Below are 72,089 nucleotides of genomic sequence, written 5' to 3'. Positions count from 1 at the left end.
AGAACTGTATATCTGGGGACCTCTCACTTACCAGAATTTTTCAGAAGCTGAAGTTGAAACTCGAAGCTGCTTATCCTTGAAGCCCAGCTGGAAGAAGAAGGTTTGCAGCTGCTTTCCTTCGACCTGATCCAAAAGCTGTTGAGTCTGTCGAGGACTTATCCAAGAGAGGGCCTGGCTAGGACACCTCTCCCTGAGCTACAAGGGAACATTGTGCAGAAAGCTGATCTTCACTGAGTCACCCTGGAAGCCAGTCCCGAAAAAGCCTGTCAATCGGAGACGGGATCCGCAGAGGAATCTTGAAGTGAAGTACCCGGACATCGAGGCCGTCAAAGTCCCTTGCCGTTGACCTGGGTTCAGAGGATTGCGGTAACCACTGGAAGCCAGTCGAGACATGTTGCCCAGAATCAGGGACAGCTTAATGCCAGGCTGCTCGACGATCAGAGCCGCGCCGTTCCACCTTTTGCCTAAGAACATTGAAACAAAGGACTCTCTTGCCATCACTGTTGACCACATTGTCCCGCCAGAGAAAGTCGAGGTCGCCAACAAACCGAGGAGAACCTGCTGGTGGTTTTCCCGCCACCCGAAGTCCACAAAGACACCGACAAGTGAAGATCCAAAGTCCAGTCGTGGTTCAGTCCAGATCGCCAATGCTGACATCTGACGCAGACCCTTGACGCCCCACTGCCGGGCCTACATTCTTCGAGTCTTCTTTGCGGCACCAAACTCTCTTCTTCGAGGACTCTCGACGCCGAGGTGCACATTGCTTCGAGGACTCTCCACACCCTGTGGCTCCTGCTTTAAAGGGAGTCCACCCTTGAGGGATCCGTCGACGAACCGTCAAAGAAACTCTGCTAAACTTCAGGTACATTGGGGTGATAAAACATTTTAGCAGGAAACAAGACTATTTTAAACATATAGGGACTGGGCTTGTTGATATTCTTTTTTACAGGCTGCCTGGGTGGGGGGATCCTCACACAGAACTGTGTCTTGGTAGCTGGACAGAGTATTCTGCCGTTGTTTAACCTAACTTGTCTTCCTTCCTATGTCTGATGTTGTTTCGCATTACTATTTGATTTGTATGCCATTGGAACTGTCAGCAGTTGGTGCATTTTAAAGGAGTCAAGAGTGAACTGTGGTACTACACAGACATTGGGCCTCATTATGACCCAGGCGGTAAGGGGTTAACGGCGCCGTAAAAGGTGTTGCGCCGTTAAACCCTTACCGCCTAATTACGAGGTCCCGTTGCGGGTCCCGACCTTAACGGCTGGTTTTACCAGCCGGTAAGGAAGGAACCCGGAAAGAGACTTACAAGGTAATTTGCGGTACCGTAATTACCGCCTTCCCCATTCCCATTGAGCCCTATGGGGGCAAAAATGGGAATGGGGAAGGGCCAATGGTGAATGGGGAATTACCGCCCCGCCAACCTTGGAATGGGGCGGTAATTCCGCCATTCACCATGGCGGAGTTGGTAAAATATCGGCATCAACCATGGCGCTAATAGCGCCATTGTTAAAGCCAGGGTCGTAATGAGGCCCATTGTACATATTTACCATATCTGATTTGCCAAAGCACAAGTGTGTTATTGATTGTGTATATATATTGAACCTTATTTAAATAAAGAACTGTGTTATCACATAACATAGTGGGCCTCATTACGACCCAGGCGGTAATCGTCCGTCATTACCGCCATGGCATAATGAGCGTTTACGCCGTGGGGCGATGGCGTAAAGAGCGCCACATTACGACCCATCGTGCACGAGCATTACGCCATGGCGGTAATGCAATTAACGCCATGGCGGAAAAGGCCCCTACCGGCATCGTAAAGCGAGCAAGGTGCACTTCCGCCACCGTAAGTAGCGGCCACCGTAAGTAGCGGCCACCGTAAGTAGCGGCCACCGTAATTTGCGGCGGCCGTAAAAAGCAGAACCGGAAATAGCGTCATCGCGCCGAAACGGGAAACAGCTCATCGGCCATCTTTAAAAACACAATCCATTGCCATCCTAGCGAACAACACCAGACCCAACCCTGACACCTGTCCCAACCTATCACCCACCCATCCAAGTACCCGAAAATGCCTAAATCTGTGAAAAAGGCATGTGACCGCCAGCGCCAGGAGAGATTCAGCCGGGAGGAACTCTGCATGCTTGCGGAGACCCTGCAAGACAACGCAGGTGTCGTTTTCTCCCCGGAAATGACCAGGACAGCGATAGGGAAGAAGAAGGCCATCTGGGCCCTGGTGGCTGAGCGCATCAGCGCGGTGGGGACCGTACCCCGCACCCCACAGCAGTGCAGGAAGCGCTGGGATGACCTACGCATACGGGTCAGAGCCGTCATCTCTGCAAACCGCAACCTTGCCCTGGGTACCGGTGGAGGGTCAGAATCCCCCCTAAAACTCCAACCGTGGGAGGAGATCTGTGCAACCACGATTGGCATGGAATCCATTGAAGGCGTCGGAGGGATGGAAAGGGGAGCTCCGACATCAGGCGAAGAAGGTAGGTGCCTCAAACAAGACATGCCATAGTCACTGCAGTCCAATCATGTGTAGCACAAGGTTTCCCTAGAGTGTAAATGCAACACATATCAACACTGCCCATAGCCACATGCAAGCACCACCCTGTATACACTGCTGGCACCCGCATACCTGCATCCACATTCCACACTGAAAGGAGACAACCTGCATGGCACTGCCTGAAATCTGCCTCATCTACTGACCAGAATAATGTCAATCATTGTCATTCCAAAGTCCGCAGACCCATCAATAACGCCCTCCCTCCTTTGCTCCACCACAGGCACAGATTCACACCCAGAGGACCAGGACACCCCTGCGCCGAAGAGAGCCAAGAAGGCCATCAATGACGTCCCTGCACCCTCAACCTCAGCTGCAGTGAGGCAGACCCCACTACAAGCAGGTCCCACTGCAAGCATACCGGACGTCCCACCGGCAAGCACCCCTGTAGGCAGCAGGCCAGCAGCAGCTGCTCCACCTCCACCGACATTGCCTGCCACAGAAGGCACGGGGTCAGCGGCCAGCAGCAACATCGGTGAGACAGCTGCAACAGCTGCATGTTCAGACTCAGACATGGAGCACGAGGTCAGAAGCCCCACTGACCTACTACATTCCCCCTGTTTCTCAGACGCCAACCCCCATGAGGATCACACACAGGGGCACACAGAGGTAGAGGAGTGGCCTTCCATCCCATGCCCTGTCCACACTCCACAGGAGGGGAGCAGCCCCTCCATCACTCCACCAGCACTGGCCATGGGCCATCAGGGCCAGCAGTCCCTCGAGGACATCACAGAACGGCAGCATCAACTGTCCACGATGCTGAATGAGCATGCCGCGGAATGTGTGGGGGCTAGGCCTACCATTGAACAGGCCACGGAGACCCTAAGGGCCGAAGTAGCACAGAGCACTGCCACCCTGAGGGATGCCATGCAGGCCATGTCCAGGGACATCTGTGCTGAACTTGCCGCCTTGCGTCGTGCGCTCACTGAGCACACCCACACCCTACAGGACGTGCATGCACAGGGGCAGCCAGGGACATCCTCCACTGCCAGTTCTGCACAGAGCAGCCCCGTGCGACGTTCCGGACGTAACCTGCGCTCCACAGCCAGGGGTGCCCCGGGGGCCGGGAGAGGGGGCTTGTAACAGCCTGTGGCCACTGTCACAGGCATCTGTTGACACCTAGAGGGGGTGTGTTGGGGTGTGCAGGGGGGAGGTGGGAGGGGGTGTGTTGGGGTGTGCAGGGGGGAGGTGGGAGGGGGTGTGTTGGGGTGTGCAGGGGGGAGGTGGGAAGGGGTGTGTTGGGGTGTGCAGGGGGGAGGTGGGAGGGGGTGTGTTGGGGTGTGCAGGGGGGAGGTGGGAGGGGGTGTGTTGGGGTGTGCAGGGGGGAGGTGGGAGGGGGTGTGACACGACATTTCATAGTTTCAATACACTTTTTTCTTTCAAAAAAAGTAATGTGTGGACATTTTCATTGCGCATGTGTGCTTTATTGGTGTACAGTCCACAGTGTGCATGTCCCAGAGACACACAGTGCCCCAAGTGCAGTCTCCATGTGATAAACACCAGCCGTGTGTGCTAGAAGCAGTGGTCGATGATACTTTGGCGCATTGCACGCCCCTCCTGTGCATCGCCTCCTCCATGGGGTGCCGCCCCATCTGCACCCTCCTCATCCTCATCGTCAGGTGGTTGCAGTTCTGCGTCAGGGGGCAGGGGCACATTCCGTCTGACGCACATATTGTGTAGCATGACACATGCCATGACGATCTTTGCCACCTTCTCATGGCCATACAGGAGTGCCCCACCAGACCTGCTGAGGCTTCGGAACCGTGCCTTCAATAGGCCGAATGTCTGCTCTATGACCACACGAGTACGTGTATGTGCACGGTTGTAGTCCTCCTCGTGCTGGTTCTGCGGGTTCCGGACTGGTGTAAGGAGCCACCTCTTCAGGGGATAGCCTGCATCACCTGTATGTAGGCGAGAATGTATGTGTCAGTCATGTCGTCTGATCAGGAACATGATGTTCCACCATGGCTCGCATCCAACTGTTACTTTGGCTCACTTCTACATGCACTGATTGATTCACACAATGCAACCAGTATATGCTCATGGCTCCCATGGCCTGTTTTGCATGCCATCACCCAATGTATGCAGAGGGGTTGTGTGCATTGTGAGTGCCCATCCTCTGTCTCCGTTCTCTGTGTTACTCACAGCCAGGTGGAGTATGCATCATCCCCCCCCTTTCTGCCAGGTGGAGTATGCATCATCCCCCCCCCCTTTCTGCCAGGTGGAGTATGCATCATCCCCCCCCTTTCTGCCAGGTGGAGTATGCATCGCTACGTCATTCACCTGCCCACTTCCATGACATTGGACTCACCGAGTAGCCAGGATCTTGGCCCTGCATGTCGCTCCATGTAGCGTGGTATTGTGGAGTTCCTGAGGACCATAGAATCATGGGTTGATCCGGGGAATCGGGCACAACAATGTGTGATGATCTTGTTGGAGTCACAGACCATTTGCACGTTGATTGAGTGGAACTGTTTCCGGTTGCGGTACGGTACCTCCATGGCACGTGGAACCACCAATTCCACATGGGTGCAGTCGATGGCACCAATGCAACCGGGTATGCCGGCTAGTGCATGGAAACCCACTTTGGTGTTTGCAATCTCCTGGGCAGTCCGTGGTAATGAGATGTGGTCGTCTGTGTGCTTGAGGAGGGCATCGAGCACTTGGATGAGTGTTCGTGAGAATAATGGTTGTGAAATGCCATGCAGGTGCCCCACTGTGTGCTGGTAGGTGCCTGTGGCCAGGAAGTGGAGTACAGACACTACCTTCAGTAGGGGGGGATGGCGGTTGGACTTTTTATCATGCTGACGATGTCGTTGTGTGTCATGTCTACGATGGCGGTGATGGTGTCCTGGTCCAAACGGTACAGGGTGTGGATCTGCTCAGCAGTGAGGTTGAATGGATTGGCTCTGATGCGTGGGATTGGGGGCTGCCTACGTGGTGGCACTGGCTGTGCTGGTGGGGCTTGCTGGGCCTGCCTTGCCCTCCTTCTCCTCCTGCGTCTCCTCTGTGCTGCCTGTTGTTGTTGTTGCTGTTGTAGCACATGCATTGCTATCAGGTCCTCCAGCCCCAACATTGCTAGTCGTATTGGTATCATTGTGGAGTGTGACTGGGTGTGGGAAGGGGTGGGGTGTGCTCTTTTTGTACTTCCTGAGTCTGTATTGCCTTCACCTGTGCTGTTTCTGTGCACCTCTGGCAGCTGCATTCACTTAACATGGCCCTTTACGGTTGGTTCGCGATGGCGTTATTAGCACCATGGCGGTAAGGTACTTAACGGGCTGGGTGATGGCGTTAGGTGCATGTCCGCTTGGGTCGGCATTTGCGTACCTTTCCGCCATGGCGCTAAGTACGGTGTGGGCGGTCACGTGCGCGCACCCTTAGCGCAGTTAGCGGCAGCGTTAACTACGATGCCGCTAATGGCATCGTAGTTAACGGTCACGGGTCATGATCGGACCTGGCGGAAAACGATGGCGGTAACTATTTACCGCCATCGTTTTTCACTTAGCGCCAGTGTCGTAATGAGGCCCAGTGTGTGGACATTCCTTTGTGAGGGCTTGGGGACTACACTGTAGTTAAGAACCAGCCTGCATCACCTCCTGAGAGATTAGGCCTTGGTTGCTCGTCCATTCTACTATATAGAGAATCTTGGCTGGGGTGCTATGTGCTTCTACTCTGCCATATAGAGGAGTACAGATAACCCCCCTCCAGTTTTTACAACTTTCATTCCGGAGCAGTTTACAGTGATGCGCGCCCTCTCCTGTGCCTGTCTGTGTGTTCCTCCATTGACAGCACAGCTCTGTCTTACTTTGACTCCTTACCCACCCCCTTTCCCTGGTGTACTCTGTTAAAAATAGTCATAGATACACCTACTCTTAAGGTTCCTTAGCCACCCCCTGATCCTCTGAGCATCGGTAAGAGAGAAAGCACTGGTGAAATGTGGAGTTTTCAGACAATATCAGCATGTGGCGATGATAATTTGACAAAGCCTCTTAGGAAACACAATATTTCAACAATTCATACGATACTATGCATAGGTTTATGCTCAACGCAAATAAGATTTTCACTGAAGCAAAGCCAGACCTATTGACTTACCAACACTTTTTAAAGAAAGGTAGTAAACACCCTTCCGATCACTTTTTAGGGACTAGTCCTGAGATAAATACTAGCTTGACAAGCCTGCGCTTTGGTACTTTGGTCACCTTCTCTATGTCCATCTACAGTATCTCATTGTCATTCTTGCTTGTTCTAGTCCTCTCCTCTTTTACCACTCAATACCATTCTCTTTCCTTATTTTAGCATCTTCTTGTTTCAATTTTTTCCCTTTAACTCTCTCTCCCCTACTCCCTTCTCCAGGGCTATAAGTGGGGTAAGAAATCGAGGGGGGACCTCATTTAGGGACGTGGCTTGTGGGATGGCCGTGGCCTAAAAAGTACACAAACTGTAGTAAGGTACGCAAACAAATATATAAATGCATGCAACCATTTATATATCTGTATGCATACCTTACTACGGTTTGTGTAGTATCCAGACAAATTTTATAAACATAGAAATATGTAACATATTTCTATGTTTATAAAAGATGGCTTCGAAAGTACACAAACCATAGTAAGGTGGGCACACAAATACATAACATTTATATATTTGTGTGCATACCTTATGGTGTGTGTACTTTTCAAGCCATCTTTTATAAACCTCAAACTATTTCAAGGAATCGCGAGGTTCACCGAGGGTTAAAGACGCCTCGGCGACCTGGGGAAACAAAGGCAGAATAACTTCCTCGGGTGACCCCTCGCGTGAGGGGTCACCAGATACATTTTCAGTGACTGACAGAAGTGCCAGCCAGTCACAGCGTTGCTGTGGCTGGCTGGCACTTCTGAGAGCTTGCCTGATTTAATGCGGGTGCATCTCCCGTCGCGGCTGTGGTTGCAGTGGGATAATGTGTTCCGCCAATGTTATGGTGGGACCAGGGGCCCTGGAAGGCCGCGGCTCAGCCCCACTTTGTGGAGACTGACAGCGCTCGGCCCCAGGTGGCCCCGGCCCACTTAAAGCACTGCGCTTCTCTCTCTTCAGCTTACTTGCTTGCCCTCACCATTTTCTTCCCCTGCTCATTTCCTATCAACCCTTCACAATCTTCTCCATCTCGCCTTACTTTTCTTTCTTCTCTCTTCAATTCCTATCTCTTCCTCTCTCTATTTGTGTCCTACTTTACTTTTCTCTCTGCCTCTCTCTATTTCTGTGTGGTGGTGGATCTCACTCTTCCCCTTTCTCTCTGCCTCGCTCTCTCCTTTACCCGCTATATTCCCTTCTACCTCTCTCCCCAATTCAATAATAGACGACGTGTGTGTTTAGTGCAAAGTGTATGACTTGGTTTGGAAATGTGTTTGTGAAGGGAAAGTGGGGGATTGGTGGTCTATGTGTATGTCTCTAAATGCATGCAGCCAGTGTTTCATTTGTGAAAGAATAAGTTCCAGGGCAGAAACCATAGCCAGTCGAGTGCTCTGGAGGTTGACAATCTGCTTTTAAGTTTGCTTCGGACTTAATTTGGTAGTCCATACTAACGCCTACTTCTGCACACTGTGTGGAAATCCTTATTATAGAGATGCGGCTACCTGATTGGCTTCTGCCTGTGGGGTATTCTAACCTCTATAATTGGGTCCACTTATTGTACTGGTAGAACTCAGATATGACTAATCATTTGAGGCAACGTTTGGTCACTTATGAAGAAGCCAATGCACTGTCTCTCTATCTCTATTCCGGAGGTGTCAGAATTCTCCTTCATAAACTTGACCCCATAGTGTAGAAGAAGAATCCTTCCCACTAATATATCTCTCTGGATGTATGAATAAACATACAGAGAAATCGATTAATTGAAAGACTGGATTCCCTCAAGACCTCGTGGCTGTAAAGAGAGAGACAATAGATTATTAACCTGAATCAAGACCGTAGTATAAGTGAGCAAGATAAACCATAACACTAACCTGTGAGGCTAGTGACAAAAACCCAGAAAAAGGAATGGGAATCTAGTCAGTATTCTTGAAAACTCCTGTAACATAAATCAAGACAGAAGAATTGAATACGACAATACCATTGGTGATATGAGACAAGAAAAGGCAAAGATTACGACTAAACAAATGATATGATGGAGCAACAATTCACTGGAACATAAGGAATGTAGAGTTAATGGGTTTCTCCAGATGCTCTACCCTAACCAGTGTTACTGTGTAGCAAACCCACCCGAACCCAAACTAAGTAATGAAAACAAAGCACTCAGTTAACGTACCGGAATAGTTCAATGAAACAGCTCCCACGTTGCAGCGGAGGCTGAGTCCGGCTCCTACGTTTCAACGGATGTTGTCCGAATCCCGCGGGGCAGCTGAGGCTGGGGAAAACCACTCCCATGTTGCAGCGGAGACTGAAAAGAATCCCGCGGTGCAGCTGAGGCTGAAAACCACTCCCACGTTGCAGCAGAGGCTGATAGAATCCCACGGGGCAGCAGAGGCTGAAAAAAGGTTTGCGGTACGAAGGTAAGTGAAAAAATAAAATAGAACTAAGCGGAAACTCAAGAAAAAGTCACAGTTTCCGTAAGTGTGCCAAAATACAAAAGGGTCAGGCAAGACCAAGTCAAAAAACAGTCCAAGTCCAAAGAACACAAGCGGGCAGCGTCAAGACCAAGGAGCAGGCAGAAAGACAATCCAGGAACGTGCGCCGTAATCTAAATAACCAGAAGTTCGGGGTACCAAAGCAGACAAGGAATATCCAAAAAGTAGGTCAAAAAACATTAGCCAAAATGTCATGAAGGAACACGAAAAAACCACAATACCAAAAAGCTCAATCAGAAGCACTGAATCCTGGACATGGCGGAGTTAAATAGGGCAGGTCATGTGACTAGCATTTACTTCCTGGACACCAGCTCCCTCCCCTTGACAACGGCTTCCAAAGTTTCCAAGGTAACCTCCAACCCCTACTGCAGGGACCAGGCTGAATACTTTGGTATCTTTTGCCGTACTTCCTTGCTAGATGAGTTTTACCGGGGCATTTGGCAATCCGGGAGTTTCTTTAATACTGTCTCGAGTACCGTGGCATGACAGTACCCTCCCCAAAAGATAGACCCCCTCTCCGAGAAGCCCAGAAATCGGCAACCAAACGAGGGGCATGGACATGACCCACGGGTTCCCAAGTACGGTTCTCCGGACCATATCCTTTCCAATCCACGAAATACCATCTAACACCCTTGGAAACTTTAGTAGAGAGGATCTTGTGAACTTCATATTCCTCCTCACCCTGCACCTGTAGGGGTAGCGGACCGGAAGGAAGACTGGTGTTAGGGTAGAATGGTTTCAGGAGGGAAACATGAAAAACAGGATGTATTCACCATTTTGGTGGAAGACGCAGACGCACCGCCACTGGATTAATTAACGCAGTGATCTCGTAAGGACCCACAAATCGGGGCAAACGTGCCCTTCTACCTGGAAGGTGCAGGTTTTTAGTTGATAACCACACCTTCCCACCCACAGTATAACTCGGGGCCGGAGAACGATGAGCATCAGAAAAACATTTGGTGCGTTCCTGAGCCAACTCTAACTGCTGTTTAACCTGGCTACTGATAGACACCAGTCGTTCCACACAAGAAGCCGCTGCGGGATGATTAGTAGGGCAAGGAGGAGACAAAAGCAATGATCTAGGATGGCGACCATATAAGACAAAAAAAGGTGAGGATTGAGTGAAGGAATACAGAGAATTGTTATACGCGAATTCTGCCATAGTAAGAACCCAGAGCCAAGTGTCCTGATATTGATGGGTCAGACACCTAAGGTATTGTTCCATGGTGGAGTTCAAGCGCTCCGTCTGCCCTTCCATTTGGGGATGATACCAGCTAGAATACATATCATCTATACCAAAAGAAGCAGTCAAAGATTTCCAAAAATGCGAGGTGAACTGCAAACCCCTGCCCGAGACAATAATCGAGGGAAGACCAAAGAAACGGAACACGTTCTTTAGAAATAGATCCGCTAAAACAGGAGCTGTTGGTACACCTTGACAAGGTACAAATAAGGCCAACTTGGTTAAGTAATCAATAATGACTTAAATGGTATCAAAACCAGATACAGAAGGTAGTTCTACTACGAAGTCCATAGATATCATATACCAGGGCTGATCTGGAATGGGCATGGACTGTAGCAAGCCTACTGGGTTCGCATTAGAACTCTTACACTGGGCGCAAACATAACAGCGAGCAATGTATTCAGTAACATCCTTGACCATGGACGACCACCAACATCAACGATGTAATAGGTCTATGATTTTCTTAGTACCAGGATGTGCTGCTACCCTAGAATCATGTCTCCAACTCATAGCTTTCTGGAGACTGACAGCGCCCGGCCACAGATATCATATACCAGGGCTGATCTGGAATGGGCATGGACTGTAGCAATCCTACTGGGTTCGCATTAGAACTCTTACACTGGGCCAAACATAACAGCGAGCAATGTATTCAGTAACATCCTTGACCATGGACGACCACCAACACCAACGATGTAATAGGTCTATGATTTTCTTAGTACCAGGATGTGCTGCCACCCTAGAATCATGACACCAACTCATAGCTTTCTTTCGAGTATCATCATCTGGCAAATATAACAGACCTTTAACATAAGGAAGACCCCGGATGATATCAAGATTCAATTGTTTAACCTCATCTGGATTTCTCCTCACCCAATCCAGCAGTTCTGAACGAAGCGTGGGTTTAAGAGTACAACCACATACCACCTGATGAGGTAGAAGCAAACGACCATCGGTTCGGATCAACGAAGGGACACCATGCATTTGTGACAATGCATCAGCCTTAGTATGTAACGAACCAGGTCTGTATGTGATGGTAAAATTAAACATTGAAAAGAATTCGTGCCACCTGGCATGTCGAGCCGTGGAACACTTTATAGATTGCAAAGCCAGTGGATTCTTGTGATCCGTAAATACCTAAACTGGTACTGTTGTACCCAATAAATGATGTTGCCAAGTCATAAAGGCATCCTTTACTGCCAGCAAATCCTTCTCTGTTATGGTATAGTTACTCTCATAGGATGTCAATTTCCGGGAATGAAAAGCAACCGGGTGTAACCCATGGGTCTCTGGGCATTCCTGGGACAAGATGGCACCCATAGCTATGTCTGACGCATCGACTTCGACCACAAAGGTAAGAGAAGGATTAGGGTGTTGAAGAATAGGAGCGGTTGTGAAAGCCGTTTTGAAATTAACAAAGGCATTAGTACAATCCTCTCCCCATACAAAATACTTTTTACTGCTTGTGAGAGCAGTTAAGGGAGCTGCCACTGTACAGAAATCCTTAATGAATCTCCTATAAAGGTTCGCAAACCCCAAAAAGGACTGGAGAACTTTCAGCGATGTAGATATTGGCCAATCCAAAACCGTTTTGACCTTCGATTGACTCTTTTGGATTCCCTTGCATGTTATGTCATAGCCAAGAAATTCCACTTCAGTGGCATGGCAGATACATTTTTCCAATTTTGCAAACAGATGACTATCTCAAAGTCGTTATAAAACCTGGGTAACGTGTTGTACATGAAGTTCATAAGTAGCTGAATAAACCAAGATATCATCCAAGTAGATGAAAAGAAATTGATCTATCATATCATGAAAGACATCATTTATGAAATATTGAAAAGTAGCAGGAGCATTACAGAGTCCGAATGGCATGACCCTGTATTCAAACATATTTTGTCTTGAATGCAGTTTTCCATTCATCTAGGCTACAAATCCTGACCAAATTTTATGCCACTCAGAGGTCTAACTTGGTAAATATGGCTGAAGAACCAAGCTGATCCAATAAGACAGAAATTAGTGGAATGGGATATTGATTCCTGATAGTTATTAGATTCAAAGCCCTGTAGTCGATACATGGACGAAGATCCCCTTCCTCTTTAGGAACAAAGAATAGAGGGGAAGCTGCGGGAGATCGAGAAGGACAAATAAACCCAGATTTCAGAGCCTGATCAATGTATTCTTTGAGAACCTGGTCTTCTTTATGTGTCAATGAATAAATTCTCCCAGATGGAATCTTGGCCCCAGGAATGAGATCAATGCGACAATCATAGGGCCTATGAGGTGGTAACACCATGGCACCTCCTTCATCAAATATGTCTTGAAATTCAACGTACTCTTTCGGTAATTCCCCCATGATCACAGCTCCAATTGTGGGTGCAACATCCAGCAAAGGACGACATGGATTGTCCCCTGGAGTTTTGACCGCCAACACTGGTTTTCACAGTGTTCTGACAAAAATTCTATAGTATTTTTGAACCAATCAATGGTTGGGTTGTGCACTCTGAGCCAGGGAATCCCAAGGATCAACTTAAACTGTGGAGCCGAAATGAGATCAAACCCAATGGTCTCAGTATGCCCATGAATTGTTTCCATAACAAGGTCAACAGTTTGATGGGTAACAATGCCAGATAACAAAGAAGAACCATCTACTGCATTAACTGCCACGGGTTTGTCTTTCTTAAGGATAGGTAAGGCTAACTCCTTGGCATATTGTGTATCAATATAATTTCCTGTGGCACCCGAATCAAGCACTGCAGTAGCTGGAACTATATTCCCAGGGGGGACAATGAACGTAACTGTCATTGTAAATGGAATTACTAAACTTGAGTCCATTAACAGGGAAGAGCTAGGCAATTGGACTCCTTTTATTGCCGAGCTTTCAAGTTCCCTGTTTCTTCATGGGTTTTTTAGTACACTCTTTCAAGAGATGATGGGAAGCACCGCAATAGAAACACAAATGATTCTTCTTTCTATTATCTCTCTCCTCCTGAGAAAGGGGTCCTTGTGTAGCCGCCCCTATCTGCATGGGCTCTGGTCCTCCTGTAGCCAGAGTAGGGTTAATAGATACTGGAGGAGGCAATCCCCTCTTTTCACCCTTTCTGGTGGCCTTACGGGCGTCAATCTGCAGAACCAGTTCCAATAATCCTGGAAATGTGCTTGGGATGACAGGTACCATAGCAAGAGTGTCTTTTAAAGAATGGGATAAGCCTTTATAAAAAAGCGAGGCTTTTTTTATCATCAGGCCACCCTGTTTCAGCAGCCAACTGATTAAATATGGCCAAATAAGCCAGAAGAGATGTTGTAAATTTAACAACTCCATAACCTGAGCCTTGTATCGTGTATCGAAAACCTTGCCCATGGCTTCAATCAATGCATCACAATCGAACATCAGTGGGCTGCCTTCCTCCAAAAGAGCGTTGGCCCAGGTTGCTGCAGTTCCCGCAAGATGGGACAATAAGAAAGCGGCTTTGGTTGCTGGATCTGTGAAAGAGCACGGTCTACATAAGTAATGTAACCGGCATTGATTTAGAAATGTCCTAAAGTGTTTAGGATCCCCATGAAACCTCTCAGGTGGAGCAAATAGAAATTGTGAGGTAATGTAGACCGGTCCTGCCTCGGCCTGTGCTGCTGCAACACCCGAACCCGAAGGGGCTGAAGTTGACTGAACCGGAAGAGAAGGGGGATGCATGGCCGTTTGCAATTCCAAAATTTGTTGTTGGGTAGTGGCATGTGCTGTAGCCATGTCAGTGCACAAATCTGCCACTAACTAAAGCAGATTAGCCAGGGTCTCGTTAGGATCCATTTCTGAGACTTCTGATTATGTCTGAATTCTCCTTCATAAACTTGACCCTGTAGTGTAGAAGAAGAATTCTTCCCACTAATATATCTCTCTGGATGTATGAATAAACATACAGAGAAATCGATTAATTGAAAGACTGGATTCCCTCGAGACCTCGTGGCTGTAAAGAGAGAGGCGATAGATTATTAACCTGAATCAAGACCGTAGTATAAGTGAGCAAGATAAACCATAAGACTAACCTGTGAGGCTAGTGACAAAAACCCAGAAAATGGAATGGGAATCTAGTCAGTATTCTTGAAAACTCCTGTAACAGAAATCAAGACAGAAGAATTGAATAGGAGAATACCATCGGTGATATGAGACAAGTAAAGGCAAAGATTACGACTAAACAAACGATATGATGGAGCAACAATTCACTGGAACATAAGGAATGTAGAGTTAATGGGTTTCTCCAGATACTCTACCCTAACCAGTGTTACTGTGTAGCAAACCCACCCGAACCCAAACTAAGTAATGAAAATAAAGCACTCAGTTAACGTACCGGAATAGTTCAATGAAACAGCTCCCACGTTGCAGCAGAGGCTGAGTCCGGCTCCTACGTTTCAACGGATGTTGTCCGAATCCCGCGGGGCAGCTGAGGCTGGGGAAAACCACTCCCACGTTGCAGCGGAGGCTGAAAAGAATCCCGTGGGCAGCTGAGGCTTAAAACCACTCCCACGTTGCAGCGGAGGCTGATTGAATCCCACGGGGCAGCGGAGGCTGAAAAAAGGTTTGTGGTACGAAGGTAAGTGAAAAAATAAAATAGAACTAAGCTTAAACTCAAGAAAAAGTCACAGTTTCCGTAAGTGAGCCAAAATACAAAAGTGTCAGGCAAGAGCAAGTCAAAAAACAGTCCAAGTCCAAAAAACACAAGCGGGCAGCGTCAAGACCAAGGAGCAGGCAGAAAGACAATCCAGGAATGTGCACTGTAATCTAAATAACCACAAGTTTGGGGTACCAAAGCAGACAAGGAATTTACAAAAAGCAGGTCAAAAAACGTTAGCCAAAATGTTACGAAGAAACACGAAAAAACCACAATACCAAAAAGCTCAATCAGAAGCACTGAATCCTGGACAAGGCAGAGTTAAATAGGGCAGGTCATATGACTAGCGTTTACTTCCTAGACGCCGGCTCCCTCCCCTTCACAACGGCTTCCAAAGTTTCCAAGGTAACCTCCACCCCTACTCCAGGGACCAGGCCGAATACTTTGGTATCTTTTGCCGTACTTCCTTGCTAGATGAGTTTTACCGGGGCATTTGGCAATCCAGGATTTTCTTGAATACTGTCTTGAGTACCGTGGCATGACAGGGGGAGTGTGCGGGGGCGGATATGGGGTGGCAGACACAGTACGGGGGCCACCAGATTGCCTCTCTGAAAAAGAGATAATCTGGTTGGTGGCCAGGGGTAAAACGTGTTTGAGGGGCTGCCATTGTGGCCCACTGACAGGCCTGGCATGTAAAATTGAAAAAGACATATTAGAGGCAGCTTGAGGTCACCCCAACCACAAGGAGGGCAATGGGGATCCCCAGAGTGTTACAATATGTCTTCAATTTTTGTTTTTTTAGAGCTGTCTTCACTAATGGATGCCTGTGGTCCACTGGAATGGTCGGTCACTATAGGCCCATGGACATTCCTGATGGCCTGTGGTCAATGTGCCTGTCAGCCTTAGTGGGCACATTCTGGGTCTTGGGAGGGCCTGGGCATGGTAGAAGGCTAGGCTTGGACAGAGGGTCTGTGGCATTTTTTGGGGGTGGGAGGGGCAGTGGTCAGTGGTCGGTCTGGAAGTCCGATGAGGGTACCACGGCCATGGCTGAAGTGGGTGCCTATGAACGGTGGTGGTCTGTCGTTTCTTTGAGGAGACTCCATGTAATGGGGATTTCCCGCCGTTGCTGGCACCCGGAATATCCCAGTAAGGATATCAGGCACCGGTAACGATAGGGGCAGTGTGCCGGTATCCTGCCGGAATAACCGGCGGGATACCGGCAAACTCGTAATAAGGGCCAATGACTCAATCGGAGCTGTAAACCAACTACTGGTGTAGTAAAAATCTCTTGACCAGGTCTGCCTTCAGCCAGGCGATTTGTAAGCACTATGCGTGTCTCACTGAAGTCCTATAAAAAACAAGCATTGGCAAAGCCAGCATTTTTGGCTTGTGTATAAGTATTAGGGATTTTGCAGGCACTGTTATTAGATATCCGGGTACTCGCAACGTTATGCACCTGCTACCATCAAAGGTCAGTTAATACCACTACAGCAGTAGTGCCTTTCCCATGCCTACACAAAAGCCCAAGCTGTTGGCATTGCCAATGCGTGTTCCATTTACACGCGCCCACACGCATGTGCATACAGAACATACGTTGCTGAATTGGACGCCGTGTCTTTCATGAAGAAACACGTCTTCCCGTTCTGATGTTGACTAATGAGACTTGCCATAAGACCGGCCTCTCCCAAACACGCAAGGGTGACTCCATCCAAATGCGTTCATGTGTAAAATACCACCAAGAAAAGAAAAGGGGGAGCATTGAACTCAAAGTACAAATGTGTAGGACGCCGGCCTCTAATGGCCGTTGCATTAAGAGTAATCATGAAATAATAATATTGGGATTTGATATAGTGCTTCATGGCGGATTACGTCCATTTCCAAGCGCTACAATAATTTCTGCTGTTAATGCCCATTTACACAGAGCCCGGCGCTGGGGATTTTCGATGGAGAGCCTGCATGTACAGGCGGAAGGAGGCGCGGGAACGTGGCTTTCGTTGTTAGCGATTGGGTCTCGTTATCGGGCATTTCGGAAGCAGCCGTGGGCCTGCTAGGCTCGATGAAGTTATATGTAAAGCCACATCCTGCAGGCCTCTCTTGAAAAGCAGATGTGTTCCGGCAGCGGGCACACTGCCGCCTTCCGCCCTTCTAGGACAGGTTGCTCTTCACACTGCGCGGACCGGGTAAAAAAAAAAGGTAAGCAGGGGGTGAGCAGGGCACTGGGTGCCCGGTGGCATCAAGCTGAGCCGCAAGCAGACCACTGCCCCCGAGCAGCATGGCTGTAAAAGAGAGAGTGTGTGAGGGTGTAGCTGAGTGAGTGGGGGATTGAGTGTATTAAGAAAAGTGAGTGTGTCAGTGAGTGAATGAATAGGAAAGTGAGCGACGCAGCTGTGAATACGTGGGTTGAGTGGCGTGTCTTTTCCCCATCGCTTTATTGAGTATGTGCTCTATTTCCCTTAGGCAAAAGCCCTCTGCCTGTAGGTGTTAGATAGGGGTGCATACTGGTGTCGCTACATGTTAATGAATTCATTAGCAGCCTGGCAATGGCCTGGAGTAGCATTGGCTCCAACTGGACCGCCTGGCAGTGGATGCAATCTTAATGGCACGCACACCCAAGGCCCTAAAGGGCTCCATTCAATGCATATTCATTAGTTAGGAAAACGCGAAACTCTGGTGTTCGCTTTTCACAATCATGTACCATCCTCGTTATCAGTGACAACGTGTTCACTGGGGTTCCAATTTCGGCTGTTTTATTTTGGGTATTCGGGTCAAGGAACGCCCATTGTCTTCCAGTTTAGCAAAACGGGCGCCCAGGATGAGCCAGTGGAATGGCGGGCTCCCTAATGTGGAACGGGCGCCCAGGATGAGCCAGTGGAATGGCGGGCTACCTAATGTGGAACGGCGCCCAGGATGAGCCAGTGGAATGGCGGGCTCCCTAATGTGGAACGGGCGCCCAGGATGAGCCAGTGGAATGGCGGGCTACCTAATGTGGAACGGCGCCCAGGATGAGCCAGTGGAATGGCGGGCTCCCTAATGTGGAACGGGCGCCCAGGATGAGCCAGTGGAATGGCGGGCTCCCTAATGTGGAACGGGCGCCCAGGATGAGCCAGTGGAATGGCGGGCTCCCAAATGTGGAACGGCGCCCTGGATGAGCCAGTGGAATGGCGGGCTCCCTAATGTGGAACGGGCGCCCAGGATGAGCCAGTGGAATGGCGGGCTCCCTAATGTGGAACGGGCGCCCAGGATGAGCCAGTGGAATGGCGGGCTCCCTAATGTGGAACGGGCGCCCAGGATGAGCCAGTGGAATGGCGGGTTCCCCAATGTGGAACGGGCGCCCAGGATGAGCCAGTGGAATGGCGGGCTCCCCTATGTGGAACGGGCGCCCAGGATGAGCCAGTGGAATGGCGGGCTCCCCAATGTGGGACGGGCGCCCAGGATGAGCCAGTGGAATGGCGGGCTCCCTAATGTGGAACGGGCGCCCAGGATGAGCCAGTGGAATGGCGGGCTACCTAATGTGGAACGGGCGCCCAGGATGAGCCAGTGGAATGGCGGGCTCCCTACTGTGGAACGGGCGCCCAGGATGAGCTAGTGGAATGGCGGGTTCCCCAATGTGGAACGGGCGCCCAGGATGAGCCAGTGGAATGGCGGGCTCCCCAATGTGGAACGGGCGCCCAGGATGAGCAAGTGGAATGGCGGGCTCCCTAATGTGGAACGGGCGCCCAGGATGAGCCAGTGGAATGGCGGGCTCCCTAATGTGGAACGGGCGCCCAGGATGAGCCAGTGGAATGGCGGGCTCCCCAATGTGGAACGGACGCCCAGGATGAGCCAGTGGAATGGCGGGCTCCCTAATGTGGAACGGGCCCCCAGGATGAGCCAGTGGAATGGCGGGCTCCCTAATGTGGAACGGGCGCCCAGGATGAGCCAGTGGAATGGCGGGTTCCCTAATGTGGAACGGCCGCCCAGGATGAGCCAGTGGAATGGCGGGCTCCCTAATGTGAAACGGGCGCCCAGGATGAGCCAGTGGAATGGCGGGCTCCCTAATGTGGAACGGGCGCCCAGGATGAGCCAGTGGAATGGCGGGCTCCCTAACGTGGAGGTCTGGCAAGAAAGAAACCGTGCGCGGTTGTTCTGTCCCTCCCGGCCCCATGCAATCTACCTCTCCATGTGGCGCACATCTGGAGCTGGGCAGAGCATATCTGCATGACTCGGCCCGCTCCTAACCTGGGGAGCTGTGTAGGTGGGGGACCCCTTTTCAGCCAACCCCTCCTTGAAGCTCCCATGAGTAGCAGCCAACTGCAGATCTAAAATTAAGTGGATGAATTTCATTGGCGAAACCCTGACCTTGATGGGGCCCCAGGATTGGCTCTCTGATATGAACCTGCCCAGGATTGGCTCTCTGATATGAACCTGATCCCTGATAATGCTAAAGGTATCTTGCACTCCTGGACAGGCTTCCCCGGTGTGACTCTGGACAGCAAACTCAACTGGGAAAGCCACATCTAGAATACTCAGCAGAAGGCAACAGGAAAGATGGCAGCGCTGTACCCACTCCTGAAGACGAAGTCCATGCGCCTCCGGACAAAGATCAACATTTACAGGGCGATCATCAGACCAACCCTGACGTATGCCTCCCCAGCATGGATGACCTGCCATGAGCGACACCGGAAGAGTCTTCAGATAGTCCAGAACAAGGCCCTGCGGATATCATCTGGAGCTCCAATCTTCACAAGGATAGCAGACCTTCACAGAGACCTGGACATCAAGATGTTGGACGAACATCTAGCGAAGCTGAGTAAGAACTTCTGCCAAGGACTGTATCAGAACTCGAACCCTCTGATCGGAAGACTCACTGCCACCACTGCAAACCCCTTCGACCGCTACCCGCTGCCCATCACTGCGAAGACCCTGTGAAACCAGCCCTACTGTGACAAGACCACACCGACCAAGAAGAATACAAACCCACGACTACATACTCAACCCGAAAAGATGGAGTTATGAGGCTCATGCCTCGGTATCCAAAAATCACAGCTGATGGATACAAATCTATCAGCAAGAAGAAGAAGAAGCGCCCCCTCTACTTACTTTGCTAGAGGTGCCTCCCATGAGGGCCAGGCTAAATATATAAGCAAAGTGATGTACGGTTATTTGAAATGACCCTGGAATATAAGAGCAGGAATTGTCCTTATTAGATGAACGCTTAATACATTACCACTTGCCCCCATCACTGGTACATGGGCCCAGAAGGATTGCCAGAGCTGCAAATGCAGATTTTATGATATTCTGGCAGAGGCCCCAATTCACAGCTTGTTTTTCTGTCCTGCATTTTAAAGGGCCACCCGTATTTTTACACTTTATATTGATTTCTGATATGCACGTAAATGTGTAAATACTGGCCTCAGACTTTCAATGTTTAAAATACTGTCATGTTGCCCGTCCCTTTCTCCGATATATGGGCCTCCTCTTACCCTTAACACTCCGCATGAGTCATTCAGTCCAGCAAGCTCTTTTATAATGGCACCTTAACCTAGGATTGCCTTTAACCTCTGCTGTTGCCTACTTTTTTGTCATGTCTGTTCGAAATTATAGTGTTCTTAATTAGAAATATATACAAAAAAATACAAAGTAGCCATGGCCCTGAAACACTTCCCACTCAAATGGAATATTATGTTAGGGGACAACACACTGAGCCTTTGGTGTCACATCCGCATACAGTACTCCTTGTATTATATGTTGTGATATGTTTTATTCATATTTGTATGGCTTAAAATTAACAGAATTGGCTGAATGAATGAGTGACCGGGTGAGTTGCAAGTGAGTGAGGGAGTACGTGAAAGAGTAAGATGTGAGTAAGTGAACTAATGAACGAGTGAGTTGAGAGGTCTGTCTGTCACTTAGCTTTGGCAAAGTGGGCAAAAGCTCTAGACCGCTGGCACTGCCGCAGGAGATCATCCCCGATAAGTGAGTTTACGTGAGTGAGTGTGGATGTATGTGATTGAGTGAGGAAATCTATCAGTGAATGTATGAGTGCGTAAGTGATTGGGTGTGAGCGAGTATGCGAGCCACAGCGTGAGCAAGGGACTGAACGAAATATAAGTGAGGGAGGGACTTAAGAGGTGTGCCTTCTGACACTTTGCATTGTTGGTTAAGCAGCCATTCTGCCATGGCCAGTTGTAGAGTCGTAGTAGAAGGGGTGAGAGTAGTAGCAGTAGGAAAGCAGTACTGGAAGTAATAGGATTAGTAGTAGGAATAGTAGTAGTAGTAGGAAAGCAGTACTGGAATTAATAGGATTAGTAGTAGGAATAGTAGTAGAAGTATGAAAGCAGAACTGAAAGCAGTACTGGAAGTAATAGGATAAGTAGTAGGAGTAATATGAATAGTAGTAGAAGTAGGAAAGCAGTACTGGAAAGCAGTACTGGAAGCAATAGGAGTAGTAGTAGGAGTAGTAGGAATAGTAGTAGTAGGAAAGCAGTACTGGAAGTAATAGGATTAGTAGTAGTAGTAGTAGTAGTAGTAGTAGTAGAAAAGCAGTACTGGAAGCAATAGGATTAGTAGTAGGAATAGTAGTAGTAGTAGGAAAGCAGTACTGGAATTAATAGGATTAGTAGTAGTAGTAGTAGTAGTAGTAGTAGAAAAGCAGTACTGGAAGCAATAGGATTAGTAGTAGGAATAGTAGTAGTAGTAGGAAAGCAGTACTGGAATGAATAGGATTAGTAGTAGGAATAGTAGTAGAAGTATGAAAGCAGAACTGAAAGCAGTACTGGAAGTAATAGGATAAGTAGTAGGAGTAATATGAATAGTAGTAGAAGTAGGAAAGCAGTACTGGAAAGCAGTACTGGAAGCAATAGGAGGAGTAGTAGGAATAGTAGTAGTAGGAAAGCAGTACTGGAAGTAATAGGATTAGTAGTAGGAGTAGTAGGAATAGTAGTAGTAGGAAAGCAATACTGGAAGTGATAGGATTAGTACTAGGAATAGTAGTAGTAGTAGTAGTAGTAGGAAAGGCTCAGAACCCAGTAGTAATTTGGTAGTTTTGGCAGCCTCACCTGGGAGGAGGTTAGGATTGGACTTGCAGTGGGCACTGGACCATCAGACTTAGAGAGCACCAATTGTAGTCATGAACGGAAAGCACTGTAAAGAGCACACCAGTACGGAAATGACACATATGGGGAGAGCTGTGCCTTTCCACTTTGAAAGCGAAGTGGATACGCAGGAAAAAATAACATATTTAAAATGATTTAAAATGATAAATGTGCAATCATTTTGAGTTTGTCAAAGCATTTGATAAATAACACAAACCGCATCTGGTCTGTTTACATTGGGAGTGGTGGGGAGGGGTGGATGACGGGCACGTTCAATACGTGTAACAGGTACTTGCTTCACCTTGCCGACCTGATCATAAGGGCTTTGGCTTTAGCCACAAGCCAAGAACTTGGTTGAGTGACATAGTGTCACAGGCTCTGCGAGATAGTTACTTTTCAGCCAGGACCAACTGCCACACAATTATTTACTCAGGAGGTGATTTCAAAGCTACATCGCTGCCTGTGGAAATATGTATTATACCCCAGCGCCCCCCGTTTGACCTTGGTGTGAAATCCAGGGAACAGCACATTAGTTACCTGGGCCTGCGTTTCCTTAGCTGAAAAAAGGAGCATAGACATACAGAGTGACTATCAGTATTGAAAAACATTGGATCAACATGCATGATGTAATGTATTTGCTGTCGCTCCATCTAGTTGACTAAGCTAATGTTGAGTTTATGTGTTCCCCAAAGGTTTGTCATCGCCTTCCAAATTTAAATTAATGATTGCCAAGTTATTAAAATCTGTATATTGTTTATATCTGTTATGTTCAATTGTTGCTAATCAAGCATTGCACATCGAAATTTTAAGATCTATACCTTAAGTGCCTTTATCTGGGATTCTGCCAGTGGTCACCCTCTCTTTCCCCATTCAACTGGGATTCTGCTCGTGGTCACCTTCTCTTTTCTCATTCATCTGGGATTCTGCAATTGGTAACCTTCTCTTTTGCCACCAATCTGGGATTCTGCCAGTGGTCACAGTCTCGTTCCCCATTCATCTAGTATTCTGCCATTGGTCACCTTCGTTTCCCCCATTCATCTGGGATTCTGGCAGTGGTCATCTTATTGTTCCCCATTTATCTGGGATTCTGACAGCCGTCACCTTCTTTTCCCCCATTCATTCGGGATTCTGCTAGTGGTCATCTTATTTTTCCCCATTCATCTAGGATTCTGCCATTTGTCACCTTCTTTTTCCCCATAATCACCTTCTTTTTCCCCATTCATCTGGGATTCTGCCAGTCGTCACCTTCGTTTCCCCCATTCATCTGGGATTCTGGCAGTGGTCATCTTATTGTTCCCCATTTATCTGGGATTCTGACAGCCGTCACCTTCTTTTCCCCCATTCATTCGGGATTCTGCTAGTGGTCATCTTATTTTTCCCCATTCATCTAGGATTCTGCCATTTGTCACCTTCTTTTTCCCCATAATCACCTTTTTTTTCCCCATTCATCTGGGATTCTGCCAGTCGTCACCTTCGTTTCCCCCATTCATCTGGGATTCTGGCAGTGGTCATCTTATTTTTCCCCATTCATCTGGGATTCTGCCAGCCGTCACCTTCTTTTCCCCCATTCATTCGGGATTCTGCTAGTGGTCATCTTATTTTTCCCCATTCATCTAGGATTCTGCCATTTGTCACCTTCTTTTTCCCCATAATCACCTTCTTTTTCCCCATTCATCTGGGATTCTGCCAGTCGTCACCTTCTTTTCCCCCATTTATCTGGGATTCTGCTAGTGGTCATCTTATTTTTCCCCATTCATCTAGGATTCTGCCATTTGTCACCTTCTTTTTCCCCATAATCACCTTCTTTTTCCCCATTCATCTGGGATTCTGCCAGTCGTCACCTTCTTTTCCCCCATTCTTCTGGGATTCTGCTAGTGGTCATCTTATTTTTCCCCATTCATCTGGATCTCTGCCATTAGTCACCTTCTCTTTCCCCATTCAGCTGGGATTCTGCCTGTGGTCACCTTCTCTTTTCCCATTCAGCTGGGATTCTGCCAGTGGTCACCTTCTCTTTCCCCAAACAGGCAATGGTTTTTAAATAAAATAAAAAACTCCCAGGACGGGTGACAGATGGAACAATTCTGTGACAGACCCAGCAAAATATAGTTACACTAGCCTGAAAGAGAGTTAAATATAGGGAGGGGATACATCTGAGATAAGAGGATAACAAGTGTAACAGGGAAAAGGCAAGAGAATGTTAAGAGAATTGAATTGAAAAGCAGAAGGGAGAGAGAAGGGAGAAAGGTTGGAGATAATAGAGAACTGCTGGGTAAACATATAATTTAACACCCAAGGGAACAGCTGGGTAAATGGAATTTGGCACTCAAGGGAAAGCTGTTGGGATGAATGCAATGCAGTTACATGGAACAGATGTATTGTCAGGGGTAGAGGGTGACCTTAACAGTGCATAGAGTAAGTTGATGAAATCCTTTCAATAGGCCCACACAGAGACACACAACTACTATTCGGACTGTAATAGGCATACAAGTACGAATCCAACCAAGGATATAACCCCCGACACGGCCATACCAGACAATGGTGAAAACTCAAATAGTAAAATCACAGCAATACCCAGGAGGATCACAATTCGACATGCAGGATGAAGTGGAGTGAAAAGCATAATGGTGTAGTCCGTGGCACAAATTGGGCACAGCTACACAGAGCTGCAGTCGTGACCCCTGAGGGAAAATAGAAATAAAACACAGACACCAAGGTGCATGAATAAAATGCTATATTTAGTTCCATGAGGAGAAAACCATTAAAAGAAAAACAACAATGGTCAAGGAGAAAAAAGGAAAGTGAGAGAGAGAAGCACGAAAAACAGCTTCCTTGAAGGCATAGCATAGAGTAGCCCTTTGGAGCCCAGAGACAATTATTTGGCCAGGCCGAGGGTGGGGGTGATCTGGCATCCCTACCCTACCATGGGCCCAGGCTTCATTTCAAGAGCAGCATGAACACTCACTGGGCTGTGGTGACTGTAAGCCTGTCTGGGTGCTAGACCAGACAGGACCCTCTTCAAAGGCCTTAGGACTGTGGGGTGTAATCAAAGGCCCCAAACCAGTGGAACTGAAGGGCTGTGTGAAAAAGGCCTACCTGTCACTGCCAAAGGAAAAGCAGCATGTTAATTCACAAAGGCAGAAGAAATTCAAAGGTCCCTTTCACATGAAAAACAAGATTTCTGAACACTGACCTCAAAACGGCTTTGCATGTGTGTTTGCAAGTTAAAGCAAGAAGACATGAGAACAATGTTCACCTGCCAACATAAAGATGTCACGGAAAATATACAGTGTTTGTGTTGACAAAAAGTAATGTAAATTATGCTTCACACGCAAAATAATGGAAAACCATTTGAAAGGAAAAGCCCACTTTGTTGCCATGAAAATATCCTGTAGGCCTGAGGCAGACTTTGTGGGTGTCTTTCTGCAGTGGAAATCCAGAGAAAGGTAAAACAAAAAAATAATCCAAGTGCAGATTGGAAAAGCACATCACTTTACTGGCTGAGAAATAAATGCAGTATTTTCACTGAAACTGCCAACCATAAAAATGTGGTGCACTGTGACAATTCAGACCCACTTTTCAGCAGAAAACTGAACCACAAATAATGAAAAGTATATTTTATTAATGACTGAAAGAAATAGCTGTGCCCTTTCAGCGCAAAAGCAAAGTGAACTCTAACCAGTAAAACATACTGTGTGTAAAAGAATAGATACTACTGTCAGAAAATGCAATATGTGAGTTCCTTTCAGCTAAGGACAATGGACAAAATGCACAAATGGCTTATCCCACTGCCAGCCTGGTTTGTGTATACTAACTGTTTACTCCTGCAATAAAATGTGTCACAAAGGGTGTTGAAAAACAAGTTACCCTAGACCTGCTGTCTCTGAAGGCAGTTCTGAGCAGGCAAATGTTTTTGCCAGTGCATGGCAGGGATGTAGCGAGAAGGACTTCTGTGTTGCCAAGGCCACAGGTTTTACGACTGGCAGCCACCAACAAAGAGACCCATAACAACTATGGTCACAGGCTGGCCGATAGAGACAAATGGCCTGGATGAAGCTGAGCTCCAATTTGCTGTACACACAGATAAAGGACTATCATAACTTAGCCCTTTTTCCCAGCAACCACAAGTCGCATTGCATTGATTTATGTGTCATTTTTAGATAATGTCCAGGCGATTTTGTTGAAATGAAAATCACCAATCTGCGACTTAGGGAACTGTAATGACCAGAAAAAATGGGTTTCTGGCTGATCTAAAAATGACCAGAATTTAAGAGTTGGTGAACTAGCGGAGGGGAAAATTAGTAATGTGGGGAGTAAATTGCGTTTTCATAATTGTTATGCGTTTTGTGTAAATGACAGAAAATTGCCACATGACTGTACAACATGATGCGGAAAAGGCTGTTGTTTTATTAAATTCTCCTTGACAGTTCCTAGTAAAATTATGAAGTTCTGCTTCAAAACTAAATTTTGCCCAAAAGTGGACATAGAAACAAAAAGGCCATTTCAAAGGGAAGTTGCCATATGTCTATTCCAGACTCTTAAACCAATCCTGAGAGAGGGCCTGGAGGTGGGAGGAGAGAGAAGGGTAAATGTCCAATCCTGGGTGCAAGAACTCTTGCAGGGAGCTGCCCAAGATTGTACATTTTATGGTGTCATCACTGCTATATGAAGTGGATGCACTATGAGGAAAGGGAAGAGCTCCTAAAATTAACACAGTGAACAGAGCTTCTAAAACTGACCATCCGACAGCCACAAGGAAACACCAAAAGGAGATTTTGCAAAGATTGCCTCTGGGTGAAGCTGTCTATTGCTGCTGTCTCTTTCTGGGAGGCCTAAAAGGAGACTGGTGACCATCCTTGAGAGTGGAGTGACCAGTCCCCTGCCCTATCCTCCAAGAGGGACCTGAAATGCAGCTAGCTTTCCTGAACTTTAAACAGGGGCTATCTATGTAAGTAGAACTGAACCCTGGGAAACTAAAAGGTGGGGGAGTCTGCTTGCCTTAAATTCTTTCCCTTTATAGTGAGCAGGGGGCAAAACTGTGCATATCCTTAGCCTATTTAACTAAAAATATTAATTCAATTAATTTCCCATGGCGGAACACCACAGTGTGATTTTTGTTAGAATTCGAAATTAACAAAGGTAATTTTCGGTGTGCACTGAAAACGATAGACTGTAATGTAATTGGGTAATCCTATTTTGCCTGTTAACCCCGAATTCTTTTAGTAAGAGGGGTGTCTTTGTTCTTAAAACAAAACTAAAACAAATCATCCAATTTCTGTTATCCAGAATCCTCAACACAGGCCTTTGAGTGGAGGGGGTCTGAAATCCCAAATTCCCAAATCATTCCAATGTTTCTGTCTGACTTCCCCAAACACAGACCCAAGTAGGGGGGGCATGGGTCTGAAAAACAAACTGCTAAAACACCCTGTATTTGTTTTAAAGCAAAAGTATGGGTAAAATAATAATGGCCATATGCATTTGCACACATTTTTAAAACTAAACTGCTAGCCTTTTAAGCATACAGGAAAAACGAAATTGCACAGCACTACATCTGTAAATAGATTGTGTTCACAGACCAGCGCTAATTACTTCTTGAAGCAAAATCTGTCGAAAGAAAAGTATTGTAATTTGTGTTATTCTCAACCCATTGTTGTGATTTATTTGTGTAACAAGTAGTGCCACAAAGAAGGTGGCATGTGTGTTTTAGTGTGATCTCCATTAACTTTCATTCAAATAAGTATAAATATATTTCCTGTACACCGGCCTGGGACTTGGCTCATTGGTAGCTTAAGGGGAGTGATTCAAGGGACATGATATGAGGCTGAGATATGGCTGAATAAAAGGACTGACATTAACCGTTTATTATGTGACACTTAGTTTGGAGAGGGAAGGAACTTCCTGTGTTGAGGGTGGCCTCTCAATGAACCGTTAGGGGGCACTGCTGTTAATGACAACAACATCACCATAGCCACTGGGGCTCCACCTGAGGAAAAGATGTCACTGAGGCCACAGCAATGATCGTGGGCAGCCCCCCATGGCAAAGCACCGACCTTGAATGTTTAAAGGGCAACAGGACTGTGGCAGTGATCTTGGGCAGCCCCAGGGAAGGGGGCTGCTCAGAACATGAAAGAATGCCTGCAGGGTTACAGCGATGATCATGGGTACACCCACACCCCAGGTCATGTGGCCACCCAAGAAGAGGATAAAGGGCTGAGGAAGTGGGGGCTGGAGGAGGCATGCCCCGTCTGTGCATGTGGGCCACCTAAAGACATTTTATGTGTGCAGGTATGCACAGTGAGTTTGGGTAGCCCAAGTGGTGGATAGCGCCACCCCATAAGATTACACTGGAGACAACACAGCCCATAATGTCATCAGGGGACAGACCCCCTGTCCACCACCAGGACTTCACCACTAAATGTACTGGAAAGGGGTGGTTGACTGCAGCAGTCAGCCATATGTAAAATCATGTATTAACTATTACTGGTGTTATTGTTTGCGCATATTTATGTTCATATTTAAGTGCATGTGTATATTTATAGTTGTAAGTATTTGAATGTATGTTAGTATTTGAATTGGGGCAATTAGTGGGAATGTTTATAGAGTTAAGTAGATAAGGGGATAGAAGGGAGAGAGGATTGTTTGTACCCTGGCGGGGGGTGGGTGAGTAAAGTGGTAGCCTTCCAGAGGTCTCTCAGGTGGTATTACCACCGATTGAGGTCATCTACCTGGGTCGTGCCAGGTGTAGGCCAGGAGTCTTTTCCATCAGTTCCACCCTATGGGCATCCCTGTGACCATCTGGGGAACGGTGGGGTGACAGGGCTCATTCATGATTAGAAGGGTAGGAATCTATAATAAGAAACGTTTATGTGTTTTTATCACTAAAGAGTGTCTCCTTTGGCATCACAAAAAATCCACCTATAATGAGGTATAGTAAGAACTCAGGTCGGAGCCCATCTCCTGTTAACAGCGATTTTATTTGCAGTCGCAGAGCCCCCCGCACCCTTGTTTAGCTGGCCTGCGGTGTGAGGGTTGCGGTTCCCGTGGGGACTGCCCCAGATCTGGAGTGAGGGAGGTGCACACATTTGCCCGGAACTAGGACTGCGAATGAGGGCTACAATGGTCTGAGTGAGCTATGGATGGCATCCAAAAAACTCTTTAGTTGAAGGGACAGTAGGGGTGAAACCATAGAAATTCACCAGTTATGGTAAGTATGCAACCATAACTCTCGCCCCCACTATGCATTGCTCATACAAGAGATGACATCACACATGACATCATCAGTGACATCACATATGGCATAACCAATAACATCGTACTTGCATGGTGACACTTTAGAAATACGGTGCAAGAGGTTACACAATAAATTCGGTTCACACAATGGCTACGGCCTGTGATGCTATTGTTATTTACCTGTAGGAAGTGCATTAACACCATGGAATTAAGGTTGAGTAAGCCTGCCTGGATGAATCCTGCAACATTGCCCTGTCCAGTTGTAATACATGACCTCATCACATGTACCATGAGGCTACCATACTGTAAACACATCCACTAGTAAGCATAATTTGTGAGGATGTCTACATTTTAGTTATTTCAGATGTGATGTCATCAATGATACCTTTTGTGAAGTCATGTGTCTCGGTATGAGCAGTGCATGGTGGCAGCATGAGTTATGGTTGCGTAGCTTACCATATTTGGCAAATCTCTGTTTTTTCGATTATGAAACTAAAGTGTTTTTACCGTATTTAAAAGGGTTTTTTTTATAAGTAAAGGTGTCTCATAATGTTACTGCACTGAACGTCACTTATTAAAAAGCATTGTTTCAACAAACATTACTTAACCATGACATCCCTTTAACAAAGATATTTCACGGAATCATCATCGTTTTTAAAGCATAATCTCAACTGTAATGCCCATTTAACGGTATTTGTACTGAATTTCAAAGTCTTTGATAACTAAGGGTGTTTCATAATGTTCTTCCACTATACCTAACTTATTAACATGCCCTTTCTTTTTTACATAAGTATCTTAATCCTAACATCCCTTTAACAAAGTCATTGTTTGTCGTACACATTTCCTTCTGTTGGTATAAATAGCAGATGCTGGAGCACGAGTTATCGTGTTGCCTGGCTCTATCGCCAAGCCCCCCAAAGAAGCCACTGGGCTAGGGCTTGCAGACATTTGTCAAGGATCCTTTCCGGTTGTGGTAACCAGGAGAAATCGGGGAGCAGTTTGAAGGCTCCCGTGAGAATCACGTGTCTGGGTCAGTTCAGGGACAAGCACTACAGAAGCAGACAGGAGACCCTGGGGGCACCCTGCCAAATTTCAGCTGCATAGCGTTGAGTGGGAATTATTTGAGCCCAAAAGACCAATGGCTGACAAAGAACACTTTTGGCGTACTTGCAGACATTTTCCAGCTGCCTAGGAATGTTAATGCGAAAGCCCCAAAAGTGTGGGGAGCTTTGTACAAACTCCAGCGGGAGACTTGGATTAGATGCTTCTCCCGGACGAATGCCTGACTTTGTCATCCACAGAAAGTACCATCAACCGACTGCAGCATTCTGCTCTACACAAGGTGCGGTGGACCCAGAAAAACTAGGATAGATATCTGACCTCATGGATCCCCGATCCACTCAACTCAGTCTCAAGGTGCTGGTGAAGCAGATTGGGATTTTGTTATTTTTTCAACTTTTGGAAGGTTCTTTTGAGCCCATCTTCACTGAGGATTCGAAGACGTTTATTGCCAGGTAGAAGCATTGTTGGTCGCCCAAAGTTTGTTGTCCAGCTATTATCGCTCAAATTGATTCTGCCAGCACTTAATGACTTGATCAATTCATAATTTTTTATCTGGTGTTCTTCCACATTAATTGAAACGTGATATTATTTTGCCCCTATCTAAGAAATCCAATCTTTGGTCATCATTGGTTTCCATGCACCACATGGCTGCACCATGGCTTCACAGTGCTGAGGGCCCTGCTGCCTGAGCGAACTCATGGGCAGCGTCATTGTAACGTTCCTGCCAGGAGACACAGTGCCCTCCAGATCTCTGAGACAGTATATTAAATACAGTCTGGAAGCAGTGCAACAACTCACGAGGGCTCCATCCAGTCCGGTAAACAGGAATATAATTCACTCCTGGCCAGACTCATGATGTAGCAAAGACCCTCACCTCGCTTTTTCTTATTGGAGGCCTCCGTCACCAAGTCGGTAACAAACTGCACCTCACCTGACTGTATCCTGCTTCTCTCGCACTGTGCTGCCGACTTAGCCCTCTACCTCACGATGCTAACTTTACCCATGGACTTAATGTTTCATCTATGACCTGCATATCTCTTTACACTCTCCACATTTGGTCCTTATTCCATAATCTGACTCCACCTGCAACCTCTGAGTGTAACGCACTTACACTCGATGCTGCACACAATTGTCATTTCACAGCCCTGTGCTGTGGTCCATTTAACCTACCTACAATTACTGAATTGACAATTTCCTCCCTTGCGCTGTACTTGCTCTCTTACCTAGCTACGCACACAGCTGACACCACCCCAGCTGGAGGGGGGGATTTGATAGCAAACAACCTATTTATTGTATATTCTCCATGTATCTCCATATCATACTTGCATCTGTAACTGCCCGCGCGTTCTCCGTCTCGTATCTCACATGGCGTGTTGTGCCGTGCTAGCCCCAGCCTCTCAGTTGCGGCTCTGCCTGCATATAACACTTTACCTTGAGTGCTCCCCTCCTACATGTGCCTCCCTACTATATATTGTGCCTGCTCGCATCCCCTCTATGCAACCCTTAGCCTGAAACTAAATGGTATCTTATATCAGTCTATACTATGCCTGCTTATAATCCATAATGCTACCTCTACTAATCCTTAAACAATGTAACTTGATGAGTTGGGGCGTTGGCAGATTGTGCGCCCATACCTATTGTGTTTCTTGCTTACAAGTACACCTGAAGTAGCCCCATACCATGGGGTCTGGCTTTGCCAGATTGTGCACCAATAGCTATGTTGTCTCTTGCTTACCTGTACACCTGAAAAAGCCCTTGTACCATAGGGTGTGGCTTTGCCAGATTGTGCACCAATACCCCTTTTGTCTCTTGCTTACCTGTACACCTGAAGTAGCCCCCGTACCATGAGGCCTGGCTCTGCCAGAGTATGCTTTCAAGATCCACCCAGACACTGTAACCCCAAGCATGGCTTGCACTTTTAGAATGTTCTTTTCACACTTACTGTAACTAGGGCCTCGATGCCTGAGGGTTTTGTGCGCTGCTATAAATGCAATAAATAAATAAATAAATACATCTGATCTAGTTAGCTACTGTCCTACAGGCCTTATAACAAGTATGGCAGTGCGGGTAAAATTGACAGTAGTGCAGCAGTAAAATCCATTATTGCCTCCTTACCACCACATTACTGCACTGACATACTACAGGTTTGGTGGTAAGGTGGGGGATTTACCTCCTGTGGACACCTGGAGGTAAATCCCCCGTCCTCCTTACCAACAAAAATGAGCAACATCGGTGGAGTTACCTCCAACAGTAATTCCCCATGTATCCTCATTAAGTCCTACCAACACTTGTAATCCCATGGTAAATCCGCGGGACCAAATGGCGGTATCAGTAATTTAAGTTTAGAGGTAATTTGGCAGATTTACTTATTGGATCAACATTTTGGGAACAGCTCCAGACACTTGTGAATGCCCTCCATATTCTTGGCAAGGATGTTTTTAGTTGAATCAGGACATTTTTGACCCTATATGACTAATATCTTGTGTGGCGTTGTACAGGGTTAAACTGGGCACAGAGGCTGGTAGAGCCTAAAGCCTAAAGACCCTAAGAGGAGTAAAGAGCGATGAGAAGAGGAGAGAAATGTAGGCTAGGTAGGAGCTATGATCTGTTGTTTGGGGGATGGGCAAATCCATCAATGGATATACAGAAGCATTTCACCTTGACAACCGGCCCTATGTGGCCCACTAAGGAATTGGACCTGTAGGATTCACTGAATCTTGGACCATGTGAATCACCCTTGGCTGTGGGGGCCAATAACAGCAGTCTGAAAATCCCCCCAGGACTGATAGGGAAGAAATCAACTGTCATCTCTACACCAGGCAACCACACCCTAAGAAGGCCAACATTGGCTAAGAAACATTTGACAAGATCCCTGATCCAGAGGGCCCAAGTGTACTGAAGGACTTTGGGTGTGATCCATTGAGCCTTGCCATCCCTGACCACTCACGGGCACATCCTAAGATTCTTGTACTGTACTCCACGGTCATTGTGCATAGACTAGGATTCAAGCTTCCTTCACAGGTGTTTTGTTTCCCTTAGACATCCTGCACTGCCATTTTAAGTGTTGGTTTGCTTGTAGACCTCACTACCACCCTGGTGCTGTGCAACCCTAGTTTCAAGAACTTTGTTGATCCCCCACTCTGCCACAGTACTTTGATGATTCTTGTCTTTATAAACATCGAAATGACCAAACATAGTTCCAAATCATGGGATACGTATGGGACTAAAAAATATTCCAATTAACTACTAATGATATTTTTTAGGATCCTATTTCAGAAGAAAAATAGGAAGTGAAGTGTGTTTGCTATAATTCGATGTAAACCCATCATCTATCACACGTGTACCTTCTCCTATGTGTTGATCCAAAACATGGGACTATACTTAGCGCCTGAGGAATGAGACCTGCTCTGAAACCCCTTTAACTAGCCCAGAAAACCGCAATTAGCTCAAAAGAACACACCACCTCATGTCCGGAAGTAAAGCCCTCCACTTGCTCGCAACTATTCACTTCCACAAGACCATCTGGAATATGGGCCCAAAACACCCTGCAACAGAAGTTCCCTGCCACCCAAACTTTGGGAAGCCTAGGTTGGCAGACAGTGTCCCACACGCCTGAATGGCCACCCAGAAAACCTAAGCCTCTTTGAAAACCATCTGTTTTTCGGGAAGCCCATAAAATCCCAACTCTTGAAGAAAGCCTTTCCTACTTTACCAGTTCGCCACTTAGATCCCGGACACAAGGAACCCCGTCCGCGATAGGTTTACCATTCATCAACCAGAACCATCAGTCTGCTATCCGGATGTAGGGAGCCGCAGCGGCAGAATCAGCACTGGGCAATCGAGAGTGGAATCTCAGGCTTGCTGTAACAATATTGCCCCTTCTTATTCCTGGCCTCTCTTGCTATCCGGAAGTAGGGAGCCGTAGCGGCAGAGTCAGCACTGGGCAATCGAGAGTGGAACCTCAGGCTTGCTGTGAATAAGGAGTCCTCTATATTGCCCCTTCTTCTTCCTGGCCTCTCTTGCTATCCAGATGTAGGGAGCCGCAGCGGCAGAGTCAGCACTGGGCAATCGAGAGTGGAACCTCAGGCTTGCTGTGAATAAGGAGTCCTCTATATTGCCCCTTCTTCTTCCTGGCCTCTCTTGCTATCGGGATGTAGGGAGCCGCAGCGGCAGAGTCAGCACTGGGCAATCGAGAGTGGAACCTCAGGCTTGCTGTGAATAAGGAGTCCTCTATATTGCCCCTTCTTCTTCCTGGCCTCTCTTGCTATCCAGATGTAGGGAGCCGCAGCGGCAGAGTCAGCACTGGGCAATCGAGAGTGGAACCTCAGGCTTGCTGTGAATAAGGAGTCCTCTATATTGCCCCTTCTTCTTCCTGGCCTCTCTTGCTATCCAGATGTAGGGAGCCGCAGCGGCAGAGTCAGCACTGGGCAATCGAGAGTGGAACCTCAGGCTTGCTGTGAATAAGGAGTCCTCTATATTGCCCCTTCTTCTTCCTGGCCTCTCTTGCTATCGGGATGTAGGGAGCCGCAGCGGCAGAGTCAGCACTGGGCAATCGAGAGTGGAACCTCAGGCTTGCTGTGAATAAGGAGTCCTCTATATTGCCCCTTCTTCTTCCTGGCCTCTCTTGCTATCGGGATGTAGGGAGCCGCAGCGGCAGAGTCAGCACTGGGCAATCGAGAGTGGAACCTCAGGCTTGCTGTGAATAAGGAGGCCTCCATATTGCCCCTTCTTCTTCCTGGCCTCTCTTGCTATCCGGATGTAGGGAGCCGCAGCGGCAGAGTCAGCACTGGGCAATCGAGAGTGGAACCTCAGGCTTTCTGTGAATAAGGAGGCCTCCATATTGCCCCTTCTTCTTCCTGACCTCTCCTGTCCCCGAAGCATCCGCCTAGTCCCCAGTGCTCCGAAGTGCATTCTAAGCTGCAGGCGCTGCTGTTTTTTTAAAACAGCTAAATGAAATAAAAATAAGCAAAATAAATTCTGACAATGAAGGAGATGGTGAACATTACCTGGATTCTATGAGGAATAAAAAGTGCGTAGCCTTTATATCTTATCTTCCCAAAATGCCTATATTGAGCCTTAAAAATACTTTAATTAGGATCGACTTGATTTCCCATTGCTTATGTAGCACAGCTGCTTTTAAATGTATTTCAATCAATTAAAAGGCAATTGCTGTAGGGGAAACATCTTACCAGAAAGCCTTTCACTTTCTCGAGCATTTCCATGCCCTTTTTGATGTCATCATTGAGTTGCCCTAAGTGTATGTGGGGGAGGGGGGGAGGAATGCCCAGATGTGGTTACTCAAGTGGCACCTCGGTGTGAAGTCCATTAAGGCTATGTCACGTCTCGGGGTGCTTCTCTTCCGAGGATTCACAATCTAGAATGCCTGCCCAGAGTGCTCCCCTGAAAGTGGTTTGCAGATGGATTTGCATATGGCTGGACCTCTTGTGTAAGGACGTAGACATGCCAATACAGGATGGAATGCTATCGAGCCCCTCGACAGTTTCCACCCGTCAATGTTTGTTTTTCTCGGTGATTCCCCTTAAGTGGGCAGGTGTGGGATCGTGTTGCATGATACACGTCATGAGCCAGTGCAGTAATCAAGCTTAACAACCACATTATAATTATAATTGCTCTTTTATAACGCGCTTGCTATGCGTTGTCTTGCTTCCAAGACACACGAATTGCCCCACTATCCTCCCGGCCCAAAGACATGTAATGGAAAAATGGGGTCAAGCAGTACATGTTACTGCGCATTTTTGTAAGCATATATCGTCAATATGGTCATATATTTTAAAGGCAGATCTGAAGCAGTCCTAAAGAAGAAAAGAAGGAATACTCAAAAAAGAATGCAATGCTTCTAGCTCTGCTACTGTATCCAGATGCATTATTTCCCAAAAAGCGCCGAGGGGATGTTTTCCGACTCCTGCACTGCTCAGGTGATGTGCTCCGGCTCCAGCATCGTTCAGGTGATGTGTTCTGATTCCTGCATTGCTTAGGTGATGGGTTCTGACACATTCACTGCTCAGGCGATGGGTTCTGAATCCTGCACTGCTTGTGTGATGCGCTCCGACTCCTGCACTGCTCAGGTGATGTTTTCCGGCTCCTGCACCACTCAGGTGATGTGTTATGATTCCTGCCCTGCTTAGGTTATGTGTTCCGAATCCTGCCCTACTCAGGTGATGTGTTCAAACTTCTACGCTGTTCAGGTGATGTGTACCCCCTTCGCAATAGCTCCGGTGATGTGTTCCAACTCCTGCACCGCTCAGGCGATGTGTTCTGAATCCTGCACTGCTTATGTGATGTGTTTCGAACACCGCACCGCTCAGGTACTGTATTTCGGCACCTGCACCACTCGGGCAATGTGTTCCGAATCCTGCACCACTCGTGTGATGTGCTCCAGCTCCTGCACCGCTCAGGTGATATGTTCCGACTCCTGAACCCCCCAAGCATTGTGCTCCGGCCCCGATCAGGTGATGTGCTCCAACTTCTGCATTGCTCAGGTGATGTGTTCCGACTCCTGCATTGCTCAGATGATGTGTTCCGACACCTGCATCGCTCAGGCGATGTGTTCTAAATTTTGCACCGCTCGTGTGATGTGCTCCGTATCCTGCACTGCTCGGTGATGTTTTCCGACTCCTACTCTGCTCAGGTGATGTGCTCTGGCTCCTGCATCGCTCAGGTGATGTTTTCTGACTCTTGCATTGCTCAGGTGATGTGTTCTGACTCCTGCCCCACTCAGGCGATGTGTTCTGACTCCTGCCCCCTTCAGGTGATTCGTTCTGGCACTTGCACCGCTTAGGTGATTTGCTCTGACTACTGCATCGCTCAAGTGAAGTATTCTGACACCGGCACTGCTCAGGCGATGGGTTCTGAATCCTGCACTGCTTGTGTGATGTGCTCCAGCTCCTGCACTGCTCAGGTGATATTTTCTGGCTCCTGAACCACTCAGGTGATGTGTTCCGATTCCTGCCCTGCTTAGGTGATGTGTTCAGAATTCTGCACTGCTCAGGTGATGTGTTCCCACTCATGCATTGCTCAGGTGCTGTGTTCCACTCCAGCACAACTCAGGTGATGTGTTATGACTCCTGCCCCACTCAGGTTATGTGTTCCGACTCCTGCTCTACTCAGGTGATGTGTTCAACCTTCTACGCTGTTCAGGTGATGTGTACCCCCTCCGAAATAGCTCAGGTGATGTGCTCCGACTCCTGCATTGTTCAGGTGATGTGTTCGGACACCTTCACCGCTCAGGCGATGGGTTCTGAATCCTGCACTGCGTGTGTGATGTGCTCCGACTCCTGCCCTACTCAGGTGATGTGTTCAAACTTCTACACTGTTCAGGTGATGTGTACCCCCTCCGAAACAGCTCAGGTGATGTGTTCTGGCACCTGCACTGCTCAGACAATGTGTTCCGAATCCTGCCCCAATCGTGTGATGTGCTCCAACTCCTGCACCACTCAGGTGATATGTTCCGACTCTTGAACCCCCCAAGCGATGTGCTCCGGCCCCGATCAGGTGATGTGCTCCAACTTCTGCATTGCTCAGGTGATATGTTCCAACACCTGCACCGCTCAGGCGATGTTTTCTGAATCTTGCACCGCTCGTGTGATGTGCTCCGTATCCTGCATTGCTCAGGTGATGTTTTCTGACTCTTGCCTTGCTCAGGTGATGTGTTCTGACTCCTGCACCACTCAGGTGATGTGTTCCAACTCCTGCCCCACTCAGGCGATGTGTTCCGACTCCTGCCCCCTTCAGGTGATTCGTTCTGGCACCTGCACCACTTAGGTGATTTGTTCTGACTACTGCATCGCTCAAGTGAAGTATTCTGACACCGGCACTGCTCAGGCGATGGGTTCTGAACTCTACACCGTTCGTGTGATGTGCTCCGAATCCTGCACCGCTCAGGCAATGTTTTCTGAATCTTGCACCGCTCGTGTGATATGCTCCGTATCCTGCATTGCTCAGGTGATGTTTTCCGAATCCTGCACTGCTCAGGTGATGTGCTCTGGCTCCTGTATAGCTCAAGTGATGTGTTCCACCTCCAGCACCACTCAGGTGATATGTTCCAACTCCTGCCCCACTCACGTGATGTGTTCCGACTCCTGCCCAATTTAGGTGATTCGTTCCGACTCCTGCACCGCTCCAGTGATGTGTTCTGACTACTGCATTGCTCAGGTGAAGTGTTCTGACACCTGCACCGCTCAGGCGATGTGTTTCAGCTCCTGCACTGCTCAGGTGATGTGTTCCGACTCCTGCATCGCTCAGGTCATGTGTTCCACCTCCTGCACCGTTCTGGTGATGTGTTATGGCTCCTGCACCGCTCATGTGATGTGTTCCGACTCCTGCATCTCTCAGGTCATGTGTTCCGACTCCTGCACCACTCTGGTTCCGACTCCTGCCCTACTCAGGTGATGTGTTCAAACTTCTACGCTGTTCAGGTGATGTGTACCGCCTCCGAAACAGCTCAGGTGATGTGTTCCGGCACCTGCACCGCTCAGGCAATGTGTTCCGAATCCTGCCCCACTCGTGTGATGTGCTCCAGCTCCTGCACCGCTCAGGTGATATGTTCCGACTCCTTAACCCCCCAAGCGATGTGCTCCGGCCCCGATCAGGTGATGTGCTCCAACTTCTGCATTGCTCAGGTGATGTGTTCCGACTCCTGCATTGCTCAGATGATGTGTTCTGACACCTGCACTGCTCAGGCGATGTGTTCTGAATCTTGCACCGCTTGTGCAATGTGCTCCATATCCTGCATTGCTCAGGTGATGTTTTCGGACTCCTGCACTGCTCAGGTGATGTGCTCTGGCTCCTGCACCGCTCAGGTGATGTTTTCTGACTCTTGCATTGCTCAGGTGATGTGTTCTGACTCCTGCACCACTCAGGTGATGTGTTCCGACTCCTGCCGCACTCAGGCGATGTGTTCCGACTCCTGCCCCCTTCAGGTGATTTGTTCTGGCACCTGCACCGCTTAGGTGATTTGTTCCGACTACCGCATCGCTCAACTGAAGTATTCTGACACCAGCACCGCTCAGGCGATGGGTTCTGAATTCTGCACCGTTCGTGTGATGTGCTCCGAATCCTGCACTGCTCAGGTGATGTTTCCTAACTCCTGCATCGCTCAGGAGATGTTTTCCAACTCCTGCACTGCTCAGGTGATGTGCTATGGCTCCTGTACCACTCAGGTGATGTGTTCCGACACCTGTATCGCTCAAGTGATTCGTTCCGACTCCTGCACCGCTCCAGTGATGTGTTCTGACTACTGCATTGCTCCGGTGAAGTGTTCTGACACCTGCACTGCTCAGGCGATGTGTTCTGAATCCTGCACCACTCTGATGATGTTTTCCAACTTCTGCACCTCTCAGGTGATGTGTTTCAGCTCCTGCACCGCTCAGGTGATGTGTTTCGACTCCTGCATCGCTCAGGTGATGTGTTCAACCTCCTGCACCATTCTGGTGATGTGTTATGGCTCCTGCACCGCTCATGTGATGTGTTCCGACTCCTGCATCGCTCAGGTCATGTGTTCCGCCTCCTGCACCACTCTGGTTCTGATTCCTGCCCTGCTTAGGTGATGTGTTCAGAATTCTGCACTGCTCAGGTGATGTGTTCCCACTCATGCATTACTCAGGTGCTGTTCCACTCCAGCACAACTCAGGTGATGTGTTCTGACTCCTGCCCCACTCAGGTTATGTGTTCCGACTCCTGCCCTACTCAGTGATGTGTTCAAACATCTGTGCTGTTCAGGTGATGTGTACCCCCTCCGAAACAGCTCAGGTGATGTATTCCAACTCCTGCACTGCTCAGGCGATGTGTTCTGAATCCTGCACTGCGTATGTGATGTGTTTCGACGCCAGCACCGCTCAGGTGATGTGTTCCGGCACCTGCACCGCTCAGGCAATGTTTTTTCCGAATCCTGCACCACTCGTGTGATGTGCTCCAGCTCCTGCACCGCTCAGGTGATATGTTCCAACTCCTGGACTCCCCAAGCGATGTGCTCCGGCCCCGATCAGGTGATGTGCTCCAACTTCTGCATTGCTCAGGTGATGTGTTCCGACTCCTGCATTGCTCAGATGATGTGTTCCGACACCTGCGCTGCTTAGGCGGTGTGTTCTGAATCTTGCACCGCTCGTGTGATGTGCTCCGTATCCTGCACTGCTCAGGTGATGTCATCTGACTCCTGCACTGCTCAGGTGATGTGCTCTGGCTCTTGCACTGCTCAGGTGATGTTTTCTGACTCTTGTATTGCTCATGTGATGTGTTCCGACTCCTGCACCACTCAGGTGATGTGTTCTGACTCCTGCCCCACTCAGGCGATGTGGTCAGACTCCTGCCCTCATCAGGTGATTCGTTCTGGCACCTGCACTGCTTAGGTGATTTGTTCCGACTACTGCATCGCTCGTGAAGTATTCTGACACCGGCACTGCTCCGGCGATGGGCTCTGAATTCTGCACAGTTTGTGTGATGTGCTCAGAATCCTGCACTGCTCAGGTGATGTTTTCTAACTCCTGCATCGCTCAGGAGATGTTTTCCAACTCCTGCACTGCTCAGGTGATGCGCTCTGGCTCCTATACCACTCAGGTGATGTGTTCCGACTCCTGTATCGCTCAAGTGATGTGTTCCACCTCTAGCACCACTTAGGTCATATGTTCCAACTCCTGCCCCACTCAGGTGATGTGTTCTGACTCCTGTCCCATTTAGGTGATTCGTTCCGACTCCTGCACCGCTCCAGTGATGTGTTCTCACTACTGCATTGCTCAGGTGAAGTGTTCTGACACCTGCACCGCTCAGGCGATGTGTTCTGAATCCTGCACCGCTGAGGTGATGTTTTCCGACTTCTGCACCTCTCAGGTGATGTGTTTCAGCTCCTGCTTCGCTCAGGTGATGTGTTCCGCCTCCTGCACCATCCCGGTGATGTGTTATGGCTCCTGCACTGCTCATGTGATGTGTTCCGATTCCTGCATCGTTCAGGTGATGTGTTCCGCCTCCTGCACCACTCTTGTTATGGCTCCTGCACCGCTCTGGTTATGGCTCCTGCACCGCTCATGTGATGTGTTCCGACACCTGCTCCACTCAGGTGATGTGTTACGACTCCTGCACTGCTCAGGTGATGTGTTCCGACTCCTGCGCGACTCAGGTGCATTCCTGCACTGGTTAGGTGATGTGTTGCATTCAGTGCCAGAATCTTCCACAAAGAAGATTTTTGCTATAGCGCTGTCTGATGTAAAGAGGGCCTACATGATAAACATGTTTTTATTCCTTTACGGCTAGCTAAGAAGAATATTTGCATTACATGAAAAATCCCTATTCCTTTAAAGGCAAATATATTTCGACTTGCCTAACAATATGCTGGTTGGGATGGATAACTACATTTTTCCTTCAGAAATAATACTCTTACTCATAATGTTCCAAAGCAGAGCAACTCTCCCATGGCATTCTTATCGGGAGCCAGGATCAAAGACGAAACTTGAATTTAAAACGTTTAATGCACTTCACACAGGGATGTGGTCTCCCCTAAAGAAATGTTTTGAACATTATTCTAAAATATTGCATTTTAAAGCACACTGAGTCAGCAACATTAGTCAAAGGTGTGTAGTATTTAAGGAGAACTTTACAGGGATGATTCCAGCTAAGCTCTGTATGCGCTTTCATTCCCTTCATCTGAAACTCATTAAAACTGTGATTATATTTTTACCTGCACTTTTCCCTTATGATTGCCCTTCTCCCTCCATCTCCTCCTGCCCTGATCCACTCTCTCCTTTGTCATTGCCCATATTCATGGTGTAGTTTATGACTCCTCGCTTTCATTTTCTAATCTTACTTGTTCTCGTGCTCGCCCCTTGTCATTTCCATAAGATCTGCCCATTCATCACTTTTTCGGCTTCTACTTTGATCTTTCCACGTTTTGAGTATTGCCTCTTTCTTCTTGCAGGCCTCCCTGTCTACTCGCATGCCCTCTTCAGTCTACTCTGAATCTGCCATGTCTCTACATCTTTTACTGCTCTCCATTGGTTTCTCTTCCTGCCTGGCTCCAGTTTAGCTTCCCGTGAATGTGTTTTCAACGTGTCCCTGATCCAGCTCCCTTTTATCTCTCTTCTCCGGTGTCTGTCTACATACCCTTGTCGGTACTCTTCCTGGCTCTCTTGGCTGTCACTCTCCCTCCTTGTGCTCTATCTCATTTTTGCTCGTGTGCTCGTCTTTCTCCAAACCCTACAATTCTCTTCCTTTGTCCGTTCCCTCCACTGCTACTGTTTCATCCGTTTGTTCTGAACATAAATGTAACTCCATGACTAGTTTTTAATTGGGTTCCTTTATTGTAACTCTTTCGTACAGTGCTTTGGCAAAGCCCATTACAAATTAGAACAACTAGAGAGAACATGTGAAGGATAGAGGGATATCACAATAGGGCCACATTTTAGGACTTTGAACCGAATAGGCAGACTTGTCCTCTACTCCAAAAAACAAATCGTGATCCGAATGACCTGGCCAAGTTCCAACTCATCACACATCTCTAATTCCTGGGAAGACGTTTCAAAAAGTGGTTGACATCCAATTAGTGGCTGCATTAAGGGTTTCGTGGTACCATCATCAAACGTTGTCTCGGGAGGATAGCTCAGGGGCAACGTGCTCTCCTTAGTAGCAAGAAAACACAATTTAGTTCCCTTTGTCCACGCTTAGAAACCTCTGGGTATTAAGTGCGTTATAAATAACCTATCATATCATCTGGTGAACATGCAGTAACTTGAAGGGTATGCATGAGTCAGAGTCATGCAGACCCTTCAGTTAGTCCCCACTTTGGATTTCCATAGAACTCCATTGGTCCTTGTGTATTACTGCATGCAATTATTACAGCACCGAGTAATAGTGCATGCAATAATGGTTTGTGTGGAGGATATTACCTTCACACAAAACGAGGTTATCTTTCAACGAGTTTCAGCAAAGAAACTCTTCATTTTCCGGTGCAGTAAAAGTGGCGGTAATCTGATTACTGCTGATTTTTAACCACGCTCTTAATGAGACCCTCTAAATCCAGATCAACAATTATCACGTACTACAGGACTGCTATTCTACCATCAGAGAATGTTGACCTATACAGTCCTTTCGAGGAGGTTTTCAAACCACAGAATCAGAATTGATCAGAACCCCAATGCTACCCAGCTACATATGTGGGGCTTCAAGGTCTTCTCCTGACTCAAAGATTGGCCTCCCCATCAGCTGATTATGGATTTAAGTGCATACCTTATGGTCAACCCAATAAAGACTGCATTTATCTTCCTTGTTAACAATCTCGTATCCAAGATTGACTATGAGAGATGCAATATGATTGCTCCAACTCTCCACCAACAATACGTCACTCAAATGAATTGTCAACATGAACCTTTTAAAGACCAACATCACCAAGAAAACACAGATACCCTGTTAACAGATTTAGCTGTAGTGCCACATAACACTCTCCCTGCCCAATTCAGGCTTCAGAACCACCATACAAGTCCTACTCTATTCTCCTCGGGTGGCAGAAGTGCCCTCCCCATTTCCAGTTTCTCGCCACTAAAGGCAGCATAAGTCCTTTGTACTGCCAAGTGACTGATCACATGACTAAAAGAATATGGTCAAATGCCACCCACGCTGATGCACTGGCATTCGCTGACATCATCGTTAATAATTACATCATTGTCAAGACCTTCTACGCTACCTGCAAGGCAATAAGGACCAAGGTTCCACAAGACCTGGTAAATAAACCCACCATAACAAGAAAACAATACAACACTAGATGCCACCCACAAAATAGACAGTCTTCAATTGGAGAACTGTATGATGGAAACCTTGAAAGACAAGCCTGCTTTAACTAAGCCTTCAGGATCTGGAAATAAAACTTCCCATACATCAGACTTGCCCTGTCAATTCTGAGAGCAACTGAAACCTCTTCAGGTAACATCTTATCCACAACTGCTAACACTCTCCTGTACCTCCTGGCCATCACAGCTTCCTATATTCTCATTATGTAGATGACGTCCCTTTTCCTGCTTCCATTATAGTGGATTTGTTCAGTAGGAGTTGGAAAGCTGAAGCCAAGATTACTAACCGGTAGCCCATTTTATACGTTTCTGTAGGCACTGGAAGGTTGTTCATCAAAAGATGGTAAAAATGCGGCAGTTTTATAATGGACCCTGACTAAGAACCCACCAAATATCACTTATCATGAATATCGGACCAATCACAGTGCAGTAGCCATGGAGGCAGGCTCTGCAAAATGCTCTTTTGGCCCACTCTTCTGGTCATGATAGACAATTCTTTTGAATGTGAGTCTTCTGAAGTTCCTGTTGGATGTTTTTAGTTTTGGCTGAAATTTGGCAAAGCAAACTTTCTCCAGGTATTCCTATCTTTATGGACCTTTGGATTAGTGTAAGGATACATTGCAATTTGTTTTTCTATTTCTTATCCCATGGATCTGCCTGCAGGCCAGTTTAGTCCATTAGATAGCCTTTGTTTAGTTTTTGTTAATGAAAACATTCTGGCAAATTCATTACTTACAAAAGGCACCCACTAGTTTATACATTGTAATTTATGTGTGGGCTATTAGCACAGTATTAGCCACAAAAAGCAGGAGTGGAACTTCCTGGCACCCGTCCTTGGCCACATTCAGTTGTGGTTTAACAAGAAACATCTCTAACTATTTCTGGACCAGTCTAAATAGGTTTGTAGACAGCGCCCACCCCTGTCCTACCCTAGCCCTGACAGTTCTCCATTGAGGATATATTTTTGCCACATTACCATCGTGAGGTGCCTTGAGCTTCTCCACATTCTCTTTCCTCACACCGCCCCTCCTCCGAGATCCCAGAAAACTCCCCATTATTGTTAGTATTATTATTATATTTATTGAGCGCAGACCTAGTTTTGAGAAGCAACAGAGCTCTTTGCAGAGGAATGCACCAATACAGATACATAGCGGAGCGCTTTTCAGAGGTGCACAACATTACAGATGCATAACACAGCACCTTTCAGGGGTAACAACATATATATTTCAACTATTCATCCCATTTCATATGTGTGCCCTCCTTTCTCTCTGTCCCTTTATCCCACTGTGCAGTGTAAAGCCGGTGATCATGGAAAAAAGTCAAGAGAAATGTATTAAAGATTGAAGGTTGAGTGGAGATTTGTAAATAGGAAGGGTACTGAAAGCATACATTGTGATGTAATGCACTTAATTTAGCTCTTTTATCCTGGAACAAACTGCTCAAGGCTGACTACGGATCTGCGTGCGGTATTGCACAATTTTGCGAGTCGGGGCCTCACATGCTTGGAGGGTTTCAGCTATGCATTGAACATGCGTTCTGTTATCACGTTTGAAACCTAAAGGCAAATGGGCAGAGAAGCTGCTTCAGTTGCCCCAGAGGTACATGGTAACTTATGAATGCTGCTCAGATGTTTCTCTGCCTCAAATGGGCATTTGGCCATCATGCTATCAGATCTTCCTTGCAATTGCAACACGTGTGTTTACATCAGTGTTGATGCCCTCTTTGCATCGGCATGACTGGTACAGCACAGTATTCTCCACTTGCTGTAAAATATAGTTTTCAAGCAGTACATGCATTCCTTTACATGGCCCCATAAATAACGCATGTCTGAATTCTATTTCGGAGAACGGTACATTGTTTACAGCCCGGGTGATAAGACCTTAAAGGTTCAATATAAAACAAATGATGGCATTCTGGATGGGCCTTTGTGGCAAGCTATGTAAGCTACAGGCACCTTGCCCCAGCTGCTTATTTAAAATGCAGGATTCCGGTTTGATAAATGTCTCCACAGTTCCAGCGTGCTTGCAGTTAACACAATTCCATTATATTTCCGGATGATTGCAGCAGGCTTCTGCCTCAGCCTGTATGGCACATGTTCGAATCCCACTAGGATTGACTCTGCCATTCATTCTTCAGAGCCCTATAAACTGAGTAACATTACATTTCATAACAGTAACTCCTATTATTATAGTCGATATTATAATTATTATTATTATTGTTGTTACAGTTTTCCCAATGTTATTTGCTGCCGTTTTGGCTAATTCCAACATGCTCCCATTTTGCACAGATCTGTTTATTAAAAGTTTTCCCAATTTTAGTTTGGCCAGCCACAGTGAGATCATAACTTGCCATATTGGATTATATTTCCAGTATGTCAAATTGTAATATATGCCCACTATGTACAATTACAGTATATTCTTTGTTTTTAAAGTTTCAATATGCTCCTAGCTTACACAATTCCAGTACAACACTGTCCATTTAACAGCTCCTCTCACCTCCAAGTATCCCATTTATACTTTCACATTCGAATTTCTGCTTGTTGGCAATGGAGGATAAATTTCACTGTGTCCACTGGGGGCAACCAAATGCCTTGCCAAGTCATGTGTCCCCTGACCTCTGCCTGTTCAGCCTGCATGCTTCCATGATGCGCGTTCTCCGGAGGGTGGAAGGATGCCTCCACTCCCCAATGAGTGATGCGGCTTGTCTTGCTGTCAGAGAACCTGTGCATGCCTCAGCAAGGAGGAGTTACTGTGCTTGCCAGATACATACATGGTTTGAGCCGGCTTTTAGAGAGTGGTGCCCTTCTTGTGAGGGTGTGGAAGGAGGAAACTGACACACAGGAGGCATGCTTTTGGGCAAAGACTTTTATTTTATACCAAAAGTAAGAAACTTATCGAACCCTAACTCTAAGAGGGATTTCTCGGTCGCAAATAAAACAAATGAAATGTTAGAATGGCTGAACTAAAAAGTCCACTGTCCTGTCTCAAAATCCTACTTCTAACCCTCACACTTATAACAGAACTAAAAAGGATTTGTCTCTTCAGGGTCCAGAAGAACGACTCCCTTCTTCTGGACGGTATGGTTTGCAAAGTAGGGGTAATGTCTCCCTTCTCAAATTCTTTCTCAGGCTACTCTTTACAGTCTACTGTGGTTGGGGAAATGTGTCCTTGCCCCGGGTCTTTCTCAGGCTCCTCTTGGCAATTTTCTGGATAGCCCTGGTGTACCCTCCTGCTAGGGGCCGTCTTTCTCATGTGTGGGTCCCATAACCCTTTTTGTGCTTCCTCTTGATTGTTCACTAGGCAGCCCTTGTTTACTCTCCTGCCAGGGTCTGCCTTTTTCTTGGAAGTTCACTGGACAGCCCTGGTGTACTCCCCTGCCGGGGGCTGTTTTTCTCATGTATGGGTCCCAGACCCCTTCTTGTGCTTCTCATATATGGGTCCCAGGCCCCCTGGTATTGACGTTTTATCTGCGGGTACCATACCCCCTTTATTTATTTGTTTATTTTTATTTATAACATTTTCGTAATGCCCAAACCCACGGGTATCACAGCATTTGTACATCATAGGCAAGATTAAAACAAAGAGAACAGCGAAGGTGGCAATAGCCTGATAGGAACATTGTGGTTAAACTCATTAGGTACAGAGTGTGTTTATTCATATTTATTGAAAAGCCAGGTTTTCACCAACTTCTTGAAGGTAGCATAAGATCGTTCATCTCTGATGTTCGGGGGTAGAGGGTTCCAGAGTGAGGCGGCAGTGACAGCGAAGCTTACACCTTCAGCTCTAGACTTTTTGAAGCGTGGTGTGTCAAGAGAAATGCTGTTAGAGGAATGGAGAGCACGCAAATGGTGTTTCTGGGAAATGCTCTTGTTCAAGTAAATGGGGGCAGCATCATAGATGCAGCGATGTGCAACAGTCAAGGGTTTGAAATCGATGCAAGCATTAATAGGTAGCTAGTGGGCTTCACGCCTGGAAGCAGTGATGTGGTCGGTCAGGCGCAGACACAGAGCTGCACGAAGGGCTTTATTTTGCAAGAGTTGTAACTTGGCTAGGTTAGCTGCTGAAGTACCCATGAGGAGAGCGTTACAAAGTCAAGTTTGCTTATGATAATAGCTCTTGCGAGTATGAGGCAATTGGTCGGTGACAGGAATTGTTTCACAGTGTATGATGTAGAGGAAGCCAAGGCATTGATGTGCTTGGTCATGCTCAGCTAAGCATCCAGGTAGTCCCCCAGGATTTTCACTTGTTTGAGTACTGGGATGGTGGAGCCATCGATGGAGAAAGAGGTGTAGGCAGTTTCAAGCTTGCTGAGGCGATAATTGAATCCCACAATAAGTAACTCTGTTATGTCATCATTTAAACAGAGATTATGAGTGGCTATCCAGTTTTGGATAGTGCAGTAAATCCTGTTAATGATGATACTGTCCTCATTGTAGCAACCTGTGATGGGGATGAGGATTTGGGAGTCGTAGGCAAAGTGTATGTGGTATTTAGTGAGTCAAGGAAGTCGAATAATGGCTTAGTTTATGTGTCGTAGAGGGTGGGAGACAGATAGGATACTTGGGAGACACTGAGAGGAACTGGGATGGGGTCAGCTGCAGAATTCCCAATGAAGATTTTGTAGTTCAATCACCAAGAAAAGATTTAACCCAGGAAATGGCATCCGAGGAGAATATGAAATGAGAGCCAAGGTGTTGGCATAGTGTGTAATGGTCAACCAAGTCGAACGCTGCACATAGGTCGAGGAGGAGGAGGATGGCAAGAATCCCAGAATCCTGGATGCTATCCAGCTACATTTTAAGGTCCAACAAGGCTGTTTCGGATTGCCTTGCTCCAAGGAGATGATAGGATTCTAAGTGTTGAAATTTGGAATAGGCAATGCAGTCAATAATTTTAAGCAAAAAGGGCAAGTGGTGCTGGGTCGGTAGTTAGTGGGTAGAGAAGGATCGAGTGACATTTTCTTAAGGAGTGGGGGGATCCAGGCAGATGTTATGCTGTTGGGAACACTGCATGTCTTGAAGGAGGCATTCACAAACTCAGTGAAGAAGTGATCAGACCAAGTAACAGGGGAAATGGTGGAGATTTTGTTGGTAGTGTTGGTGGTGAGAATACAGTCTAGGATATGTCCTTTAACGTGAGTAGAATTGTGTAAAATTAATCTCCTGTAAGGCTTGGGAGAGATGGGATGTTTTATTGTCACTTGGAACGTTATAACCCAGATTGAGGTCTCCTAAGAGGATACATTTAGTAGAAGGCTTGATGAAAGAGTGACCAGGAGGGTATGTCAGACTCTGGTCAGCTGATTGAGTTGGGCTGTCGTTAAAGGAGGACGTTGTAGGTAGTCTTTGGGTTGGTAGAGAGTTCCAGCAGGAGAGATTCATACCCAGCTACTAGGGGAGTATCAATGTTTCTGATGAGGAGGGACGATTTGGCGATGAGTGTGACACCACCTCCAGCGGAGCTCATGCAGTCAGCCCTAAAGGTGGAGTAATTGGACGGGAGGGCTAGCAATAGTATTTATTCAGGCTTCTTATATACGGTTCGCAGACCCCTTCACATTGGCTTCTTAAATGCATGTCCCATGACCCCTTCGTATTGGCTTCTCAAGTGTGGGTCCCAGACCCCTTCACAACGGTTTCTCAAGTGTCTCAGAGGTCCCCAGGCATCCCCCGTACTTTCTCTCAGGGCTCATGGTCCTTCGCCTCCTTCTCAGGTCTCTGTTCGTCTTCATGCAGCTCTTCCCAGCTATTTTCTGTTCTTGCGCTGGTTTAGGCGGCCCCGGCACTCTCCTGTGGAGCGGCACAACACGTACCTGTTCGCCCGCACCATGCAGCACTCTTCTGCACCTAGTCCTCCTCTCTCGCTCGTTCTCAGCACGTCATACCTCGGCAAAGCAGGTTGGTAAGAAAGAAAATGTATTTTTGTATGTTTATGTGCATGAATGTGAGTGAGGGTGTTTTCGTGTGTATGATGGATGTTTGTATGTAAGTATGTATGTGCACATGTAAGGGTGAACTATGCAATACATGTGATTGAGTGAGTGTATGATGGTTCTGGGAGTGCATGTAACTGAACCAATAGTGGAAGTGGAAAAAAGGAAATAGTACTCAGGTTGCATCCTTAAAGGAGGTAGTGGGATGGGCGGCCAAATAGAGGGGTGGAGGGGAGGCAGGATCACAGCTTTGACTCAAATTATTGGATTTTAAGGTCTACAGTAATAATGTCTTATAGAATATACTTACAAAAAACATAAATTGCATAATAAAGCCAGCTGACAACATGTCAGTCCTTATAGCAACATGTTAAGCCAAAAGAATATCATTGTGGCTTGAGTTTCTGCATCCTGAAAGGTAAACTACAAGTCACGGATTGGAAGATAATGCCAACCTGAAAAATCTAGTTAATCCACTGTATTTTCAGTGATTTAAAACATGTAATAAAAGAAGTTATGTAATAAACAAAGATAGATTTGCAGATTCTTTGTCACAAACTTCCAGCACGTTGTTATTCATGATTTTGAAAACATTTGATTAGTGACTTAAAGTGACTTTATTTTTTTTTGCATGTGAAGACAAATCTTTAAATAGGCGCTTGCGTTTCTCACTGTACCTCTCAAAGATTTGCAAAGTAGCTTGTGCTTTGGGGGTCTTTCAGTTGGAAATGCTCAATCATGCATATGAAAGGCTCTGCCAATGATAAAAGAAATGTGTTTGCAACCTGCGCACCTTAACAACCCGCAGATGCTCATTTCATCTGTCAGAATAGTCACCATGACAGTAAAGTGTGTACAAAGCATGACACACATTTACAGCTTTGTACTGTTTCAATGTCTGAGTTTGGGTTGTCCTGGTGAGCAACGGATGGCTTTCAGATGCAGTTTGGAAGGTGATATCGCTGCACGTATTGAGACTCCAAATGCACAGCTTTATGGATACTCGCAGCAGTCAGGGATATAGAGCTTCCTAAACTTTGTGGGGGTTTGAGCCTCGGGTCTACACTGAATGGCTCTGCGGCAAGACCATTTTTACCAAAGCACAACTCCATCTTGTTTTGACCTAATATATTCCCTGCGTGTGTGAGTGAGTTTTTGCTGGGACGGCTGTTGAGGAGCTGAGGTGTGGGCTGAGGTGCAGGATTTGGTGGCGGGTGGGGAGGGGTTGGTGGGTTGCGGGGGGTTTGTGTGTTTTTGCTTTATCCATCCATGATAAAGCAAGCTTCAAGCATGATCTGTTAATACCTGGCTACACTGGCATTTGTGTGCAGGCAGGCTAGCCATTCCTTACTGTGGCATGATATCTTTTACTGGACGTATATGATAAAGCAAGCATGATAAATTGTTATTACTTCGCTAGACTGGCATTTGGGTGCAGGCAGTCGAGCCATTTCCTCCGGTGGCATGACCTTTTGATTGGAGAGCCATCCATGATTAAGAAATCATGATATGTTATTACATGATAAGTCATATTACGTGAGTAGACTGGCATTTTTATGCAGCCAGTTTGATCTTGTTTTCTTTGTGTGGCATGGCATTTTGAATGGAGAAGCCAACAGGAGTATGTCTTCTGTGGGGATACTGGGATATATTGGCTGAGCCAGCCTGGACACATTTTCTTATAGTATCATTACTGGCATTATGTGCAAAGTGAGTATGTTCTTTTCTTATATGGGAATACTGGCATATACATAGGTGCTGCCAAAGTGGACATGTAGGGGCACATCCAGTGTGAACATGTTTTAATACTGGCATATATTGTGGGCAAAGGCATTATGGAAATGCTGCTGTGCACTGTTGGTGAATTACATCTGTTGGATTTTTGACTTAATCTAATTTGCAAGTTGTCTGGCTTTTTAAAGCACCATTTTAACCTAGTATTGAAATCTATTTCTCTGGGATGGAGGGACCCTTCCCCACACTGAACCACTCTTGCTTGGTTCGGACTCCCTTGATATGGGTGCATGCTCTGGCATATTTGTGGGACATGTTTACACCCCTTCAGTTAACTTAATCACCAGCCGCCGATGGGTGAGTAGTTGGTGGGTGAATGGCTATGAATGTGTGCATGCAAGGCTGGAACGCAGGCAAGGGGCCCCACCCTTGTATCATGGATGTTTTCTTACATATTTTACTGGTATTATTGGGTAAAGTCAACTTGATTTATGTTATTTCATGGGGCTAGGTGGGGGTTTATAGAACAATAGGGCAGGCAGACTGGACATTTTCTTTCTTTTGCATGCCATTTACCACTCATATAATGGGCAAGGTCAACATAATGTGTGTTCTTACATGGGGAGGTTGGGGGCACTTGTTCAGTCAACAAATATATGCTTTCTTACTGTTGCATTGCATGTTTTGCTGGTGTTAAAGGCAAAGTCAACATGAGGAGTCTTCTTACATATTGGGTGGAGGCACATGTGCAGCCAAACAAGGAAATGGTTCCTTACTGTAGCATTGCGTGTTTTACTGCATTGAGGGCAAAGTCAACATGAGTATTCTTACATGGTGGTGCAGTGGTGGGGCAAGTAATATGTGCAGTAGCAATAACATGTTTTCTTCTAGTGGATAGGAGAGTTTTACTGGCATTAAGGGAGAAGCCAAAAAGAGAATGTTCATACATGGGGATACTGGCAGTGCCAGCATGAACATGTTTTCTTATAATTTCCTAACCGTGCATAATATTATTGGCCACACACAGAGTTGGCTGGTACATTTGGGTATCAGGACTCAGGAGCCAGGCGTAACCCCCTTGTTTCTACGCTAGGTGAAAGATTTAAGCTTTGATTTAAACACATATTTCCATCTTTCCCCAAGTGCAGCGTGCAGCATTTCCTTCCAGAAGCATGATCATCATGCACATTGTACATGCATGGGCGTCCAGGCACGCCCTTAGTGTGGTGTGGGTGTGGCCCATGCTTTGTTGCTGAGCTTGAAGGGGGAGCCCCCATCATCATGGCTCGCAGGGAGGGCACCCACATTTTGTGTAACGCCACTGGTCTCACTGCCCGGGCGATGGCTGGCCTAGGAGCAGTGCTTAAGAGATAGAGAGGGGGAGGGGAAAGGAAAAAGCCAGAAAGAGACAAATAACTAGGACGACAAACACAGTGCCGTGTAGGAGCAATACAGAGAAAAAACAGACACTAAAAGCATTAAATATCCCTCCAACAGAGCACAAAAAAGGCCCAAAACCCTTTCCCAAGTATTTGCTGTGCAGGATGGAGCCAGATTGATGTAGGAAAACGGGGGAGTAGTAAAAGAGGGCTGTTTACAAAGGCGAGGGTCACCTGAGATGGACGAGCATGGGGTGCAGGCACCATAGTTGTTAACTGACACCAATATTTAAAGTTTGTAGGCAATGCAAAGGTTTTACTAAACAATTACATTTGTCTATACAATTCAACACATATCATGTAATCTGCCTATTCTAATTTTTGAATGCCAGTATCTACTACCATGTCTTTTAAAATGATCGGACAACAAGAACAACCTTTTTCTAAAACGCCACCTTTCTTTTGCTCATGTATGCAGATGTTCAAGGCAAAGCCATCGACTGTTGGCCTGCTTTCCTTGTGGTTTCTGGCGGGCATCATCCATGGTGACATATGCCCTCTCTCATGCATCTGCACCACCATAGAACAGAAGGGAATGGTGATCGACTGCAGCTCAAGAAGGCTCCACGAGGTGCCAGATCTGCCCCACAACACAATCAAGCTCTACCTTCAGAACAACAGCTTGACCACAGTCCCTGCTGGTCACTTCGACAACCTACCTCACCTATTGGAAGTTGACCTCTCCAGCAATCCTTGGATCTGTGACTGCCAAATATTGTACCTCAAGCTGTGGCTCGAAGACCAGCACTTGTCACTGAACCATGGTGAGGTCAGATGCATGACTCCAGCTACGGCTTGGATGAAACCACTTAACAAGCTGACTGGGAATGAACTCATAGGTTGCAGGACGCCCTGGCCAATAAGCTGTCATGAGTTCTTTGGCCGGGATCTTGTTTTGATCATTTTAGCATTGCTTGTTCTTGTTTTAATGTCCATCGCAGTCTGGGTTGCGAAAAGAATGTCTTGCTCTGTGGCGATGTACGAGGAGTTCCCTAGTGCACGATTGTTGCAGAGGTACAACACAGATAATTTCAAATTGCAGTAATTGAGTCTGTGTGACAGATCATTCCTCTCCTACTCATATGCGGTTGCGGTTCCACTGTCTCCCAATAAATCCTTTGTTTCCAAAACTATTGTACATAAACAAATGCTTGCATGTAATAACAATACAAAAATAATGCTGGGAGGTGGTTGCCTTTTTGAGTTACATCATCAATTCTTTTAAGTGGGTTTTTGTGTTAATTTGTCCTTCTTTATTTTTCCAGCTGAGTTAAAAACACATTTCAACATGTATGATTAATCCTTTTTAGGCCTGAAGAGTGTACTAAAAAAACAAAGAACCACCTACTTCTGAGCAGACATTTTGGAGTCTGACAACTCCTGAAAATAAATGTTTTCAGACATTCCATGAGCTGGTATTCCTCTGTACTTTTCTACCATGCCAAAATTAATATATTTTGTGTAACTATCGAGTAGTACCTTTGAGAGATGCTGTACCATTGTGTTGCGTTCTGACCTGGGTCTCTAAGCCTGAAGTTATGAGCAGCTTAACTCTTTGAAGCCAGTGTCTCTGCCAAGGGATCTCTTCCATGGCGGGGGGTTGAAACTGGGTCTGTGTGCCCTTGCTTTACCAACGCAAAAGTGTACAATCGCCTCACTTCAGAGGAAAAAGATCCTAGAAATGACGCTTGCCATCTTCACCCATCCCCTTCTCCCTCAACCCCACATAAAAAAAAGCAATTCTAGAGAAGTCTCAGAATTGCAGATCTATCTCGGGTCTCCACTTTGAGGAAAAAAGCCTTAAAACTGGAATTGGATTCCAAGGTTTCCTCCCATCAGGAAGAAAATCACATCCTCACTAGCAACAAGCTGGATGTGTTTCCTTGTGGTGGGACCGACATTCTCCTTTTGAACTTAAGCAAGGAATTCTGCAAGGGCCATAGTCCTACTCACTCTCAGTGGATTTTGATGCTATCAATGACATCCTCCTCCTCTGTTGTCTAAATGATAATGTAGGAATGAGTAGAGCGAACTTGCTCTTGTCCTTCCAGGTAAACCAAACCCACCTGGTTTAATGCCAACCTTTTCTCCCAGAAACTACAAACATCACCTGCTCTGTGCTCTAAAGGAAAGGACAACATGGCAACGGATCTTCCTTAACGTTTACATGACACCCTGACAAGCATCCTCAATGCTTAAAACCTAGGCGGGCATTTATGTCAGTGACATTCAGATCCACCTCAAAATAAGGGAGGAAGCTGGAAATTCCAGAAAATGGTGACCGGTTTCACACATTCAATTGAATCTATGTGATCACTGCACCTCCGATAATACCGCCGACGATAATGTCGACAACCATTATGGCATACTGCAAGTGGATGGGGAGTGGAAGGTGTGGATGTGTGTTTGGAGAGGGATTTGACAATGTTGAATAGTTTCTGTGTACAGTTGGTGGCTGATTGGAGCTCTTGGCATTGTGTATGGCTGTTTTGTATTTGTTGCTGAAGTGTTTGGGTGGTGTTCTGGTTGTGGGGCCTGGGTTATTTTTCAAACCCGTTCTAGGTGTCCGACTTCCTACTTGATAGAGAGGAGGGAGCTGTTCAACCATGGTTTATGTTGTTGGCTGCAGGGTTTTTGTGATTTGAGGGGGGACATTTTGTTGAGTGCCTGTGTGATGATGGTGTTGTAATTGCTGATAAGAGTGGGGGTATGTGCAAGTGGGGACAAGGGGGTGGTATGAGTGGTGCTAAGGCTGTGCCTGTAATCTGTTTGGTTTGTCTGGTTGGGGGTGGGGGGGATATGTGGGAGGATGGTGGATTATGTGTGGGAGAGTGAGCGTGTAGGGATATCAAAGTGGACTGACCACAACACCCCAATTGGATCTTCCACAGAGACATGATTTTTGCTTCAAATCAAAAGGTCCGGGGTATTAACAGCTGTGTGTGTGTGGGGTAGGTGATGAGTTGTGTGCAATCGCAGGAGATGAGTGAAGGATACTCTTTTGTATGTAGTTTCTGTCTGGATGGAAACCACATCAGCTGAAGTCGCTGGGGTAGGTATTGATTCAAAACATGCAGGTTATGCAATTAGTTGTTTGAGTGGAAGAGTTCTGTGGTGGAGCCTGATTGGATTGTTGGTTTTGTGCTTTGTAGGAGACATGTTTCGTGACAAACGGGATTGCAGGAAACAAATAATGCATAAGGGAAAAGATAATTATAAGAACGCTAGCTTTTTCAACCCTTTGCTCTGGACAACCAAGCAAGTGGATGCCCCAAGGAAATCGCTTAAAATCCCAAAGTAACCCGGATGTACTTCAGCATGAAAGAGATATAAACAGGAAACAGGAAGCCAGGAGTAAACGTTTAATAGTTTGTTTTGTAGTAATCAAAATTAAGTGAAATCTCCATAAAGGTGTAATTATAAGGTGATGCACAACATGACTTCTTATTGAAGCATTTCTTTCGTCCTACAATAGATTCACAAATGATCTACTTGTTTTGCATTATCATTGAAAATATCTGAGATACTGGCCAGTCCTGTATGGCACAATTTGTGAGGTAAATAATAAACCCAAGACTGACCTGAGTAGTGGTTGTTTCTTTCGTAAGTAGCTGGAGCCAGGAAAGCGTGATAACAGAACAATGCCTCAGAAGGCGTTCATAGCCGCAGTATGAACTGTGAGCAATGTGCACCCAATGGGCAAAGCCCAAGGGGAAAAACCCAATTCAGGGAAAACCCTGCGTACTCTGCTAAGTTGAAAGCAGTCCAAAAATATTCCTAAAAAATTATGGTATCTGGAGAGCGGATGAGCAGAATACCACGTGAGCAGTAACTAGGTATGAACCAGGATTACACCAGTGCTGCAGCTGAATAGGATCCGGGGGTGGTCATGCAGCAGGTAGGAGAAGGCGAAAGGAGAAAGCAGAGCAGTGGGGATGAAGACAGTGTCAAATAGGAAGCCAGCAATAAGGAGAGAAAGCAGAGGGAAGAATGCTGTAGCGAGTGTGGAAGAAAACCAGGGAGCATACAGCAGTGCCGAGCAGGAACAGCTAGGAGAAGACAGCAAAGTGAACTACGGGGGCGTCAGCGCAAAGGTAAGCGAAGCAACGCAAGGAACCCACCGAAATCTTCTGATTATAAAGCTGGTCAGTGGTAGGAAAGATCTCCTCATTGTGTAATTTTCCCTCCATTTGTGGACCCCTCAAACTTTTTGCTTATGTTTGACTATCCTATCCTGACTTTTTCCAGTGGAGCACAACCTTCAGCTGCACTCTCCTGGGCTTTTTCACACTTTTTATGAGGAAACTGACATGTTTCCCTTAGTCTTTGACTATGTGGCCATTTCTTGGTAACTTTTAACAGTGCACAATGTACCTTCAAGTACTGTGCGCTGGGGTCCTTTTTGTTTTAGGGCCCTAGACACCCTCAAAGGGTTTTTTGGGGATTGTATGAGTGTGCCTGGGACAAACTGGTGGCAGCAGGTACTTTTTATAAGTGTTTTACGTCTTTTTGCTGAATCACTTTGCGTTTGGTGCGTTTGGTTCAAGACTGTGGACAGGTCCGAAAATGGCAGAGCCACAAAGTCTTTTGTTCTGTCCCATGGCGATTTTATCCCTTGCCTTCACCCAGCTCTAGTAACCCGGGTTTTCCTTATTTGGGCATGCAGCATCCTGCGAAAACCTGCCTATCACGTGTGTGTGCCCATGAAGCGGGTTGAGACTGTCTGGTCCCAATTCACACTACTGGTACCAGTGCCAGAATAACTGGGACCACACTGTACCATGATAGGTCCATGACTGGGATGCCTGCATGAAAGCAGATCTTCGATTGGAAGTCCTCGATTTTGGCACCAAGCTAATCTTGGCCAAGAGAAGGGGCTCTGCATCCATTCCAGCTCGATCACCTGAGTTCTCTCCGAACTACAGAAGGAGCCAAGTATCCTGCAATGAAGAAACAGACTTGTTAGCCGTAGATGCTTGGGAAGGTTTGGCACCTTTCACCCTCTGCTGTCCAGTCGGACTCCTGTTTTCTTAATCGATCAAGAAGGCCTGCCATGGTGTTTCACCCTTATGGAGTAGTGGGAACAACTACTCTCTGCTTACCCTGCTTACCCACCAAACGAGCCCCTCCAGAAGTGTTACTGAGTCATCCAGTGAACTGTCCAGCTCTACTTCAGGGTATCCTGCTGAATCACTGCCATCTTGAGTGGAAGCCTTAGACTTGGGGCATTGCTTGCTTGTGGTCCCTCTTCTGCCAAATTCCACAGGCCTAGCTCCTCTAGGTACTGAATTAGGAGAGTGCGTAATGCTGCATCGATCTGTGATTCCTGCATCACTACCTGTTGGTGACAGTCACAGCAGGTGTCTTGGCGATCTGCTCTCCTGTGCCCTGAAGCCTGCTGCACTAGAATTGTCTTTGTATCTCCTTTGGAAGCTGAGAAAAGGCAACTGTCCCGTCACGGATGATCGTTCTATCATGCTGCCGCTGAGAGCAGGAGCACTGCGAAACTGCAGATTCAAACCTACTGGAGACCTCGACTAAACTGGAAAAGTTTGGTCCAGACTGTGCCAAGGGTTGGTGAGTATTTGCATCACTTACTGGTGGCCCCCTGGCACAACCTATATCTTTTATTCAGTGAAAAAACTTTGTTAAAGGGGCGTTATGGTTAAGTTGCGCTACGAAAAACCTATGAAATTCAGTGAAAAAACTTTGTTAAAGAGACGTTATGGTTAAGTTGCGCTACTAAAAACCTATGAAATTCAGTGAAAAAACTTTGTTAAAGGGACGTTATGGTTCAAAGTAAAACCGAAAACCCCCTGAAATTCGGCAGTTATGGTAAGATAAGCAACCATAACTCGCGCCACCGTGCACTGCTAACACTAACACCCAGGACATCAAAGATGACATCACAAATGTCATTGATGACATCACTGATGACATCACATGTGCATTTACTTTTCATAAAAACTCTGTACAAGGGATTCTTATAATGCTGACCAAAAACTGTCAAGGATCATTGGGATAAATATCATGAGCTAATTAGTGCATTAAGCAATGCATTGATATAAATAGCATTCTATTATGAAGTTCTATCCAGTACACTAAGCTACTCATGCAGAAACATAGGCAGTGTGTGCAGCATACATGATGAAGGTGCCATATTCATAATCTTGCCATGTTGAATAGTGAAATGATAACTGCTTTCTTATTAGAGTTTTGCGTACTGTGAAACATGTAATAAGTAGATAATAAAACCCACTTAATACATAATTATTACAGACAAAACACAAAGAGACAACAACACATACAAATATGAGTATATACTTGGACAGTGAAGTAAACAAAAAAGCAGAAGTAGTAGCAGAAGGAGTTCGTAACCTAACTGATTGTCTTTATGCAGAGAAACTATTGCTCTGTTTCAAAGCTGCTACTTACCATATGTATGTGTATCACATGATGTGACTGCACCCAAAGGAAAGGAGAGTGAGTATAATGTATACAAATATGAGCATATACAGGGAAGGTAGAGTAATAAAAATAAAACTATGAGAAAGTGCTGATAACCCTGATGATTATCTTCATGCACAGAAAGGATTGCTCTCTTTCAAGCCTGTGTCTTCCGCTATGTATATGTTTCATATGATTTGACTTGACCCTAAGTCTACAAATATAGTACCTTTTCAATTCTTACTTCCTGACTGTTACTGAAGAAAACTATGTGGCTTAGATATGTCAGTAAAGGAAAAAAAGGGAGAGCCAGCCATGTGATGTCATCAGTGATGTCATCAATGACATTTGTGATGTCATCTTTGAAGTCCTGGGTGTTAGTGTTAGCAGTGCAAAGTGGCGCGAGTTATGGTTGCTTATCTTACCATAACTGCCGAATTTCAGGGGTTTTACGGTTTTACTCTGAACCATAACGTCCCTTTAACAAAGTTTTTTCACTGAATTTCATAGGTTTTTAGTAGCGCAAGTTAACCGTAACGTCCCTTTAACAAAGGTTTTTCACTGAATTTCATAGGTTTTTCGTAGCGCAACTTAACCATAACGTCCCTTTAACAAAGTTTTTTCACTGAATTTCATAGGTTTTTAGTAGCACAACTTAACCATAATATCCCTGACTTCATATACATGTAACATAGAACATACTGAACCCCCACGTAGTGATTTTGATGTCCGCAGACTACCGCCATGTCCGCGGACATATCGAGAATCTGAGCGTGGTGAATGTAAATTTAAATAGTGTGCCCCATTTCCCCTTTGAAGTTGGCTCTGAAAAGAGCCGTTTTTTTTGTTTTTTTTACAGATGCTTGACAGACACCTGTTATTTTGTATTTTTTTCTTGGTTTTTTTTCTTACTTTACTCCTAAAATCTTCACATAACCTTCTCCAAAGCAACCCTTACATTCCAAAATAGGAAGGCATTTCCCGTAAAAGATAAAGAGATGCCATCTTCTTTAAAATGAACAGTATTACTGGCATCAATATTCTCATTATTACAGAAGAACATACCTGCTCTAAGCATGAAGGCACACATGCCTCGGTTGATAACACACCTAGAAATGTTTTGCTGAGGACAAAAAACGGAACTATTGTCCCATATTGCCCTAGGTAGTAATCCAGAAAAAATTACTTTCGCATTTGGAAGGATCTTCATTACGGCTTGAACCAAGCGTTCCAAATCAGCCAACAAAGTAGGGGCACTGACGTTGCCGAAATGGAAAGCAACTTAGTGCAAAACTACCACATGCGGACTGTTCATCGTGGCCATATGCTCACAAACTTGTACAATTCCCTGTACATTGCAATCAGGCACAGTGCTCCACACCACCTCCACTCCTTTCACACTAAAGTTCTTTTCAACATGCCTGCATCGAGCTTACTGTTGTAAACCATGCACAAACATATCTCCAAGCACTAACACCCTGACTTTCTCTACTTCTGCCATCTTCACCACACACAGTCTCTTTCAACACAAATCCACAACCTCGACATCTGATTGGCTAATCCGTACAGTCTTCTTTCCATGTTGGATTTGCTGGAAAACCCCGGATGAAGCACACCCTTGTCCACGGACAGCCGTGGTGTCCGCAGACCGCGTAACTCTTTGACACCCCTTCTACCATTTCCACTTTACTCTCTGTGCCATTCCCTCATTGCATACAGCTAAGCAGTCACACAATACGAAGAACGTCCTCAGAACACCCCCATTTTGTTTATTTTCGAACATTTCAGGACAATTATCATTTCATTATTCATCATATTAACATTACAAATATTATACTTTCATCTTGTACGCTGCACACAATGCTATGTTTCTCCATTAGTAGCTCAGTATACTAGATAGAACCCCATAATACAGTGCTATTTATATCAATGCATCGTTCAAAGCACTAATTACGGTATGATATTTATTGCAATGATCCTTGACACTTTTTTCGCAACATTATAATAAAAATCCCTAGTTCACAAATTTCATGAAAAGTAAATGCACATGTGATGTCATCAGTGATGTCATCAATGACATTTGCGATGTCATCTTTGATGTCCTGTGTGTTAGTTTTAGCAATGCACGGTGGTGGCGCGAGTTATGCTTGCTTAGCTTACCATAAAAGGCGAATTTCAGGGGTTTTTCGGCTTTACTTGGAACCATAACGTCCCTTAAACAAACTTTTTTATTAGCACGCAAACAATATACAAAGATGTAGTGTAAACAGCAAGTTCTCACAGATGGCTTTACACAGAATGTTGCAAAGTAAGCATTTATGCTCGTTCACAGTGAAGGTCAGCTGCTTCCATTTTTTTCTCGCGGCCCGGAGTGGCCCACGACTCCCAGTATAAGGTTCTATTTTTTTTTTACCTTGACAGACAGAGATTGTGCTGAAAGACTTCTTTTGAAGAAGTGTAGCAAAAACGTAAGACACGATAAAGATGAAATTTCTGAAACAAAACCACTTTTGTATATTATATCACTTTGAGAAAGATCGTTGGCACACGCGGAGTCATATTTTGGGGTTGCACTACACTTGGACAATGGAAAATGCAATTATAATGTAAGTAACCCTTTAGATTATTTTATACCGGAATATAATAACAATAGCGTGGCATTAGAGCCCGGTCAAGTTGTACTTGGTCGTTCAATGTGACATATTGTTTTCTACTGCGCACTATCACCGCCGAATTGATCCCCTTTCGTTCAGAGGGCTCTGAAAAAGGCAGACGACACAGAGTGGGTTAATAGAAATAATTTAACCGGTCTGTAGCCGGTCAAGCGCTCTACTCGCTGTGCCACTTCCCTGTAGCCGGTCAAGTGGCACAGCGAGTAGAGCACTCCCTTTGACATCCGTGCACAGCTTGCTAACGCAGGTTCGAATACCAGCACAGCCAAACTCAGCCTTTCATCCTTCCATGGTGGATAAATGAGCACCACACACCGTGGGTAATAATAAGCAGCGCTGAGATACCTGACGGTTCTTAGCGCTATATAAATGCGAAAATATTATTATTAACATACTCCGTTGCACTATCTTTGCTAGCAAATAGTTTCACGCCCTAATAAATAAAATGAATATTTTTAATAAAGATCAGCTGGTGAGACTAATTTATGTTTTTTAAAACTGGTAGGTTGCCCCATTTTGCCAATGTCACGATTTTCAGACTCCAGCAGATGGATATTTCAACTGCCAGGTGCAGCTCCATGTAAGCAACTTCATGACCCTCACCATTTTATGGGACAATCGCTAGAAGCAACATACCAACCATTATGGTGGTCTAATGCCTCGTTGTTGGACCAACCTTCCGATTATCAGTGCGACCATTTACTGCTTTTATCATAAACCAACAGCCTATCTACTGCAAAGGAATAGCGCGTGGCTCAAAATAAACTTTTGCTGATCGACAGCAGAGAGAATTGCAAATCGCTGAATATTCACTAAACATTTCATGTGAAATAAATGTACTTTACCAAATGTACAATCCTGCTGTTTACTTTTAAACCACAGTTTCATATTCCGAATTGTGGCGCACTGTGTTCTAAGCTGATCTAACACCCTCTGTACCGCAAAGGAACATCGCGTGGCTCAACATGAACTTTTGCGGATTGACAACAAAGACAAATGCAAATCGCTGAATATTCTCTAAACATTTGATGTCAAATAAATGTACTTTACAAAATTTACAATCTTGCTGTTTGTTTTTAAATCACAGCTTCATATTCCGAATTGTGGCGCGCTGTGGTGTGACTTAATGTGTGTTGTCTTCCGTGTTCTATGTAAAGTCGCGTAGGACTGGAGACGACTGGGCGCGTTTGATGACGCACCCTGTAACGTCATGGAGAGACGCGGGGAATATGAATGCTTTCATAATGTCAGGCTTAGGAACTGGAGATATGATTTAGTGTCGCAAAAGCAAGTCAGCCAGGTCAATAGCGCCAGTCATAGGATTATCACATAATGTCGGCGCACACCAGCCTGATTTATCGTTTCTTTAGTGGACAAAAAGTCGAGTGAGGCCCATAGGAAATGGTACTATCAGCGGACAAAAGGAGGGTTCGTAGAACACTTTCAACCTGACAACGAACAATACAAACAACGTTCTCAGAACACCCCCATTTTGTGTAATTGCAACCATTTCGGGACACCGCGAGTGTTCTTAGAACACATTCAACTTAACAGATTACAATACGGACAGCGTCCTCAGAACACCCCCAGTTTGTGTATTTACGAACATTTAAATACACCGTGAGTGTTTGTAGCTCAATTTTACCTTCCTTGCGAACAAAAAGGAGACATACTGCGTCCTCTGAACACCCCACCATTTAGTTTATTTACAAAATGTCAGAACAGCCGCGTTCTCCGCGGACTAATCGAACACAACAAAAGCGTATAGCACATAAAAAACAAAACATTGAACCTATCTCATACTTCCCCACCCTCCCCAAACACTCTTACACACCAACACACTCCACTAAATACAATTTTTAATACAAGTTTCACCGCGCTGTATGCGGTCGACGGCGAATACAAGATGGCGGGCGCCACAGAAAATCTGACGCGCTCCATGCCCCACGCCCCACGCCGTCCAATCAGCCAACACGTCGCATGTCTGCAGACATGACGCAAGCCCATGGGCCAATCGGGGTGCTCTCCGCGGAGCGAACAGGGAAGTCCGTCCGCGAAGCAAACACAGATATCACACATTTTTTTGCCTTACATTTTGGTCATTTTTTTAAAAACTACTGGACGGATTTACACCAAATTTGCAAAAGCACGCTTTCGGGACCAAGCCGCCGCTCCTGCCGCAAATTTGGTGTAAATCCGTCCAGCCGTGCGCAAAGTTTTTTCCCATTATGTCTATAGGAAAAAACAAAAGTTTTGGGACCCCCCCTATAACTTTGCCCCCCCGGACCAAACCTCTCCAAACTTTGCATTCAGAGTGGGCCATATACTTTTTTTGCAAAGTTTGGTGAGGATTCGTCCAGAGGGAGCTAAGTTATAAGCCACCCAAAAAGTGCTCTTCCTATGGAAACACCAACTTAACCATAACTACATGGAAGCTACCGCGTCCATGTAATGCACGAATATCCCTAAAAAGGTATCCACATTTGGCTGGGTTAGCCTGCGCTCCCTAGCTATTCTCACCATTTGAAAACTGCTCTGCCACCAACGGCAGGACCTACTCGAATAGTGTGAAACCATTCTGCATCACCTCATGCCCCGTCCTTACTTGCTACAGCTCTCCCAAGAAGACCCGCTTTTCATTCTAACTGCACGATCGTGCGTTTTTATTCACAACTAAACTGTTGAGCACAGGGCTCCCCACTTCTTGGACTGGACTTAAAGGTTAGGGAACGACTCTGAAGAATTGTCTAATTCTCCTAGTGTGTTAACTCACCCTTCTCTTTACAGGTTGTGGCTGTGTTTTACTCATCTGTCGCATTAGGAAACGTATTGTATATGTTATATAGTAGAGTTTTTTGTGTGGTAACTGTTTTCATATGATTGAAGTTTACTTGTGTCTATTGATCCAGCTGACAATAAATGTATAGATATTTTTTATATACACTTGTCTAAGAGTAATTTGTGGTTAGCTAATGTGTGTGCTCATTGCGGGCTTCCGATCACTCTCACCCCTCCTGAGACTTAGGGGGTCATTACGAGTAGGGTGCTAAGGGATACCTTGCATCGGGAAGGAGACCAGTGCCGGAAATCCCCTACCGCCCTATTCTGAGGTCCCTTGGAGGGAACCGTAAGGAACGTGTGGTCCGACCACACATCCCTTACGGTTTCCGCTAAGGGCCAGGGCGCTAATAACGGGCTTGCAAGTCGCAAGCCCGTTATTAGCATCCTCCCCATTCCCATTGAGCCCTATGGGGGCTCAAATGGGAATGGAGAATGGTTTGTTCAATGGGGACTTACCGGTCCCGCCAGGGTCGGACTACACCGGTAAGTCCCCACTGAACAACACCGATGCCGGACCCGTTATTGGTGGCAGTCATGGCGCAAATAGCGCCATGACTACCACCAATCTCGTAATGAGGCCCTTAGTCTTGACCACCTTCCAAGCTACATAAATTGGTCTGGCTTGTCCAGAAGGTTCCCCTGTTTCATTAAACCAAGGGTGGCCTCCTAAACTTCTGCCCACCAGGTCAGAGTTTAGAAATCCATCTTAACAGGCAGGTGTTCCAATCTCATGACACAACGCCGTACAGAGCGTCCATCTTGGGAAACACTGGATTGCTACTTGCAGTTCCCCTTACAGCATATGCAGAGCACCATCTTGTGGAATTATAGACACCATGCAGGTGCCTGCATCGCCACTGTTGCCAGGTCGACCATGAAGTGGAGGAAGTCCTGAGAGTATGCCCCCTCCGATGGGGTAAAGGTCTAAAGCAACCCCACAGGAGGAGCCGGTCATGTAGCGCTGTGGCTGGCTCCCAAGTATGGTCAGACAGTCAATAAGATATTGCAATTGACCCCTGTGATAATGAGAATCATATAGATCCTTGACTTTATATTCAGGTCCAGAGGCAGTGTCAAGAGGAGCCGGAGCTCTTCAGTCCTGTCTGCGAAAGTGATCAGAGACATGCGGTTTTAACTGTGAGACATGGAACACCGAATGTATCCTATACCAGGAGGGAGTTAACTGGATCTTGAAGGCTACCTTACCGACAAGTTGTAAGATCTTAAAGGGACCAAAAACGCATGGTGACCATTTGGAGGGCACCACATGGTGGGGTAAGTAGCGAGAAGAGAGCCAAACCAGATCACCTGTCTTCATTTCTTGAGCTGCTAAACGTTTTTGATCTGCATGATGTTCACTGATGGCTCTGGCTTCTCGCAATGCCTGCAAAGCTAGAGACTGAGCATTTTGGATCTTGTCAATATGCTCATCAACAGATGGTGCTTTAGAACCAGAGAGGGTAACCGAAGGCATGCAGATAGGATGGAATCCGCAGTAACAGAAAAAATGGCTAACTCAAATAGCAGTATGAATGGAGTTGTTGTATGCGAATTCTGCATATGGAAGTAGATCAGCCCACTTGTCATGAGTGGCTGAAACAAAACAGCGTAAGTACTGCTCCAATAATTGGTTCAACCTCTCTGTCTGACCATTTGACTGCGGTTGGTATCCTGTGGTTAAGGCCCTTTGAACACCTAGCGATTTGCATAGGTGTTTCCACAAACCGGAGGTGTACTGTGGTCCTCGGTCTGATAGGATGATGGTAGGCAAACCATGTAGACGAAATATGGTATGTAGAAAGACATTAGCCATGTGTTGAGCCGATGGAACTTGAGGTAGGGCTAAATTATGTGCCGTCTTAGTAAAAGAGTCCACAGTCACCATTATGGTGCTCTAGTTATTTGATAATGGTAAGTCAACAATAAAGTCAGTGCTGATGGGTTGCCAAGGGGCAGTAGGTAATGCTGGCTGAACCAACTTCCCCAAGGGGAGTCTCCGGGGATTCTTGCTTTGTTGACAGACATTACATGCAGCCACGTAATCTCAGACATCCCGTTGCATAACAGGCCACCAGAAATGACGGCTGATTTTTTCCATCGTGACACAGACTCCACGATTACCAGCTGTTTTTGAGTCATGGCACATCTGCAAGACTTCCTGTTGCAAAGAAGGGGTGGGTACATAGAGCTCATGCCCATGAGACAACAGTCCTTGGCCTTCATGAAAGATGTTCTCCTTTGTGGTTTGTTGTTGGCTCAAGAGTCACAGTGGCCGATGGACCCTCTGTAGAAATGTGGAGATCATAAACAAAAATGAAGCTTCAGGCAGTAACTTTCTCTTTTTGCATACCTATTTCGATGTCAAGATGTATACATGACAAGGCATCAGACATTTGATTGTCCACTCCTGGCAGAAAGGTAGAGAAAAGGTATATGAAGCAACTAAGTAAGCTCATCAGAGTTGTCAGCTATTCTGGCATTCTTGCTGTTGAAGAACCTTCAAATTACGGTGGTCGTTTCAGGCTGTGACTTGGTATTTGGATCCCAACAGAAGATGACACCATTCTATACAGGCCTGTTTAATTGCCAACAGGTTCTTCTCGAGAACAATATAGTTTTGTTCGGAAGGCGACAAGGTCGTTGAGATAAAGGCTATAGGATGCTCGCCATCATCTTCAAATTGTTGTTTCAGAACTGCTCTTATTAGGGAATTAGAGGCATCTGTTTCTTATATGAATGGCTGGGTCTGATCTGGCAGTTGCAAAATAGGGGCCTGAATAAAATGTTCTTTCAACTCCTGGAAAGCCTCGTTGGCAGATTTGTTCCAGTGAAAACACACCCCTTTTTTTAAGAGGGCAGTAAATGGAAGAATCTTCTTAGAAAAGTTAGGGATAAACTTACGATAGAAATTAGAAAAGCCCAGAAATCTTTGTATGTCTTTCACAGAATGAGGTTCCTTCCATTCCATAATGGCTTGCACTTTTCTAGGATCCATAGAAGCAGCCACTGAGGAGAGAATAAATCACAAATAACTCACAGAAGCCTGATGAAACTGGCACTTATCCAGTTTGGCATAGAGATGGTTCAGTAAAAAGCGAGAGAGCACTTCACCAACATGGGCTTGATGTTCTTGTAGGTTGATGGAAAAAGTCAGTTTGTCGTGCAGATAAACGACTACAGAGTGTAACATGAGGTCTGCAAGAAGATGATCCATAAATCGCTGGAAAACCTGGGGAGCATTTGCCAGAACAAAAGGCATCACATGGTATTTGAGGTGGCCGAATAAAGTGCAGAAAACAGTTTTCCACTCGTCACCACTATGAATCTGGAGCAGATGGTACGTGCCCCTTAGGTCCAGTTTAATGAAGATGGAAGCTCTCTGTATGACCTCTAATGATGTCTGGTATCAAAAGAAGTGGATATTGGTCCTTGAGAGCGATTTATTTCAGTCCACGGTACTCTATACATGGGCGTAGCTCAGTTGTGTCTTTTTAGGCATAAAAAACTTTGAAGCCCCTACAGGTGACTTAGACTTTGTAATCAATCCATTCGGAAGGATTGTCTGAAAATATTGTTTCAGCGCATCTTTATCAGGTTCCAACAAGGTATACATCCGTCCAATAGATACTGGAGTATCGGGCAGAAGATGGATGGTGCAATCCTCAGACCCATGAGGAGGTAATTCCTCAAACTCTTCATCAGAAAACACCTGCTGATAAGTGTGATATTCCGGTGGTAATAAATGCAGCAATGAGATGATCTTTTCTTCCTTGACATGCAGGTGAGTGCAAAATCCAATATCTCCCTGACCCAAACAATGTGAAAGACAGTATTTTGAACCCCAAAATAAAGTGCCTGCTGTCCAGTTCATCAAAGGATTATTTTGCCTGATCCAAGGGAGACTCACTATTATGGGATAATGTGCAGCCTTTATCAGGTCAAATCTGATGGACTCTGTGTGTGAAGAAATCTGCAGTTATATCTCTGATGTTTGTACTTTTATGGGTCCCAATGATAAAGGGGATCCATCCACACCTTCCACTGAAATTAGTACAGGAGTCCGTTCTCTTTAACACTCGATGTTCTGAGGCCCAATGATCATCTAGAAAATTACTGGCATCCCCACAACCTATGAGGGCAGGAACATCTGTGACAAGCTGATACTGAAAGTATAGGTCTACTCTGAGTTGGCTGGTACATTTGGGTATCAGGACTCAGGAGCCAGGCGTAACCCCCTTGTTTCTACGCTAGGTGAAAGATTTAAGGTTTGATTTAAACACATATTTCCATCTTTCCCCTAGTGCAGCGTGCAGCATTTCCTTCCAGAAGCATGATCATCATGCACATTGTACATGCATGGGCGTCCAAGCACGCCCTTAGTGTGGTGTGGGTGTGGCCCATGCTTTGTTGCTGAGCTTGAAGGGGGAGCCCCCATCATCATGGCTCGCAGGGAGGGCACCCACATTTTGTGTAATGCCACTTGTCTCACTGCCCGGGTGATGGCTGGCCTAGGAGCAGTGCTTAAGAGATAGAGAGGGGGAGGGGAAAGGAAAAAGCCAGAAAGAGACAAAGAACTAGGACGACAAACACAGTGCCGTCTAGGAGCAATACAGAGAAAAAACAGACACTAAAAGCATTAAATATCCCTCCAACAGAGCACAAAAAAGGCCCAAAACCCTTTCCCAAGTATTTGCTGTGCAGGATGGAGCCAGATTGATGTAGGAAAACGGGGGAGTAGTAATAGAGGGCTGTTTACAAAGGCGAGGGTCTCCTGAGATGGACGAGCATGGGGTGCAGGCACCATAGTTGTTAACTGACACCAATATTTAAAGTTTGTAGGCAATGCAAAGGTTTTACTAAACAATTACGTTTGTCTATACAATTCAACACATATCATCTAATTTGCCTATTCTAATTTTTGAATGCCAGTAGCTACTACCATGTCTTTTAAAATGATCGGACAACAAGAACAACCTTTTTCTAAAACGCCACCTTTCTTTTGCTCATGTATGCAGATGTTCAAGGCAAAGCCATCGACTGTTGGCCTGCTTTCCTTGTGGTTTCTGGCGGGCATCATCCATGGTGACATATGCCCTCTCTCATGCATCTGCACCACCATAGAACGGAAGGGAATGGTGATCGACTGCAGCTCAAAAAGGCTCCACGAGGTGCCAGATCTGCCCCACAACACAATCAAGCTCTACCTTCAGAACAACAGCTTGACCACAGTCCCTGCTGGTCACTTCGACAACCTACCTCACCTATTGGAAGTTGACCTCTCCAGCAATCCTTGGATCTGTGACTGCCAAATATTATACCTCAAGCTGTGGCTCGAAGAACAGCACTTGTCACTGAACCATGGTGAGGTCAGATGCATGACTCCAGCTACGGCTTGGATGAAACCACTTAACAAGCTGACTGGGAATTAACTCATAGGTTGCAGGACGCCCTGGCCAATAAGCTGTCATGAGTTCTTTGGCCGGGATCTTGTTTTGATCATTTTAGCATTACTTGTTCTTGTTTTAATGTCCATCGCAGTCTGGGTTGCGAAAAGAATGTCTTGCTCTGTGGCGATGTACGAGGAGTTCCCTAGTGCACGATTGTTGCAGAGGTACAACACAGATAATTTCAAATTGCAGTAATTGAGTCTGTGTGACAGATCATTCCACTCCTACTCATATGCGGTTCCACTGTCTCCCAATAAATCCTTTGTTTCCAAAACTATTGTACATGATAATGCTGGGAGGTGATTGCCTTTTTGAGTTGCATCATCAATTCTTTTAAGTGGGTTTTTGTGTTAATTTGTCCTTCTTTATTTTTCCAGCTGAGTTAAAAACACATTTCAACATGTATGATTAATCCTTTTTAGGCCTGAAGAGTGTACTAAAAAAAACAAAGAACCACCTACTTCTGAGCAGACATTTTGGAGTCTGACAACTCCTGAAAATAAATGTTTTTCAGACATTCCATGAGCTGGTATTTCTCTGTACTTTTCTACCATGCCAAAATTAATATATTTTGTGTAACTATGGAGTAGTCCCTTTCAGAGATGCTGTACCATTGTGTTGCGTTCTGACCTGGGTCTCTAAGCCTGAAGTTATGAGAAGCTTAACTCTTTGAAGCCAGTGTCTCTGCCAAGGGATCTCTTCCATGGCGGGGGGTTGAAACTGGGTCTGTGTGCCCTTGCTTTACCAACGCAAAAGTGTACAATCGCCTCACTTCAGAGGAAAAAGATCCTAGAAATGACGCTTGCCATCTTCACCCATCCCCTTCTCCCCCAACCCCACATAAAAAAAAGCAATTCTAGAGAAGTCTCAGAATTGCAGATCTATCTCGGGTCTCCACTTTGAGGAAAAAAGCCTTAAAACTGGAATTGGATTCCAAGGTTTCCTCCCATCAGGAAGAAAATCACATCCTCACTAGCAACAAGCTGGATGTGTTTCCTTGTGGTGGGACCGACATTCTCCTTTTGAACTTAAGCAAGAAATTCTGCAAGGGCCATAGTCCTACTCACTCTCAGTGGATTTTGATGCTATCAATGACATCCTCCTCCTCTGTTGTCTAAATGATAATGTAGGAATGAGTAGAGCGAACTTGCTCTTGTCCTTCCAGGTAAACCAGGTAAACCAAACCCACCTGGTTTAATGCCAACCTTTTCTCCCAGAAACTACAAACATCACCTGCTCTGTGCTCTAAAGGAAAGGACAACATGGCAACGGATCTTCCTTAACGTTTACATGACACCCTGACAAGCATCCTCAATGCTTAAAACCTAGGCGGGCATTTATGTCAGTGACATTCAGATCCACCTCAAAATAAGGGAGGAAGCTGGAAATTCCAGAAAGTGGTGACCGGTTTCACACATTC

At 46.2% G+C, this 72,089-nt stretch overlaps 1 protein-coding gene and 1 pseudogene across 1 annotated transcript; both read left to right on the top strand.

Moving 5' to 3' along the window:
* Nucleotides 1-17,121: 17,121 nt before the first annotated feature.
* Nucleotides 17,122-54,668, top strand: LOC138566529 (platelet glycoprotein IX-like). The gene is made up of 2 exons (XM_069643956.1): nucleotides 17,122-17,202; nucleotides 53,681-54,668. The coding sequence occupies exon 2, from the start codon at nucleotides 53,681-53,683 to the stop codon at nucleotides 54,305-54,307; it is 627 nt and encodes a 208-aa protein (XP_069500057.1). The 5' UTR covers nucleotides 17,122-17,202; the 3' UTR covers nucleotides 54,308-54,668.
* Nucleotides 54,669-70,162: 15,494 nt separating this feature from the next.
* Nucleotides 70,163-71,141, top strand: LOC138567757 (platelet glycoprotein IX-like; annotated as a pseudogene).
* Nucleotides 71,142-72,089: the final 948 nt, after the last annotated feature.

Source organism: Ambystoma mexicanum, chromosome 2p (assembly GCF_040938575.1).
Source record: "Ambystoma mexicanum isolate Mex_15411 chromosome 2p, UKY_AmexF1_1, whole genome shotgun sequence".
Lineage (NCBI taxonomy): Eukaryota > Metazoa > Chordata > Amphibia > Caudata > Ambystomatidae > Ambystoma > Ambystoma mexicanum.
The sequence above is the reverse complement of the archived record's forward strand: the minus strand, read 5'-3'. Positions and strand labels throughout refer to the sequence as shown.

Excerpts from the sequence above, each read along its gene's own strand:
- LOC138566529 (XM_069643956.1), top strand. The coding sequence starts at position 53,681 with ATGTTCAAGGCAAAGCCATCGACTGTTGGCCTGCTTTCCTTGTGGTTT.